The sequence below is a fragment of the Bos indicus genome, chromosome 12 (assembly GCF_029378745.1).
Source record: "Bos indicus isolate NIAB-ARS_2022 breed Sahiwal x Tharparkar chromosome 12, NIAB-ARS_B.indTharparkar_mat_pri_1.0, whole genome shotgun sequence".
Taxonomy (NCBI): Eukaryota; Metazoa; Chordata; class Mammalia; order Artiodactyla; family Bovidae; genus Bos; species Bos indicus.
The window spans coordinates 30,173,882-30,245,649 of record NC_091771.1 but is presented as its reverse complement, the minus strand read 5'-3'; the positions used below and the strand labels follow the sequence as shown (position 1 = coordinate 30,245,649).

The window sequence follows — 71,768 nt, the reverse complement described above, 5'->3', positions numbered from 1 at the left end:
CTGTGCAGCCCAGCCAATAAGTTTTAAAATAAGGCCTAATTAAGGTAAGTAATTTAAAAACAAAATAGAAATAATCAAAAATTGGTTCAGAAAGTTTTTAAAGGGTTACACTGTTTAGACGTTTACTCTGTGTCAAGCACACGCATCACCTCACTGAATTCTGAGAACGATGCCACAATACAGGTGTTATTGTTCCCAGGTGACAGACTAGGAAACCAAGACACTGGTAAAGGAACTTCTCCAGAGTCGCATAGCTAATTAGGGGCAACGCTGAGACTCAAACCTGGGTCTCTGATGGCAGAATTCAACCACCAAGGCCTCTCAGACTCAGGGGCCTTGGGTTCAATTCCTGGTTGAGGAACCAAGATCCCAGGAGCCAAAAAAAAAAAAAAAAGAAACATTCTCTTCCATGCACCAAAGCCACTAATATGCATCATAGACATGATGACAGATTGAAAAAACAACAACAAAGAAATAAATAGTGGAGAAATGAGCGTGCTTCTCTCCTTAGGAATATGACCCTTTTCCTCACGACACTGTCACCCAGGAGTGCCTGGCCTGGGAACCCTGGGTCTCCCCCTGTGGTTATCTCTCTAGATGGCCTGACCCCACACCTGAAGAAGCCTCACATACTAAAAAAATAAAGATACCAGAACACATTTGCTGACAAACAAAAGGATAGAAGAAAGAAAAAGAACCCACACAACTGGAAGCTGACGGTGGTCCTCAACCGGGGGCGATGTGGCCCCCAGGAGACATTTGGTAACGTCAGAGGGTACTCTTGATTGCCAGAGTGGTGTGTCCATTGCGGAGTGGGAACCACTGGGTAGCAGTCAAGAGGCTAATAATCAATCCTACAGAGCACGGGGGGCGGAGGGGGGCGCCGGAGGGAGGGCCGGTGGGGGGTGGAGTCCCCACTGCCCTACCCCGGTCCAGCCCTCAGTGACAATGGTCTGGGGGAGGTGGGGCCCCACCGAAAGGAGCAGCAATACTCCTGAGCCGGTGTCCAGTGGGGGAGGATGAAGGGGCCCCACTACTGTCGGAAGCTGGAAGCTGGGTCAAACGGCAGCTCACTGGTAGGGGGTGGGGGTGGGGAGGTGACCACTCACATCACACTCAGGCTCCTCTTACCCGGCTAGTTCGTGCATCTACTGATCGTCAGAACCGCCAGCCTCCTCTCCCCAATAAACAACATGTTGGAAGCCTTTCCGAATTCAAAATACTGCCCAACAAGCTAGGCGCACGATCTGACCAGGCGACTTTCCGCTGTGCAGTGGTGTATCTCAAGGGGGTCCATGGGAGAGAGAGATGTGGCATCGAATCGACAAGATCGCAGGGGCCCCAGCAGGAGACAACGCCAGCGAAGAACGTTACCATCAGAGGAGGAGAGGGGCCCTGAAGGCTGGTCAGGAATCCTGGTCCCCACTTATGTGAGCAGAACAGGTGATCACGCTCTGCAGCGGGGAGGGAGGTGAAGGCCAAGCTACGACCCGATAGCGCTGCAAACGTATCTCCTCCACTCAAGGAACTAAAACGAGATGTGTGTCACATTCACTTCACAAAAAACTGAAGGTCCAAGTTCTGCCAGGGGCTTCCCTGGTGGCTCAGAGGGTAAAGTGTCTGCCTGCAATGTGGAAGACCTGGGTTCGATCCCCAGGTCTGGAAGATCCCCTAGAGAAGGAAATGGCAACCCACTCCAGTATTCTTGCCTGGAAAATGCCATGGACAGAGGAGCCTGGTAGGCTACAATCAATGGCAACTTCACTTCTGCCAGGAAGGAACCAGCCTGCAGCCAGACACAGCTGGTTCTGAGTTCCAGCCTTGAGACACTCTCGCCACGTGACTGCGGCCAGGAAACAATCTCTCTGGGCCTCCTGGGTCTCTTGTCTGCAGCAGGACTAATTATCAGCCACTCCTGAGGTGTGATGTGTGGAACAAGGCACGCGGTGGTGCTGGGCACAGAGCAGAGAAGGTACCGTGTTCTGCCCTCTCTACCTGCTTCCTGCACAGGCACGGGTGATAGAGATTGTTTTTCCCTGAGTGCGACTGGGAGAAGGGACCCTGGCCAAGGCTTTTTATTAAATGGAATTTACCTCGATGAATCATTCCATGCGAGATGTCCAGATAAGCAAGCTTGTCTCTAACAAGTATTTGTGAATCTAGGACCCAGAAAATGACTCCTTGAGACACACTCACAATGGACCCAGAAGCAGATAAAGCCTGAAGCTAATGAAAATGAAACTTCAGGCCTCTCACTTTCCAGCCCCCAGCGGAGGCCCAGGCAGCAGCCCCAGCCACACATTCATGGTCATTTGCTTCTGTAAACTTGGCAGTGGTGAGATACTATGACCTTAATCGCTTAAGATAGCTGCATCTTTCTACTCTGACTGCTCTTTGGCCATATTCCTCCTCTTTTTGGGTGACTCTGGAGTGGCCACGTTTATTCTGGGTCTGGCAAAGAGGAACCTGAGCTAAAGATACCTTTACTTTGGCTTAAGATAGATTTATAAATTTACAAACTATATTTATAGTTACTGAAAGCTGCTCTGGAGTAGGGAAGGTCTCCAGGAATGTTCCTACAGCTCCCTCCTCCCAGCCCCCCAGCCTGCATGGAGATGGGAAGGCTCAGATCCAGAGGGCGGGTCACAATTCAAGCATGTCCTGCGGGGTTTGGCACCAGAAGTGTTCTGGGCGGGGAGGAGAAGCAAGATTCGAAACAGAGCCAGAAGAGACCAGTCTGAAGCTAGTCTGGAGGAAATCGTTCCAATTGTCAAGCTTGTACAATTGTAGGCACACTTAAAGCTGATTAAGTGCTCAACAATAAAGTTCTCTCCTTTCAAGAAGATGAGTCTATCAAAGAATATACAGCCTCAAAATGCAAGTTTAAAGGATTTTAGAGGTGTGTCAAGCAAGCAATAAGTATTTTTATGAATTTTGTGATATTTCAAAAAAATATGTGTTTCCTGTTAATATTTGGCTGTGCCCAGTCTTAGCTGCAGCAGGCAGGATCTTTGATCTTCATTGCAGAACGTGGTATTTAGATCCCTGACCAGGGATCAAACCCAGGCCCCCTGCACTGAGAGCCTGGAGTCTTAACCACTGGACCACCAGGGAAGTCCCCTCTGATACTGTGATACCTAGTTTTCTCTCTCTAATTTTCTCTTCTCTTCACAAGGGCCTCTCAAACTGTAAAAGCTTCAGGCCCTACAAAAACTGGATCCATCCATTTAGATCACATACTTTCATCTTTTTTGAAGAGAGCAGAGTGAAGGAAAAGTGAAGAGGGAGTTAACTAAATGTCCTGCAATAACTATATTCCAGTGATACAGTGGATCTAGAACACTGGACATTTCCTTGTGTATTTGTTCCTCTGAAGAGAATTAAGTAAAATATCAATTTAAGCCTCCAGATTACATCAGTGGATTTTCTTTCAGGGCTGAGTCTGTATCGACTTTCCTGGTGGCTCAGACGGCAAAGCGTCTGCCTACAACGCGGGAGAGCCTGGTTCAATCCCTGGGTCAGGAAGATCTCCTGGAGAAGGGAATGGCAACCCACTCCCGTATTCTTGCCTTCCCCCACCCCCCAAAAAAGAGGCTCATAGAAATATTTAGGGACTTCCTTGGTGGCTCAGAGGTTAAAGCGTCTGCCTCCAATGCGGGAGACCCGGGTTCGATCCCTGGGTCGGGAAGATCTCCTGGAGAAGGCAATGGCAACCCACTCCAGAACTCTTGCCTGGGGAATCCCATGGACGGAGGAGTCTGGTAGGCTACAGTCCACGGGGTCGCAAAGAGACGGACATGACTGAGCGACTTCATGAGTCTGTATCACAGAGTGTTTTGGAAATGACTTTATATATAATGTGAAATAAAACAGGTAGTTTTTGTTTGTTTGTTTGTTTAAAGTGTTGTCAGTTTCTGCTGGGACCTTTTATCTATACATAGATTTCCCTCCAACCAAGATTCTAAACTCTTCATTCACTCCCACCATTGTCGCCTCTAGGCGAAAATCAAACAAACTCAGCTCGGTAATTCCAGTTTCTAAGAGTGAAAGTAACACGAGACAAGCTCCAGAAAGTGAAAGAACTTCTTTCTAAATTCAAAGGACTGAACAAGGAAACATTCAGGTGGGCAAGAGTCCTTGCAGTGTGTGTTGCAACCGCAGGAAGATTTAAAGGAGCCACGCTGGGGATGCTGGCTGGCACGTTACTGAAAACTCCAGAAGCGCCCAGGGGCTCCCCGTGCCCCTCCCCAGCCCTCCCCTCCCCGAACTCCACCCGCCCAGGAGCAGGAATTCCAGAAGGAACCGAAGAGGCGGGGATTTCTGCTCCTAAAGGATGCGGTCCTCCATCTCCGACGCTGGAGACCAGCGCCAGCCCTGCGGCTCGGCGGGCCGAGTCCTGGGAGCGGAGCAAAACCAGCGGGTACTTTTTGGCTCTCTTCCTTTCCTTGGATATACCTTCCGTTGCAGTCTTGCTTTTTTTTTTTTTTTTAAATTAAAAACAGAGTTTGTGTCTTTAAAACCTTCATTTTTTTTCCCCCCCTCTCCCCGGTAGTAAGCATTAGTTAATGATGGCCAGCCGGCTTCTGTGTCTTAGCACCACGTGACTGGGGCACGTGACTTGGAGCGGGCAGCGGTGGTGGTTCCTTGCAGTTGAATTGAAAAAAAAGATCAAGCTTATTATTGCAGGAAAGAGCCTGGGCAGCTCTTCGGGCAATGCGATGCCCGGGCGGGTTACACAACGCGCGGCTGCGCTGGGAGGCGTTTTCTAAAGAACACAGGACAAACACGGGTTTTATGGTTTCCAGAGCAGCGAGAGTCCATTTTCTGCTCCGAAAATGTAGGGTGAGCCTAAAGCAGGAATGCACCCAATTTCTCCCGAGCCACGTTCGTCCTTTACTGGCATGAGGCAGGAGGACCGCGGGGCACACAGATAACGCAGGAAAAGAGGAAGCCCAGTCCCCTCCTCAAGTGAAGATTCAGGATTGACTAAGTTGCCTTTCTCCCTCCTGAAAAAGTCTTCAAAATATGCTCTCCTCTATTTATACAGGGCTTTCCTGGTGGCTCACAAGGTAAAGAATCCGCCTCAATGTGGGAGACCTGGGTTCGATCCCTGGGTTGGGAAGAGAATCCCATGGACAGAGGAACCTGGAGGGGATGGGGGGAAGGGGGTTATAGTCCACGGGGTCACAAAGTCGGACGCGACTAAGCGACTAAGCACAGCATTTATAAAAACTAGAAATGACATTTGGAAATTCAAATTTTAAAGGAAGTGTTCATTTCACATTCCTCCTAAACCGCGCCCCCCCCCCCCCCCCCTCCGCCCCGAAGATTGCTAGAACCTTAGCAGTTAAATTCTGGTTCAGCACATCCTGCAAAGGAGAGAGCCCAAGAAAGATTAGGCTTTCTATAGGTGGAAAGAGCTGGGCGGGCCCTTTGCAGGTCGGGCTGTAGGTGGGCCTGGATGCAAATATATGCAATTTATCTCCAAAGGGCCCCACCCCTGCCCCCACCTGGAAGGTGCCACCCTGACTGTGCCCATCTCCTACTGTCCTCCCCGGATGCCCCTATCTGAAGATGGCCTGCAACATTTTGCTTTCTCTCATCTCTATCTAGGGTAGTCTTTCAGTGATGACTCAGTTACAGGAGAGAGAGATAAGGGAGGAACAGTAACCTTGGTTCTCGCCAACCCAAGGCCTTCTCGGAACAGTGCTGCTTTCGAGCCGCAGAGGAGAACCACAGTCACTTTCCCACCCAGGCCTGTTCTGGAACAAGAGGCAAGCCCTTCCCCAGCTCGGGCCAGACTTCAGTGATGCATTCATTCACTCCACCGATGTGGATGGGGTGACTCCTCCGCCTGGCACTATTCCAGGTGCTGAGAAAGCAGGAGTGAGCAGGCAGACACATCCCGGCTGCCTGGAGCCTGGCCCCAGTGAGGGCAGGTGGTCTCCCAGAGGCCAAACCCAGGAGTCCTGGTGGAGCCTCCTGCCACACCACCAGTGCTGGGACCAAGAGAGACCCTGCCAACGGATGCTTTGGAAATCAGAGCTACATGTTTGCTGACAGGTTGGTGTGATCCTGTTTCCTAGACACCTTCCAAGCCGGCACTGAGGAATCTTTGCTCAGTTTCTGATCCTGGTGGTCAAGAGTCTGTGTAGTATCATTATGGCTCGAAGCAGGACTACAAATACAACAGGGCTTCTGGGGTGTGATGGCTCCCTGAGCTGTAATCAAAGCACTGTGCCAGCCAGGCAAGCCTCGAAACCTTCCCTTCCCCGCTGGCCCACAGCCCTCCTTCAGAGGACATCTGGGCACCTCTGGCAGGAGCTGCCTGAGAGGCCAGCTGGTCCAGAGTGCCCAGGGCCAAGGCACAGCCTCGGGCAGCCTTCCAAAGGACAGGATGCCAACGCTGCTGGTATTCCTCCATGAGAGATGGGTACGAGCCTCCCGACTTGTCAGACCCAAGGTGGATCCGAGAACCAAAGTGTGTTCTGAAACTGGCAGAGCTTCCAACATCCTGAAAAAGAACTGGCTAGGGAACAGGTGCGAGAACCTGAGGGAAAGGATGAGCTATTACGTTCTTAGCAAAATTTTGATTGGACTCTTATGGACACTCAGTGAGCACTCTTCTCTAGAACTGGACCCTCTGTATCTGGAGGTTCCACATCCTTGGACCTAACCAACTGTGGATCCAAAATACTCACACACACACACACACACACACAAACTCCAGAGACTTCCCTGGTGGTCCAGTGGCCAAGACTCCGCACTCTCAATGCAGGGGGCCTGGATTCTGTCCCTGGTCAGGGAACTAGATCCCATATGCCGCAACTAAGAGTTTACATGCTACAGCTAAAGATGGTACATGCCACAACTAAGACCCAGTGCAGCCAAATAAATAAACATTTAAATATATATATATATATTCTATCCTTCTATAAAGCTTGTCAGTTGGTACTGGTGGTAAAGAACCCACCTGCCAGTGCAGGAGACATAAAAGACATAGATTTGATCCCTGGGTCAGGAAGATCCCCGGAAGGAGGGCACGGCAACCCACTCCATGTAGGTTGAAAAGTATTCTTGCCTGGAGAATCCTGTGGACAGAGGAGCCTGGTGGGCTAGAGTCCATAGGGTCACAAACAGTCGGACATGACTGAGGTGACTTAGCACACAGCACACACACATAAAGCTTATACTTAATAATTCTAAATAAACAGGGTCTTTTGAGCTGCTTGAATGGGATAGCCCTCATTTGGAAAAGCCACAGGCCTCCTTGGAAGAAGTTAAGCTGGTGATTAGAATGGCCAAGAACTGCTTTCTGAATTGACAGCTGACAGTTGCCATCAATAATTCATAAACTTACCAATGGGTCAGGAATGGGAGCTTTCTACTGCAGCTCCCTAGCAAACTCGGCCCCAGTGTCCTCCTTCAACAAGGCAGGCCTCAAGGAGGCTGAAAAGTCATTACAAAAAACTGAGATGACAAAGCTGTAAATAAGGACACTACCTAACGTCCCTCGCATACCGGCCCCATTTGGCTGTCAAGCAAGAGTGCTTACTTAGCTCTGTGCTTGTCATTAACAAACGTTTGATTTCCTGGGTGCCATTATTATTATTATTGCTTTATGGATAGCCCACTGACACAGCAGTCACATTTTCCATGTCCCAAATTAGGAACTTCTGGTGTAAGATTTGTATGGTTTACTCAGGCAGAGAGCAAGATAGATTATTTCAATCCCAAACTGTCTGGAAAATTCCAGGCTGTGTAGCCCTTCCTATGGGGCCACCATTGACAGACACTCTGACTTAACGATGAAACTTACCCAAGTTCCCGTATCTTTAGGGGTATGTGAAGGGAATGGTTCATCCAGCTAACACAATTCTCTTGAGGCCTCTTGTGGTGTGTACGAGCACCAGGGGAAGCCCAGGGTATTACGGTGGCAGTGAGGGGGCATCTCAGTTGGAGGGCTGGGCCAGGGAAAGCTGCTGACCGGAAGACGACTGGATATTGAAGGACAAGTGCAAGTCACGAGACGAAGTGAAGGACAGCAGCCCAAGATGAGGCATCCACGTGGGTACACCAGGCATGGACAGTCCTACAGGGCTGAGAGGCTCCCATCCCAGGCTGCCGTCCTCGGTAGGGTCACCAAGTAAAACAGAATTCTCAACACAACTCGGTCAATCAACTACACTTCAATTGAAAAAAAAAAAACCCACGGGGACTTCCCTGGTGGTCCAGTGGTTAAGAATCCATCTGCCAATGCAGGGGACATGGAAGATTCTACATGCCATGGGGCCACTAAGCCCGTAAGCCACAGCTACTGAGCTCGAGTGCCCCAGGGCCCGTGCTCCTCACCACTAGAAGAGTTGTGCCACGAGCAGCAACCAAGACCCAGTGCAGCCAAAACATTAATACACAAATAAGTAAAAAATTTTAAACCCATATAATTCTCAACTTTTCATGTTGTGCTTTTTTTTTTTCAGTCAACACTCCTTAAATTATGACACTGAACTCTCATGGGTATGGTCTGCCAAGCAGGTCATTCTGAGACCACATCACCCACCCTAGTCATGTTGGTAAGTCTCAAAGTTGCAGCCTCCCAAGTCCCTGGGATTCTGATACATGGGCAAAACACACCTTTCACCCCGTCTGGAATACTCTCTAGCTGCACAGGACAGAGTGGCAGGTGCCAGCGCTGGAGCAGAGAGTTGGAGACCAATTTCAGAGAGCCTCCTAGGCCATGCCAACAGGTTGCCACATGTCTCATAAGAAAGAACTGTCTGTATATTATCAAAATGTTCCATTTTCAGCTTGGTGCAAAAAGGACATATTCACGCCTGAATACTCATTGTTGAAAGGGATTTGCCAACCGCTCCCCCGCACTCCCTACCCACCCCTGGACGGTGCACAGGGAGGCATCGGTGGACACGTTGTTACTAAAACCCCACAGAAATGGAATAAGGTTGTACGTCACTTCATCAGCTTTCATCTAAACTCACAGAATAGGGTTTCTTGTTCCCTTGACTCTTAAATTTTACCTTTGGCCCCCTTATGTACCTAGGTTGAAATCCCAGATGGAGAGGTCTTGTTCAAGGGCAGAACTCTATTCTCAAGTCTCAGTTCCAAGATAAATACGTCTTTCCTGCCATGCACTTAGCTTCCAGAAACACAGCCGTGAGGAAAAATCTTCATGCACTGCAATGCCAGAGGCGCGATTGAACTTTCAAAGGGGATCGACTGCATCATGTTAGGAAAAGTGTAGAAAAAGAAAAGCGTCTCTAAAAGAAAATCTGAAATGCTCCACCACCCAAATTCATCCTAAGGAAAAGGAGGAGGAATGGAGGGGCTTTCATGGGGCAGCACGTTTGTTCTAGGAGGCTGTCTGTTCACACTGTGCTGGGAAGGGAGTGTGTCCAGCCATGTTCAAATCTACTCTTTGTAAATAAGACAACCAACACTCAGGATTCCAGTTACCATCACACCTCCAGGGCAGAAAAGGTACTGAAACATTTAAGAAAAACAAGAATTTACCTGCAATGCAGGAGACCTGAGTTCCAGAAGATCCTCCGGAGAAAAGAATGGCAACCCACTCCAGTATTCTTGCCTGGGAAATCCCATGGACAGAGGAGCCAGGTGGGCTACAGTCCATGGGGTCACAAAGAGTTGGACATAACTGAACGACTTTCATGTAATAATCACACACTAATATTATTCATGTCTTTTGGGGAAAAGTTAAAGGCCAGGACCCTAGAGACAGGTGACTTGTTGCAAATCCTAGTGGAGTCTTTCTGTTCCACAACCTTGGGTAAAGTAACTGACCTCTCTAAGCCTCTTGTTTCCTCAGCTGCAAAACAGAGGTGGTAAGTAGCACCTACCCCTTCTCCGGTGGTCCAGTGGCTAAGACTTGCAATGCAGGGGACCCCGGTACAATCCCTGATCAGGGAGCTAGATCCCATGCAGCTAAGAGTTTGCCAAAACTAAAAGATCCCTTGTGTTGTAGCTAAGACTTGGCACAGCCAAATAAATAAATAAATTTTCAAAGAAAAAACAAAGCAAACTGTGGTAATGGTTGCTGCTAAGTTGCTTCAGTCGTGTCTGACTCTGTGTGACCCCATAGACAGCAGCCCACCAGGCTCCCGTCCCTGGGATTCTCCAGGCAAGAATACTGGAGTGGGTTGCCATTTCCTTCTTCAGTGCATGAAAATGAAGTTGCTCAGTCGTGTCCGACTCTTCACAACCCCATGGACTGTAGCCTACCAGGCTCCTTCGTCCATGGGATTTCCCAGGCAAGAGTACTGGAGTGGGGTGCCATTGCCTTCTCCGTGGTAAGGGTTAAGTGAGTCATTCCACAGGAAAATTCAGGACTTATATTGGCAGATACTAAATAGCCAATAAATATTAACACTTATCATGGTTTGATTATTTCCACCAGGAGTCAGAGTCTCGGGTCCTGCCTGGGACATGCCAGTTTGCTTTGCAAAGACATACTTCTGCCCCGTAGCTAAAATTTCTGCCTCTCACCTCAGCCAACACCTTTAAATGCATGTTTCTAAGGGCCTCAGCGAGAGGGTGAGGATGAGTCAGCTACCAAACCTCAAATTAAAGTCAAGGGCAGCCTCTCCATATTTAAAAAGCAGCACTTGTACTATGAAATAATATGGATTCTTAAGGAAGAACCATGCCAGGATCATTCCAAATCCGACTTCAATAAAGATTTGTCAAGCGGAGACACAACATACATCACCATTCAAAATCCCCAAAGTCACACTTTGGGTTTCCCTGTTGGCTCAACGGTAAAGAATCCACGTGCCAATGCAGGAGACAGGGGTTCGATCCATGATCTGGGAAGATCCCACATGCCATGGAGCAACTTAGCCACAACTGTAGAGACCAGGCTTCACAAGCACTGAAGCCCGTACACCCTAGAGCCAGGGCTCCATGATAAGAGAAGCCACTGCAATGAGAAGCCTGCATACCCTAACTAGAGAGTAGAGAGTAAGCCCCACTTGCTGCAACTGGAGAAAAGCCCAGACAGCCACAAAGACCCAGCATGGCCAAAAATAAGCAACTAAAAACAAACAAACAAAAAAATATTTTTAAGTCACCCTTTGCTGAAACTTCAAATTGCTAAGGACGAGATTGATACTATCTTTCTAAAAATAGAAATCTCAGGGAAAAAAAGAACAAAATTAAAAAAAAAAAAAAAAAAAAAAAACACCTTACAAAGGAAAACCCAGCTCCTTCTATACCTGTTCATAGCTGTCCAGGCTTGCTTAACACTGAAGTACTGTTTAAGAAAAAAAATCCAAATCGGGTTTCATGAACTAATCTTCGTGGTTTATAAAAAGGCAATCATTCAGTTTATTAAATAGTGAGCAGCCGGACTTCCAATTTTAAATGCTGCTGCTCTGAATAATTAACGTGGAAGGAAAAGTTGAGACAAATCCTGAACTTTTTCTGGGCTCCCTTGCCCTTGTTTGCTTGCAGTGAGGCTCTATTTAATACCTTCAGCATTTGCTCTTGCCTTGAAGCAATAGACAAGTATGTGCCGCTCTGTTCTAAATATGGGAACAGCGAGTACAAACAGAAGATTGAAGATTGCTTTGAAGCTGATGTTGCCAGTGCAGAGCCTTCCCCAAATGCTGGGAGCAGGCAGCCAGGCCCTGCAGAGGGAGAGCGCTTCCTGCTTTTAACTGTAACATATTAATTCCAGGCGGTATCTGGTTAGACTGAAGGTCAAAAATCTGATTTTGACCTTAGTGCTCATCGGACTCTCATGGGAATCCTGAGAGTGGCTGAATAAGTGCTATAATATAACTAATAATTAATAATGATGATAATGTCCCAAGATTCTTGTTTGAGTGCTTTCTATCTCCCAAACAGATGCTGGGAAAGACTGAAGGCAAAAGGAGAAGGGGGGTGGCAGAGGTTAAGATGGTTAGATAGCTTCACTGACTCAATGGATATGAATTCGAGCAAATTCCAGGAGATAGTGGAGGAGGACAGAGGAGACTGGCGTGCTGCAGTCCATGGGGTCGCAGAGAGACAGACACAACTTAGAGACTGAACAACAACAACGATCTCCCAAAGGTTTCAAATCACTTCACAGACCAATTGTTTCACCTCCTATTGGCCTGTAACCAACTCAGGCATAGAATACTGCCCCACTGTAGAGAAAACAGGGCCACTAAGCCTGTTTAAGCATGAAGAAAGATACCCACTGAAACTTTAAGTGTAAATTTTAGGTAGGCAGTTTATAATTATCCATTGTAAGTCAGGCCAAGAAATGACGTTTAATACTCTTCTTTTGTGAAAAGCACCCAGGCAGCTTTCTTGACCATAAACAGACCTCAAATCTTCATCTCCTCTAACAAGTTTTCTCAGCCTTGGGACTATTGACATTTGGGACTGGATCATTTTCTGTTGTGGGGTGAGGTGGCATCTTGGGCACTGGAGGGGTTTAGCAGTATCCCTGGCCTTTACCCACAAGATGCCACTGACACATACACACACAGTTGTGACAACTGACTCTGTCTCCGTGCATGCATGTACAGTCGCTCAGTTATGTCCGACTCCTTGCGACTCTTTGGACCATAGCATGCCAGGCTCCTCTGTCCATGGGATTCTCCAGGAAAGAATACTGGAATGGGTTGCCATGCCCTCCTCCAGGGAAATCTTCTCGACCCATGGATCGAACCCGAGTTTCCTGTGTCTCCTGCATCACAGGGGGATTCTTTACCCGCTGAGCCATCGTGGAAATCAGACATTGCCAAATGTCTCTGGGGGATGAAGTCGCCCTCAGTTAAGAACCACACAGCTCTAAGTCAATACGTTTGCAAGGGAGGATAGAAGCTCCTGAATTATCAGGACCTTCCATTCCCACAGACTGCTTGAAGGATTCCTTGTGGAAAAGACACTCACTTGCTTTTAGGATTCAGAGAAACTTGAATTATGAAACAGGACTTTGATTATGAAACAGGGACTTGAAATTAGGTCTCCCATCCCCCTCCAAATTAAAGAAAATACACAACCCTAGACTATCAAATGCACCCTCCCCTGCATAGCAGGGGACCTCGTCCTGGCATGTGATTTCCCCCAAAGGGCTGTCTGTTGTAGGTTATAACAGGATAGTGCTCCAACGTCCAGACATCCACAGCTCCCACCCAGCTCTCAAATCTCCTAGGATCACAGATCCCCTCCCTCCTGGAATCCAGTCTCTGTCAAGCTGCAGAACTGCACCTGCATCCAATCACCTGAAGAAGCTGTGACAACACCAGCCCCTTCTCTGATCATGACCCCTGGCTGGGGCTCCTCATATGCCCCCATGGCACCCACAAAACCTCCTGGGACCTCAGCTCCAGGAGGGCTCCCCTACCGCCTGGTCCACATGCCCTCCACACCCCAGACAGTGGGGACCTCAAACCTTCTCATTGTATTGGGTTGGCCAAAGAGTTCTTTGGATTAGGGATTCTATTGTTCAATAAACGCCTTTCCTTCTTACTTAAAACCAAATGATTTTTTTGGCCAACCCAAGAGTCTATATCACGAACCCCCTCCCAGCTCACGTCTACAAAAATACATTTTATACTTCTTAAACTTTTTATCTTGAACTATTTTTAAACTTACAGAAAATTTGTGAAAATAGTACAGATTCCCATATATCCCTTGCTATGATCTGATTGCTGTGCTCCTACCCCCGCCCCCTCCACCAACTTCATGTGTTGAAACCCTCTGCACAATGTGATGGTATTAGGAGGTGAGGTTTGGGGAGGTGATCAGGTCATGAGGGTGGGGGGGCCTCATGAATGAAATTAGTACCTTATAAAAGAGGCTGGAGAGCTCCCTGGCCCCCAAGACACAACAAAAAGGCAGCATCTGTGAACCAGGAAGCAGGCTATCACCAGATACACAATCTGTCAGCAACATTATTTTGGATTTCCAACCTCCAGAACGGTCAGAAATACATGTCTGTTGTTTACAAGCCAGCCAGAACAGACTGGCTCCCCCTGGAAGAGATCCCCACCCAGCTTCTCCAAGTGTTAACATCTAATTGAACCACACTGCAATTGTCAAAACTGTCACCTACAAAGCCCACTGGGGTCCTGGGGGAAAATAAGATGGAATCTACATAATAAGGCCTAACCTCTTCTTTCATGCTTAATGCAGTTTCACTTGCCTGTGTCCAGCCATTTGCAGAGGGCTCGCACCTGAAGAGCTGCACGAGGGTTCCTAGTGAAGGCCAGCTGCTGTCAGACAACTCTGCTCCTGGCCACGTGCAGAAGCACCCTGAAGGCTACCATGATTCAAGATGGTGGAGGTGGCCTTGAGCAGAGGCTACGGGGCACAGCTGCACATGGGCAAGCCTCCTCAACCCCAACCACCCCCCACCCTCTGTGCTGCTGCTGCTGCTGCTAAGTCGCTGCAGTCGTGTCCGACTCTGTGCGACCCCATGGACTGCAGCCTACCGGGCTCCTCCGTCCCTGGGATTCTCCAGGCAAGAACACTGGAGTGGGTTGCCATTTCCTTCTCCAGTGCATGAAAGTGAAAAGCGAAAGTGAAGTCGCTCAGTCATGTCTGACTCTTAGTGACCCCATGGACCACAGCCTACCAGGCTCCTCTGCCCTTGGGATTTTCCAGGCAAGAGTACTGGAGTGGGGTGCCATTGCCTTCTCCGCCACCCCCTCTAGAGACCCTATAAAGCAGCCCCACCCTATAAAGCAGCCCCACCCCATGGCCTGCCAGCAGAGTACATCTTCTAGAGCCCACGTTCCCACCTGCCCGTTCCCTGATCAAAGGATAAAACTCCTTGGCTTCTGAGCGGAACTTGGTGGTGTTCTATTGGCTGGAAAGACCCAGCCAGGACCCTTGGGCCAGGAGGACTCTTGCTGTGGACAGTCTTGAGAGAGAGTAGGTAACAAAACCAGGAAATTAACATCTGTGCAATACTGTTAACTAAACCAAAGGCCCTGGTGGCCCAAACAGTTAAAAAATCCACCTGCAATGCAGAAGACCCAGGTTCCATCCCTGGATGGGAAAGATACCCTGGAGAAGGAAGTGGCAACCCATTCCAGTAGTCTTGCCTAGAGAATTCCATGAACAGAGGAGACTGCTGGCTACAGTCTACAGGGTCTCGAAGAGTCGGATACGACTGAGCGAATAACACAACAACAAAAAGGCCGCAGTTTTCCACTGATGTCCCTTTTCTGTTCCAGGATCCTATGAAGGATCCCCCATGGCATTTAGTTGTTTCTCCTCAGTCCCGGGAGTCTGTGACAGCGCCTCCACCTTCTCTTGGCTTTTAAGATCTTGAGGGATTTGAATAGTATGGGTGAGTTTTTTGTCAAATGTCCCTCAATTTTGGTTTCTCTGATGTTTATTCAGGTTGCCTTGAGGTTATACATTTTTGGCAAGAATGACACAGGAATGATGTTGTGCTGCCACCCCCAAAAACATAAATTTCAAAAAAACATAAATTTCAAACAGAAATTCCACAGAACTATATCTTTGCCATGTTAAATACATGCTGAGATTTTTCTATTATTGTTTGAAATGCTGGTTTCACAACCATATTGCTTCACAGCCATCTAACGGGTCAGAAAACACTGCCCTAGGCCAGCTTATGTTTGAGGCCCTCTCCTCCTCCTGCTGGTTCTTTCTTGAGTATCTTTCCTCTCTGAGACTCAGTGGCACTGCACTGACCAGGTTTTCTTTCTTAGTCTCTGAAGAGCTCTTCCCTGTAAATTTTGGCCTTTTTGCCCCACCCCCACCCCATGTTTACATGGTGGTGATGGGTGTAAACACTGCACATGTTCCATCCGATGATACCTTGCTAGACGTATTTCCTCCGTGAGTTGACCCACTCCTTCCATTCTGGCTCCACACAGGTGACCCCACCTCTGCTCTCCCACCCAGGCTCTGCCTTTCTGCTGCCTCTAGGAATTCCCAGGTGGGTGCCCTGCCCTCCTTTCGACAGGACGAAAATAACATTTATTGGGGGCTCTCCCCTTCTGATCCTCACCAACTGGATCACCTTCCCTCCATCCTATGCCTGTCAGCATTATATCCCATTCCTCCTGTCTTATTTTGGCCACAAGCCTGGCTTTCACAGTCTAGCAACTGGGAATGCCACACGGCTGGTTCCTTTGCTATCCCTGTCCTAATCAGGGCATTCTCAATTTAGAGAACACCACTTTAGAGAATACCACAATCACCTAGGGGGCTTCTTAAAAACTGATAGCTGGGGCTCACCCCCAGAGACTGTAATTTGGGATGTCTAGGGTGGGCCCTCAGACTGGCGTTTCTAGCGAGTTCCCAGGAGAAGGTGATGCTCCTTTGAGAACCACTGCTCTTACCACCCCAGATAGTAATTCCAGACTCCTGAGCACTTCCGGGACCGGGTGGCAGGCACTATCCCACCTCCCCAAACCGTCCAGGAGCGGCTCATAGAAAGCCAGGGTTTCCCGGACATGGAGGGCCCAGTCCATCCCCTTGCCTTCCAAGGACTCCAGTCTCCCCTACTCCACGGGGATTCGCTCCGGATCAGCAGCCCCCAAGGCTTTCTTCTTCTCCACCCTGCATGCAGATGTTTCTCCTAGTGCTTGGTGGTAGGAAAGGGGCGATTACAACTGCAAGGTTATTAGTCCTGCGTCTGCCAACTAGACGTGCTGAGGAAGTCCCAGGCTCATAGGAAGCTATTTTTCCTCTGTGCTCACCGCCCTTTGCCTGCTTCTTTTCATTCTGATTTCTAGTACATTCCGTCTTCACCTTGCACACCCTCCCGGACACGCTCAGGCACATGCACGCGCGCACACACACACACACACACACACACACACACACACACAGATACAAGCACTAGTTTACGGCTTTGCCTGCAACTGTTTGCCCAAGAGCCATCTGGTGAGCCTCCGTGAACTTAAACCGAGTGAGACCTCGCCCTGTCTTTCAGGGACTCGCTGAGTCAGGACAGCGGCTCTCGGGTTCTCTGTGCCCAGCCGTCGGTGCGGGGTGAGGGGGTGAGGGGCCCTGGGTGGCGCGAGTGGTTGAGGGGAAGGGGACAGGCAGCGGGTACCTCTGGGCCGCCCTACATGGGCACACACGTCTTTTAAAATCTTTCGGAAGAGATCACGCCGAGCCCTTGGAAGTGGGACCAAGGACAGGATCGCGAAGGGAGGGGGGCCGCAGTGCCGCGCCCGGCCGGCAGGGGTCTCCGTCCCGAGCCTGCTGTGAACTCGCCAAATGGAGGCTCCCGGGGCGGAGCGAGCGCGCCCTCGGCGCTTCCGTCCTCACCTTTGAGACACTTGGTGGCCGCACGGGTCCGGCGGGAGCGGGGCGAGGGGCGGGGGAGGTGGGGGTGGAGGGATGGTGCAGTGACCTTGTCACGTGGGGGAGGACGTGCTTTCCTTGCCTCCCGACCTGCCGGCTCTGGTTCCGGGCTCTACGGGCCTGACGAGCGAGGCCCAACAACCCAACGCACAGGACTGGGAGCCTGGCAAGCTGCACCCCGGTCTCTCCTCATCTTTCCAGACAGTGGCCGGGACCGGGCCGCTGCCCTGACATCTGTGCCCTTTGGGGAAGTTCTGTTTCCTAACCTGCCTCTTGTGAAAGAGGTCCATTTGTTGGGTAATGACAGCGGCCGAGGTGGCGCAGGTCGGGCCAGGAGCAATCACTTTATTCCTTCATCTAACAAGTGCCCGTTGGTCATCTCCGAGTGCCAGGCACAGTGTCCTGAATGAGCAAGGACTCAGACCCTGTCCTCACTACCCGGAAAGCCAAAGAATTGAGTTTTCAGGAGACCAGATGGACTTCTGGTGCCTATTACTTTAAGCATCCGGACCACGTGGAGGAAGAAATGCCACCCTCGAACCAAAGTGCGCAGTCTGTGCCCCCTTTAGAAGCCGGTTAGTGCAGGCTTGCGTTAACCTTTCGGACCTTTCACTTCATCTAATAGTAAAAAAACAAATAACACCTTGACTGACGGCTGACTTAGGGGCTGGGCCGTGCTAGGTGCTGCGGATACAATGGTGATTAAGATGTATCTGTGCCTGCAACCCACGACACAGCAGCGGGTGGGTAAAGCATAAACAAGAAATGGCCGGCTTGCCTCCTGGTCCAGGGGTTAAGAATCTGCCTTGCAATGCAGGGCACACATGGCCCATCCCTGGTAGGGGAAGATCCCCCATGTCCTGGAGAAACTAAGTCCTCTTGAAACAATTTTTAGCACAGCTAAAAATAATTAAAAATAAATAATTGAAATTAAAAAAAAATTGCAGTGTGGCTGGGACCCTGGTCCACTGGTTATCTGGATGCTACTGATTTATTACATAAGCACAAGAGGACCCAGAAGAGAGAGGCATTGGGGGGAGAGTCAGACCCACAGACCAACCCCAGTGAGGTGGAGTCCCACAGGAAAGCCACCATCTGGTGCTGATACTCAGGGACACTTCAGTTGTCCTGTATCACAGGACCAAGTAACAAAAGCATCCTAATTCCTGATTCTAAGTTTGCTCTGGCTTCACTCAACTCATTTCCCTTCATTCATTCCCTGGGAAGTTCCTAAGAAACTAGTATTCAGCAACCACATACTTGGCTTCCCTTCTCATGAAACTCATGAACCTGGCTGATGTAGGAAGAGAAAGAAGGTTCACTATTTCTTCTTCTTTTTCTTAGCTGCATCCTGCAGTTTGTAGGATCTTAGCTCCCCTACCAGGGATTGAACCCAGGCCCTCAGCATTAAGAGCTGTGGAGTCCTAACCACTGGACTACCAGGGAATTCTCAAGGTTCACTCTTAATATAGCTTTTATATAGCTCAGTTTTGGCTGTTGTTTTCCTGTGCTGAAATTATCTTTGGGCTCTCTTGTTCGCCTTTTGAGATATGTTTTAAAAATCCAGACTTCCAGGAAAGACTCTCTTTTTCTACATATTAGGTTAACAGAACACTCGCTGTGGGGTTCCAACCTCCAACGTTTCTAGGCAGCAGAAATCTCATCACACAGCCAGAGAAACAGTCACAAATTCCCATGACACACTTTCGGGCCGTATCTCTGCTCTTGGCCTGCTTCAGGGCTGTGGGAGGAAAGGCAGCGCTCCGGAGATCAGCCGGGAGTCACTTGGAATCCCTCCACACTGATATTTTGTGCCTTCTCCCCTTGAGTGAGAAACACAGAGTACAAGCACTGTTATATGTTTTTCTGTTTGATTTTATAAAAATACATAGACCTCTATGTTCCCTGTTCTCTGAGGGCTGCGTTAATATTCAACATTTAGTGCTGTAAAAAACGAAAATTTTGATTCGTTAAAGGAGCATACCAGAGTCTTGTTTACTCTTTTGTCTGTCTGTTCATACCAGGATAATTCCTGACTGACTACTTAAAGTGCCTGAGCAGTTACAAAGGGATCATTCATTTCCTTTCTCAGCTGTTGAGTGCTAAAATCATTCACCTTAAAACAGATGCCATGACTTATCTAGAAAGATACTCAGGAAGTAACATTTATGATGACAAGGGTGGTAAGCACATCGGACACGTGAATAAGAGAAATTAGGTACGTTTTGCTCATTCTTAGGATGGCCTCAGAGAACGACACACATTTCCCACATCAAAGCCCTCTCCTCGAAATCCCATGTATTCCCTTCCACGTTTCAGAAAATGAGCATCGTTCTACAAATCGAATCCCATTATCACCTGTGACACCTGTAACACGGAGAAGGTGTTCATATAGAAAAAGCTATTTCAGTAGACTGAATTCAAAGTTGTTTTCAATGACAGGCTGACCTGTGACCACCTCACAAAATTTTGGAGTGGAAACCAAGTCTTCAGTATCAGCGAATGCAACTTCCAGACAATATCCCTGGCAAGTGGCCTCCAAGTGTGAGGAGGTGGCAGCACGCTTCCAGAGGCAAAGTCTTTGGCAACAGTTCTTCCCTGGAGCCCGAGATTCCGGAAGCTCCTCTCCTCTGCGCCCACTCACCTCTCCAGCTCAGCCACGTGCGAAAAGCCTCACCAACGAAGTAGCTCCTTCAGTGTCTGAGTAGCTCTCAGAGGCTCTTCTCTTTCAGGTTTACAGTGCGTGCTCAGTCGCTCAGGTTTCCATTAAAGCCTTGCTTTCTTCATTGCACCTGTGCTTAGTCGCTCAGTCGTGTCCAGCCCTTTTCAACCACGTGGACTGTAGCTCTCCAGACTCCTCTGTCCACGGGATTTTTTCAGCCAGGAATACTGAGGTGGGCTGTCATTTCCTTCTTCAGGGGATCTTCCCAACCCAGGGATTGAACCTGTGTCTCCTGTGTCTCCTGCATTGGCAGGCCGATTCTTTCCCCTCTGAGCCATCTGGGAAACCCTTTTATTCACTGAGTCTGTTACAGATTGCTCATTGAGGTTTATCAGGACAGAGAGATGAAATTGGGAACCAGACAAGTCCCTAGCCCTCCTGGGACTTGTCTTCTACTGAGGAAGACAAGATACACGGTTAAACAAGTGAATGCATAATATTGTGGCAGGTAACAATAAAAGCCCTGATGGCAAAGCAAGTTCCAAGACCGGGGAAGGGGAGAGCTTCTTTAGGTTGGGAGGCAAGGGAGCCCTGATGAGGAGGTGACATTTGACACAGGCCTGACTGACCTAAGGGGGTGAGGCCTGTGAATGGGGGAGGGGAGGGGAGTGAGCAAAGGCCCTGCGATGATAAACGTGTGGTATGTGAGGAATAGAAAGGGGGTCGGAGAGGCTGAAGTGCAGTCAGGGGAGAAGGGTAGGAAGTGAGGTCTGAGGGGTAGCCAGGAGTTCTGTGGTCTTGAAAGGGCCTCGTTCTGCAGGATTGAGAGCAGGGATGTGATCTGATTTCAAGCCCTCACCCATCTTAGTTGCTGCCCTCTCTTTTTCTGGTTGGTCACAGTCTCTGTCAGAGGCAGTAACCCAGACTTGTCTCCAGTGTTCCAGGTGAAGCCTGACTTGAAGAGTAGAGCAGGGCCAACCCTCTTTAATTCTGGACATAATATTCCTCTTAATACCATCTAAGATCTCTCAGATTGCATTTTAGGAAGCCATTTATTGAATTTGCTATTTTCTTTGCACCTTCCACTCTTTTTTTTCCTGCATACTGCACTTTTTTTTAAAATTTTATTTTATTTTTAAACTTTACAATATTGTATTAGTTTTGCCAAATATCAAAATGAATCCGCCACAGGTATACCTGTGTTCCCCATCCTGAACCCTCCTCCCTCCTCCCTCCCCATACCCTCCCTCTGGGTCGTCCCAGTGCACCAGCCCCAAGCATCCAGTATCGTGCATCGAACCTGGACTGGCGACTCGTTTCATACATGATATTGTACATGTTTCAATACCATTCTCCCAGATCTCCCCACCCTCTCCCTCTCCCACAGAGTCCATAAGACTGTTCTATACATCAGTGTCTCTTTTGCTGTCTCGTACACAGGGTTATTGTTACCATCTTTCTAAATTCCATATATATGCGTTAGTATACTGTATTGGTGTTTTTCTTTCTGGCTTACTTCACTCTGTATAATAGGCTCCAGTTTCATCCACCTCATTAGAACTGATTCAAATGTATTCTTTTTAATGGCTGAGTAATACTCCATTGTGTATATGTACCACGGCTTTCTTATCCATTCATCTGCTGATGGACATCTAGGTTGCTTCCATGTCCTGGCTATTATAAACAGTGCTGCGATGAACATTGGGGTACACGTGTCTCTTTCAATTCTGGTTTCCTCAGTGTGTATGCCCAGCAGTGGGATTGCTGGATCATAAGGCAGTTCTATTTCCAGTTTTTTAAGGAATCTCCACACTGTTCTCCATAGTGGCTGTACTAGTTTGCATTCCCACCAACAGTGTAAGAGGGTTCCCTTTTCTCCACACCCTCTCCAGCATTTATTGCTTGTAGACTTTTGGATTGAAGCCATTCTGACTGGCGTGAAATGGTACCTCATAGTGGTTTTGATTTGCATTTCTCTGATAATGAGTGATGTTGAGCATCTTTTCATGTGTTTGTTAGCCATCTGTATGTCTTCTTTGGAGAAATGTCTATTTAGTTCTTTTGCCCATTTTTTGATTGGGTCATTTTTTTCTGGAGTTGAGCTGTAGGAGTTGCTTGTATATTTTTGAGATTAGTTGTTTGTCAGTTGCTTCATTTGCTATTATTTTCTCCCATTCTGAAGACTGTCTTTTCACCTTGCTTATAGTTTCCTTTGTTGTGCAGAAGCTTTTAAGTTTAATTAGGTCCCATTTGTTTATTTTTGCTTTTATTTCCAATATTCTGGGAGGTGGGTCATAGAGGATCCTGCTTTGATGTATAGAGGACTCTTACCAGACACTTCATTGCACTCCATACTGCACTCTTAAAGCACACGCCCCATCTGAGTATCTTCCTTATTCTCACCCTCATCCACCTAGGCCCAATACCTTCCAACATCATGGAGCTTCAGGGAACATCCTAGAACCCAAGTGGTAGCCTACTCAGAACACTGTCTTTACAGACACATCTTTGTATTTGTCTCATCCTAGTTCCATTTTACATGCCAGGTTCCAAACACCCTAGGCTTGTTTGGATGGCTTTGGCGGCAGCGGGGCCGGGGGGGGTGGGGGGGGCTGTCCAACGGTGGGATTACCTCTCTACTAAATTCTATCTTCTAAGACTTTAAAACATATTTTTGGACCCTAAAGAGATAGCATCTTAATGTATAAGCTGTCCTTTCCAGATTTCTTCAGGACGTCAGTTATAAGAAGACTATATTGCAGGAGGCTGAGACAGAGCCCTGTGCAAGTCAATAGAGACCTCTGTCAGAGTTGGAATGTATCCATTACCAAGACTTTTTGGGAAGTGATTGTTCAACCAGCTGCAAATCAGTCTAATTGGCCCTCTATCTACCCTACATCTCTTCATTACTCAACAAGGACACTAAAAGATTCTTGTCTAAGATACTGAGATGTACACACACCCACCACCTGACCTTCCAACCCAACCCTGATGTAAAACAAAGAAATGAAGTCCTATGTACACCTCACATTTGGCACACATTGGCATCTCTCTTTTGCCAACTCTGCACTTTTCCTCCTGGCCTGAGGCTCCCCTAACATCAGACATGGCCATACCTAGAAGCTTGCTTCCTTCTTTGTTACTGTAATTGTACAATGTAGTTTTGTCTTCCTAAATGCATTATACAAGCACTGAAAAGTTGTGCTAACGTGAATCATGTTTTAAGTATCAGTTCAGTTCAGTCGCTCAGTCGTGTCCAACTCTTTGCGACCCCATGAACCGCAGCACACCAGGCCTCCCTGTCCATCACCAACTGCTGGAGTCTACCCAAACCCATGTCCGTTGAGTTGGTGATACCATCCAACCATCTCATCTTCTGTCGTCCCCTTCTCCTCCTGCCTCAATCTTTCCCAGCATCAGGGTCTTTTCCAATGAGTCAGCTCTTCGCATTAGGTGGCCAAAGTATTGGAATTTCAGCTTCAACATCAGTCCTTCCAATGAACACCCAGGACTGATCTCCTTTAGGATGGACTGGTTGGATCTCCTTGCAGTCCAAGTGACCCACAAGAGTCTTATCCAGCACCACAGTTCAAAAGCATCAATTCTTTGGCGCTCAGCTTTCTTCACAGTCCAACTCTCACATCCATACATGACTATTGGAAAAACCATAGCCTTGACTAGACGGATCTTTGTTGGCAAAGTAATGTCTCTGCTTTTTAATATGCTGTTTAGGTTGGTCATAACTTTCCTTCCAAGGAGTAAGAGTCTTTTAATTTCATGGCTGCAATCACCATCTGCAGTGATTTTGGAGCCCAGAAAAATAAAGCTGGCCACTGTTTCCACTGTTTCCCCGTCTATTTGCCATGAAGTGATGGGACCGGATGCCATGATCTTACTTTTCTGAATGTTGAGCTTTAAGCCAACTTTTTCACTCTCTACTTTCACTTTCATCAAGAGGCTCTTCAGTTCTTCACTTTCTGCCATAAGGGTGGTGTCATCTGCATATCTGAGGTTATTGCTTTTTCTCCTGGCAATCTTGATTCCAGCTTGTGCTTCCTCCAGCCCAGCATTTCTCATGATGTACTCTGCATATAAGTTAAATAAGCAGGGTGCCAATATACAGCCTTGACATATACAGTAAACTTTTCATTCCATCAATTAAAAAAAAAGTTAGTTGCTCAGTCGTGTCTGACTCTTTGCAACCCCATGGACTGTAGCCCACCAGGCTCCTCCAGGAATACTGGAGTGGGTACCTATTCCCTTCTCCAGGGGATCTTCCCAACCCAGGGACTGAACCCAGGTCTCCTGCATTACAGGTAGACTCTTTACTATCTGAGCCACCAGGGAAGCCCAATCAATAGAGGTATTGATCATTTCCTTGAAAAATTGATCATTTCCAAATTGAAAACTCTTTTTGAAATACAAGTATAAAAACAAAAGAAACAAACAAAAAAAATGAAATACAAGTCTAATACTAATTTAGATTTTTGTTTACCTATACTCAATTTGCTCAAAATGTATAATATCTTCAAACACAATAATAACAGGCCAAAGCTGCTGTAACTTAAAACACATGATGTGATTCAATATCTGGCATGTGATGTCCTCCTGCCAGGAAATTCTTTAACCTCAGATATTCAGACTCAGTAAAATAAATAGTATTTTTTAAAATTGGTAGTTCAGTGAAAATAAACAAAAGCAGTTTCCACCTTGTTTGACATTGATCCTGAATTATTTTCAAGTCATCACTGTGCCCCCTTTTCAAACTAGATCACAAATCTTTTATATTTCTTTTATATTTATTGTTTAAAAGTCTGATTTATTTATTTAAAATAAAAGTTAACTTTTAAAAACAAGCAACACTCCTTTAAATATTCACATACTTCTTTTCCAAACAATAAATCAAAAATATAATTCCCTAAACTTCCAGACTTTGATTATAAACTTAAACATATCAAAATGTACATTAAAAGCATATCAGATTTTCTTGGTAGCTCTCTGCAGTAAGCTGAATGATGACCACCTAAAGATATCCGGTCCTAATTCCTAAATCTTAATAAATGTTACTTTTTAAGGAGCAATGGCCTTTGTTGGTGTGATTACAGATCTCTCTTTTTTTAAAAAAAAACAAAGGCCTTTTAGTCCCTTTAATTGGCTATATCTAATCTTTTTTATTTTAACTTTTTTTTTTTAATTATGAAAGTATGATAAAAATCACAGGAGACTTGGAAAATACAGAACAAGGTTACATACAGTTCTACTATATATTACAATTATTTTTTTAAGTAGATAAGATTTTTAGTTGGAATTTCAATATCAAACTCCCCAAAATTAACAGAATGAATATACAGAGAAGTAGGCAGATATAGTAGACCTGAAACGCAATATGAACCAGTTCAACATAATTAAGATTTACACATTTTCACAGAACAGTAGGATACAATCAGGGACATAAAGCAATGTGCAAAAGTTTCATGGTCTAAAGGTATTGAAATCCAGAATCTGTTCTCTTATCACCATGGAATTGTTAGAAATCACTATCAAAAGATATTTGAAAATAACCCACATATTTTCAAATGACATTTACCAAGAAAGATCTTTGACTTAGCCATCAAAAACTTCAATAAAGTCAGACTGCAAAAAACACATAGGGTGACTGCCGAGAAGAAAGCCTTTAAGTGAGAAATTAGTATCAAAATGAGAAATTAATAGTAAAGATACTTTAAACAAAATCCTATGTATCTAGAAATTAAATGTCCACTTTTAAACGATGGGTGTTAGATCACAAATCTTGAGGAGGGCAGAGGTCACGCTAGTCTAACCTCTTACACCATCACAGAGTCCAGCACAACGCCTGGAACATATATAATAGGGGCTCAATACATGTTTCCTGAACAGAAAAAATGAGCAATAACCCAAAGTTTGTGTACAAAAATAGTAGTCATTCACAGTTTTGCCCAGAATCAAATAGACATGCCCAATGCCTTCTAAAAGAGAAATTTGGGGGCAAAAAATGACCATCTCAGATAGATAAATAAGAGCAATAATCTCAAAGTGCATGTGTGCTAGGTTGCTTCAGTTGTATCCTACTCTTTGTAACCCTATGGACTGTAGCCCACCAGATTCCTCTGACCATGGGATTCACCAAAGAATACTGGAGTGGGCTGCCATGCCCTCCTCCAGGGCATCGTCCCAACACAGGGATCAAACCTGAGTCTCTATGTCTCCTGAATTGGCAGGTGGGTTCTTCACCACTAGCACCACCATTTTGGTCTCAGTACACCTTTACACTATTAAAAATTATCAAGAACCCCAGAACTTTTGCTTATACAGGACACACCCATCAATATTTTGGGCTTCCCCGGTGGCACTATTGATGATAGGGAATTTGTCACTCAAGAATTTAGGCAAATTCAGCCTCTAGAGTAACCCCAACTCGCACCTACACTGACCACTTTTCTATCAGTTCAGTTCAGTTCAGTTCAGTCGCTCAGTCGTGTCCGACTCTTTGCAACCCCATGAACTGCAGCACACCAGGCCTCCCTGTCCATCACCAACTCCCGAAGTTCACCCAAACTCATGTCCATCGAGTCAGTGATGCCATCCAGCCATCTCATCCTCTGGCGTCCCCTTCTCCTCCTGCCCCCAATCCCTCCCAGCATCAGAGTCTTTTCCAATGAGTCAACTCTTCACATGAGGTGGCCAAAGGACTGGAGTTTCAGCTTTAGCATCATCTTTCTATAAGAACATCTAATTGGAACGATTCCTAGGAAAGTCACCTTGGGAAGTGACTTTTCACTGCACTTCATTCTACTCTTTGGGACCCTCAGCCTGCTCACGGGCCTACCTGTGGCCACCTAGCTTGGATCAGGTTGTGTACCTGGTCCAGGCTGGGCCAATCGCATCCTCCCTTCTGAGAATTTGGTACTGGGCTGAGAACAACCAGTTGCTTGGCTACTAATCTCTGTAGGAGATATTAGTGGTCATAATAGTGGTCATCATAGAGGGATCATCTCCCTCCCGGCCCAGCTGCCCACCAAGAGGAAGAAACAAAGTCGACTGCAGAGAGAGAAGAGACAGGCATCAGGGACAAAGCTGGAGAGGGGTCCTGCCTGGCTGGGTGGCAGCCACCTGTCCTGGGCCTCACTGAGACATGGCTTTATCTATGTACTTCCCTTCCCGCTTCAGCCAGTTTAGATTGGTGACTTGCAACCCAAAGGTCTTAACTGAGGCAAAGACAGAGCCAGAAGCATCCATGGGTCTTTCTTGATAGCCAGGTGCCTTAAAGGATTCTGGAGAGCTCTGCAGGCCCTAGGTACACATTTACTCTCTGAAGACTGGACCGGACAAAAACATCTTTCCAATCCAAGGCCAACGAGATTAGGAAATAGCATTTCCTAAAGCTTTCCAGCCCCCGAGGGCAAATGTACAGATGACTGCAGTTGGCAATTGATTCTGTGGGTTAGTATTTGCTGAGGGCACACACCCAGGGACTTGAGCGACAGAAATCCCCAGGTTCCAGGCAGGAGGCTGACCCATTAAGCTTCCAACCACTGGCCTGTCCTCCCTCCTCTTAAGTCGGCACTCACCGGAGCCCCAGCCCACCATGACCGGTAGGATGACCCGCTTTTAAAAGTGCCAATTTTTAGCAGCTGGAAACAATGAACATAGAGGGAGGTGAAGATGCCAGAGGATGGATTTCTCTCTGTGCGTGCATGCTAAGTCACTTCAGTCGTTTCTGACTCTCTGTGGCCCCATGGAATACAGCCCGCCAGGCTCCTCTGTTCATGGGATTTTCCAGTCAAGAATACTGGAGTGGTTGCAATTTTCTCTTCCTGGGTATTGTCCCAACCCAGTGATCGAACCCACGACTCCCACATCTCCTGCATTGCAGGAGCCTCTTCACAGCAAGGCCTCCAAGGATTTCTCTTTACCTATTTTCAAAAGATGCTCTAGGACCAGGGACCCATTCCAAGGATGTAACGCGACAGCCATGCAAAGCTGGTGGAGCTGGAGCGGCTGTGTGACAGTCAGTCCACACAACTCCCTGGGCCTCGGTTTTTACAGCTGCAGAATGAGGAGGTAGATGTAGACTGTATTTAATATCCTTTTCATCCTCAACTTTCTACAATCTTTGTGCGCTGGAGAGATTTACACAGAACTTCATCTTGTTTTTATTACTCGTAGTTCATCTTCCTCTGACAGAGCCAGCGGCAGCCTGTGCAGAAGTAAGTGGCTCTCTCTTCCAGGATAATTTAAGAGGCGTTGACAACCGCAAGCACCTTCCTCACGTTCTGTCACAGCCCAGGCCCAAAGCTTGCCCATCCCAGAGCCAGCCCTGGGGTCTGAGCACGGTCTGACAATTGTTGTCCAGTCACTCAGTTGTGTCCAACTCTTTGCGATCCCATTGACTGCAGCATGCCCGGCTTCCCTGTCCTTCACCATCTCCGGGAGCCTACTCAAACTCATGTCCTTTGAGTCGGTGATGCCATCCAACCATTTCATCCTCTGTTGTCCCCTTCTCCTCCTGCCATCAATCTTTCCCAGCATCAGGGTCTTTTCCAATGAGTCGGGTCTTTTCCAATGAGTTGGCTCTTTGCATCAGGTGGCCAAAGTATTGGAGCTTTGGCTTTAGCATCAGTCCTTCCAAGGAATATTCAGGGGTGATTTCCTTTAGGATTGACTGGTTTGATCTCAAGAGTCTTCTCCAACACCACAGTTCAAAAGCATCAATTCTTCGGTGCTCGACTTTCTTTATGGTCCAACTCTCACATCTATACATGACTACTGGAAAAACCATAGCTTTGACTAGAAGGACCTTTGTTGACAAAGTAATGTCTCTGCTTTTTAACACGCTGTGTAGGGTAGTTACAGCTTTTCTTCCAAGGAGCAAGTGTCTTTTAATGGGATCTGTTGATGGTCCCCATCAAAAGGCAGATACCTACATTCCGCATTGTTTCTCAGGGAGCGTATTAGCCTGGACTCCCCTCTGGATTCCCTAGAAACGGTACTGAGAGTGGGATTCGGCAGAGGTGCCGTGGCCAGAAGGGTCTGGAGCCCAGGGCACGGTGGTTGCAAACCCGCCTGGGCGGTCGAGTATGTAGGTAGCGAAGGCTCCAAGGCTAGATGAGGAAGCAGCTCTGAGTCAACTGCACTGGCCCCTGGCTGAGACAGGAGAGTGGTCAGGTCTCTTCTCCTCTTCAGGGTGCCCAGCGGGAAGTAGAAGAGTCTCCGATCACCCTCCACAGGCCCTTCCTCCAGTCAGGGAACGCCTGCCCTTAGGCCCCCAGAGATCATCCTGACAACAAGACGAGGGAAGGTGGCCACCCTGGAGACAGTGGCCTGATTCTGCTGTGGCACAGTTGCCCAGAACCACAGGTGCCCCTTGCATTGCAGGGGTTCATGGCTGCTGCCCGCTGGCCCAGTGGCACCAGCTTCCTTCCTTTCCTGGCTGTCTGCCTAAGAAGACACAGCTCACTATGGCACCCACCCACTCCAAAGACAAGGCTTGGGGAGAACGTCGCTGGCAGTCCAGTGGCTAAGACTCTGCGCTAACAATGCAGGAGTCCAGGTTCCATCCCTGGTCAGGGAACTAACTAGATCCTGCAAGCTGCAACTAAGAGTTCACATGCCTTAACTACAACCCGGCACAGTCAAATAAATAAATACACAAAAATAAATTAAAGAAAAAAAAAGGGCTTATGTGTCAGGTTGTACTAATCCCCATTTCTGGTGGCTTCCGCTCTTAAACCATAAAAAAGGAGAAAGGATAACCAGGAAGAGAACTTCTTAGTGCTCCTGTGGGGGGATTTATTTATCAATATGGGAGCTGTATGAAGTTTAGGAATAAATGAGCCATCAGATAGCACCCTGAGGTATTATTCTTCGACACAGCATCTTAAACACGGATTCCCCTGCACTGTATTGGAACAGATGTCACACATTACATTAGAGAACCAAGCTTCCCACAGACTTTCTTAGAAGGCTAGGCTTGTCAAATCTTTATCTCATTTGTGGGTGAGGATTAGGGTGTGTTCTGCTAATTTATGTGTGTGTAGATATTAAGTAGAAGTAAAAACAGCAACGGAAGCAAAAACCATCCTTAGCAGTGTCTTGAAATTTTCTGAAAAGAAACTGTGGAAGAGCCTGAGAGAACCAGATGTGTTTTATATTTCCTGGGGATAAACAGGAAAGGAACACACGTGTATGGAGGACCACAAGCATTCCATCACCACCTTTCTCCTTAGTCTCCAGAGCAAACATCTTGAAAAGTACCCAAAGGGCCAAAATTCCAGTTATTCCCAGGGGTTTTCCATGGTCCAGCAGAAGTTTCTGGGTATGTTGCATGAGTCCCATTAAACCTTCAAGTTTAACTCACCTTGGCTGGTTTCCCGCTACTGTAGATTTCCTTTGCAAGAGAACGGGAACTGGGGGGATTGAAGAACTCTTACTGGGTAGTCTAGCAATTCTGCACCGGGAAACCAGCCAGCCTGGGGCCTAGGGAATTTCCCTAATGAACCCCTGGGAGACTTGGGTTAACTGCAGGCAGGCATAGCTCCTCCAGCACTCAATCCAGAGACTCCTGCTAATGAAAGGTCTGCTCAACATCCTGGGGCTAAAGATGAACCGATTACCTCCACTGTGAAATAGGAATCTGCAAAGAATTCTGAGCACATACCTACCTGCAAATCTACCTGCCTGTCCTGCAAACAAGGTGTGCTAAAGCCGAACCTTTTGTCCGAACCAGCTAGGTCACAGTAGAATATGGGTTAGGAGTCACAGACATCTAGGTTTGAACCCTGGGTGGGCTATCAAGAGCTCTGTGACAGAGCCCAAGACACTCAGCCTGTCCCCTGCCTCAATGTCCTCGTGTGCAAATGGGAATAAAACAGACTCACACGATCTGGAGCTACTGAGTCTGAAGAAGTGGGAAACGAGTACGTGTGGCCTCATTTCTGCAGGCAGAAATACCACACACTTCTTTCCCTGGGGTTTCGAGGTCCGGGCCACCTGGTCGGTACACCGACCGGCCCCTGCAGCGCAATTCCGCCCTAAATTAGGACCCTCCATCCCCGGCCCACCGCACCAACTTGCTCCCCGCTCTCTCTTGCCTCCCTCTCTCTCCCATCTGGCGCTCTCACAACACTTTCTAAAACAGAAAGTACTACCGCCCTTTAATCCGTGCTCAACGTCAAGGGCAGAATCGTCACGAAAGTGAGCAGCCCGGCTTTCCGGGCGCGGACGGGCAGGGCTAGAGGCCGGTCCCGGGCAGCTGGCAGGGCCAGCCCCCTTTCCCCAGCCGAGTTCCAGATTCGGAGCCTGGGGACCACACTCTGCCCGAGCGTGTGTGCTACGGCCGACACCCGGGAGCCGCCCGCAGCCCTAGGGGGCCGGGGGCGCGGAGATCGGGGAGGAGGGGTGGGAAAGAAGATGGGGAGGGAGGAGGTGGAGGAAGGAGGAGGCGGGAGGTGAGAGGAGGAGGGGAGGGGAAGAGGCAAGGAAGTTGGAGAAAGGGAGGTCGGGGTAGGGGGGGTGGTGGGGGAGGGAGGAAGTCGGGGGAGGAGGAGTACGAGGCGGGGAGGGGGAGTACGAGGGACGGGAGGAGGGTGTGGGAGGAGGAGACTGTGCGGGGCCCGCAGACGCTTGCGGGGGGAGAGGAGGGGGAGAGAGGGAGGAGGGTGGGGGAGGAGCGCGGGGGAGGAAGGAGGAAGTCGAGTCAGAGGAGGGAGAGGGCGCGGACCCTTCCCCGGCGAAGCCGGAGGACGGGTGTATGTGGATCGCGAGCGCTGCTCTGGGACAGCGGACCCACTTTGGAAGAGTAGAGAAGGACGGCGGGGCTTTCCTGGAAGAAGCAAAAACAAAACAAAAAAGCAAAAAGCAACCACCACAAACCAAGCGCAGGCCGCCCCGTCCCACCCCGCCCGGGCCTCGGCGGCAGCAGCACCGGCGGCGGCGACGGGGACATCGGGGAGCGGGGACCGTGGCCCTCGGGGCACGAGGGGCGCTCCCCGGGGCCCGCGGCCTCACAGTCCGGGAACTGGGCTCCGTCAGACTTCCGGGAGGCAGGAGGCCGCTCTTCTCCAAAATCCACCAGATTCCTCTGATGCGCTTTTCTTAACAGTGGCAAACTACAAAAAAAAAAAAAAAAAAAAGTCATGAAAATAACTGAGAATAGAACCCGCCGACTTCACTTCCATGGCGGCGTTCTGTTGAGTCTTGAAATTCGGAGTCTTTGCGGGTGAGCCGTGTGAGCGCCTTTCTGATCCATCCACGCTGATGCGTGTGCGTCTCTGCTGTGTTTAACAGTGGGTGATGGTGACGTGGTGACATCGTGTGAAGTTGATTTGGTGATGATTTCTGCTTCGGGCCGGTTACCTTGCTTCACTTGATAACACGACGTAAACGCATACACGTTGCAAACGCGTTGCAAAAAGCAAAGCACAGAAGGAGTATATCCTTTTAACTCTGGCTTAAAATAGATGAGATGCCCTAAGGCGCTGCCAGCACTGAAAGAATGAAGGGTTAAAAGCAACAATTATGCATTGGTTCCTTCATAGTCATTCTCCATAAGTTAACATTGTAAATCATTAAATGAAAGGGACGAAAACCCTATTCGTTGTTATAAATTTACAGTTTTAGAAAGTGTGTCATTACATCATATGCGCTGAATCACATTATCAGGTCTGTATGTGAGAATTTCTGCTCTGAAATAGAGCAGCTTTAATGCTTAAGTGCCAAGAAGTGCTTCTTAGGAAATTTCCAAATGCAATCAATTAATACAAAACAGATGCAGTAGGGGGTGCTTACTAAAACTGAAGGCTCTTCTCCCAAAGAATGCACCCCATTTTTCCTTTCAAATAAGCTGGAAGTCATTCATTTTCAATTGGCCAATGAGGTTTGACGATCACTCTAAAATCAAAATGGGACATCTTTTCCATGGTAGGTTAATAGAAAGGCCCAATTCAGGTTACAAAAATGTCTTTGGGCCAGGTCTCATGCACCTGCATAAAATCAAAGATGCAGTGATGTGTGCTTTATCACATTGAACAGCAGCACTGATAGGATGGATGTTCATGGAAACAGGATGCCCAGACAGAGGTTTCACTGAACCACATCCTAGCTAATGCTTGCAGAGAAGTCCCTGGGAGGTAGGTTGTAGGCTGGTGCTCCATTCTCCACTCCTCGTTTTCCAGGCCTGTTTGTTTGCCCTTTGAAGTGTGTTTTAAACTTTTGAATTCGTTATCTGTATTAAAAATCAGGATATTTCACAGGGAAAGCTGGACTTTTGGCTTCTCTTTGAAATCTGAGAAGACCTGGAGCAGAGTGGCAGTGTCAGAAGTGACCGTTCGCGTGCCCACGAGCACACACACACACACACACACACACACCACTGTTGTCCTCTTAAGATACTTGTTTGTCCTGTACCCCGAGTTTTCTGATCCCGGACAAACTACTTCCATCTATTGTTCAGCCGTTTTATAAGGATCATTAAAGTCATAGGTGGTTTCGACGCTCTCTGTCTAGATCTAATGTATGTATAAAACCTCAAATTTTGACTTCCAGAAATTCATCTTGACAGATTCAGCAAATCAGAAACTGAATAAAGACAGACACAACGGAATGTCCTGACTCCTCCATGGGGCATTTCCCCCAAATGCAGCAAGACATAGGGGAGCATGTGGTCTCAGCAATTAAACTATGTACCTGCTAGGCAATGTTAGGCAAGTTATTTACTATCCTAACCAGCACAAGTTATTTACTATCCTTACTTCCCTGGTGGCTCAGATGGTAAAGAATCTGTCTGCAGTGCAGGAGACCCAGATTCAATCCCTTTGTCAGGAAGATCCCCTGGAGAAGGGCATGGCTACCCACTCTAGTATTCTTGCCTGGAGAATCCCATCCATGGAGAGGGGGCTTGGGGGCTACAGTCCATGGTCTAAAAGAGTCGGACACAACTGAGCAACTAACACACCAGCACGATTCTGTAAAGCAATTATACTGCAATTAAAAATAAGCAAATTTAAAATTTTAAAAATACATACTAAAACTACCCCTTTGAATTATTGAATATTGAGTTATTATATGTGAAAGAATTTTGAACAGCTCCTGGTCCATAGGAACCACCCCAAATATTAATTTCTCCTGCCCTTGGGATTTCAGTTACTAACACAGGTTCTTGAGAGAGAATTATTACTAGATTCTACTTTAGTAGAATTCAGCCTTTGGTACCTGCAGGAGATTTATCTGGAAACTTGCTTATAATGCTAGTTTCAGGGTCCTGCTCCTAAGATTTTTATATAGGAAGTCTCAAATAGGGCCCTGGGGTTTCACATATTAACATTTAATTCTGGGACACAAGTTCTCAGCCCTCAGTCTGACAGTCCCTGTCCTGGACTTGCCTTTGGCTTTCGAGGGAGAGAGGTGGGAATGGAGGCCTGGGCCTAGTCCCAGGCTGTCTCAGCCAGCCTGCTGGTCCTGCAGCTAGGCTGGAGCCCTCCCTGGATCCCTCTTGCCAGCTTCTGGACTCCCAGGCATTTACTGAGAAGCTGCTGGAAGCACCCTGAGCTGGCACCAAGCATGCAAGACAAATTAAGTGGTTCCTGTCCATGGGAAGCCCAGGGCACTAAATTCCAAGGTCAGGCCTGGCATTTGGGTTCCAGTTTCTGCCTCTCACTGGTGGCTCAGCCAGTGAAAAATCTGCCTGCAATGCAGGAGACATGGGTTCGATCCCTGGGTCAGGAAGATCCCCTGAAGAAGGGAATGGCAACCCACTCCAGTATTCTTGCCTGGAGAATCCCATGGACAGAGGAGACTGGCGGGCTATAGTCCATGGGGTCAAAATGAGTCAGACAGGATTGAGGGACTAACACTTCCACTTCTGCTGCTCCTACAGCCCAGCATGTAATACACACCGTTCCAAGTGACAGTGTTCCCAAAGATGCTCCCCAGTACCATCAGCACCACCCCTCCCCTCAGCACTGCACTCCACACCACGATAGAGCGACTTCTGCCTTACCCAAGGACACTGAGCACAGCACTGCTTAGCTGCTCATTAGATATTCATGGAATCTAACTTCTTTGGACAAATCTGTCTTCTGAAAGCTGGTTGATGTTCATTCACTCATCAAATATTTATGAGCCAGGAACTCTTCCAGAAACTGGGGATAATAGCCATGAGCCAAATGTAATACCCCTGCCCACGTGGAACTTCCATTTGAGTTGGGAAGAAGGGCCATATAAACAAGTGGTTTTGCATGCTGGTGCTGGGGGTTGCGGTCTGTAACATTTGCTGCAATCTTGTTTGCTCTCTCTAATACCTCCATTCCCTGCCAAGTGGCCTTCTTTCCCAACCCCAGTCTACACAACCCTTACTCGGCGGCAATTCTGTCTGAGGCCAAAGAGCAAACTGGTTATTTTATTGTGTCTTGAATCAAAGTGTCTTCTGCATATTTCCTCTAGGCGTGAACCAAGTTCAGCCATTCGTTTCCAAATGCCAGAAGCTTCCACAAAAAGTGAAACTTGTATACTGTCTTACAAAGTCTTAGGAAGAAGGCTTGATAGAAGCCTGGTGACTCTGCTGTTTACTTGTTTGGTCCTGTTATAATATTGCTTTTCTTTTTAAGCTTCTTAGCTATTAGTGAAAGTGTTAGTTGCTCAGTTGAGTCTCTTTGCAACCCCATGGACCCGCCAGGCTCCTCTGTCAATGGAATTCTCAAGGCAAGAATACTGGAGTGGGTAGCCATTCCCTTCTCCAGGGGATCTTCCTGACCCAGGGATTGAATCCGGGTCTCCTGCATTGTAGGCGGGTTCTTCACCATCTAAACCACCAGGGAAGCCCTTATTAGCTATTATACCAAATATAAAAGTAACTCTGACTACTTTGCATTCATATTCTGTAGCTTCATTTGAGTAGACTTTTAATAACTTATCAGTAAAAGGTAATCTTACCTTTAGATATGTGATTTTGCAGAGAATGTTTTGCTGCATTCTTCCTGAGATCTTTGTATTTTTCTGGGTCTGACACTTATTATAGAGAAATACAAGTCCATTTCTGTCATAAAAATGAGAGAGGATTTCAGTATTCTATCAAGTGAGTTACATCTGAAAATTCAGGTAAAGAAGTATAATTTTCATTTCTTCCCCAAAGAGGCAACTTTTTGTGAAAATGCCCCCAAATGTATTATTTCTATCTCTCCAAATGTGTATATTTTTATTTATTTTATTCTTCCCCCCACCCCCGCACTATGTGGCATGCTGGAGCTTAGTTCCCCAAACAGGGATTGAACCCACGCTCCCTATGGTGGAAGAACAGAACCTTAACCACTGGACTGCCAGGGAAGTCCCTGTATATTTTTATATCTGACCTCTATCTGGGATCATCTTTGGCTGTCAATTGCATACATTTTATCATTTCCCGAGTCTGTAAGACTTCCTGTTGAAAAATATGAACTGGGTCAGTGGAAATTCTTTGGGAAGCCAACTCAGACACCTAGGATTTCCTTTATGCTCTGAAGTGCAAGATAAACAATTTGATTTGGACATAATATCATTCTTTAGTCTGCCAACTGGTTGAATAAGCAGGTAGAATTAAAATGTGTTGGCCCGTGGATGATCATCTAGCAAGTGGCCAGTTGCTGTACTTCGCACAATTTCAGACTGCTCAGTCAGAACTGAATTTGAGAGTCTATATATGTGCACTAATGAAAGTGGCCATTAATAGATTCAACTACCATCAGAGCCACTGGAGTGTTAAAACCATAAGATGTGGCTACTCTGATATCAGAACTCAGGCTATCAGAATTATTATATCAGGATATTAACACATAGTCCAAATCAGAACCCAAAGTTTACTAAGAGAACCTGAAAGGAAAGAAATTGCATGCTCTTTTCCTTTCTAGTCTCCTTTTCTCCCACCTGGGAGTGCGGGTGGAGAGGCCAGATGGAATAAGAGTGAAAAATTTTAACACGTATCTATTTATTTATCACGCCAGGTCTTTGTCGCAGCATGCAGAATCTTCTTGAAGGCACACTGGATCTCCTGTTGTGGCACGTGAACTCTTGGTTGCGGCATGCGGGATCCAGTTCCCTGACCAGGGGTGGAACCCAAGCCCCTTGCTTTAGGAGTTCAGTCTTAGCTACTGGTCCACCAGGAAAGTCTCCAAGGGTGAAAATTTTGAACCTAGGCCATGCAAGCCGTGACAATAAATGTGAGAAATCTGCTTTTTATTTTAACCGACGTTTCCCCTCGGTGAACTGACATTTAGTGATTGAAATATCTGGAACGCACACCATAATTTGGGTGTCTTTAGGCTAAAGGTTGAGACAGTAGAAGGTAAGGTACAAGGGGCTCAGATGACACTTGTAAAGGGAACAAAACAGATGCAGATTTCATGGGCAAAATAAGGTAGCTTTTCCAGTTCTAGACCGTGCTGAGCTGCTCTGGAGTAAGGCATTGTTTATCAAGTCTAGGCTTTCATCCCCCTTAATAACGTTGTCAAGGGCTCCCCATTGCCTTTTCAGTGAGATGGTTAACAAGCACACTGGGACTCCTGCACTCACTGTTAGTGACTGGTGATAGGATTTCTCCTGTAGTTCAGATGTGCATAGATTTCTTCACTCTCCCACTCTTATGATGTTATTTTAGAAACTGAGCTGTTCAAGGTTGTGTTTGAACACTTTTTGAACAAGAACTTTAATTAAGCGATCAAAAAGCTTAAGCTCACAGTTTTTAATAACTGAAATCAGTGTCTATAATTTTTCATATGTAAAATCTATAGACACTATTATCAGCCTCGCTAGCTTCTTTTACTTTCAGCTTGTAGAGAAAGTTTTCCTTCTTCTTCAGTTGTCTTTTTCACATCTGGTAGGACCAGCTCCTGTGATTATCATCAGTTGGAGGAAACCCATACACCACAGAGGGCAAATGAACTCACCAAGTTGCCAAGAATTCTAGGGATTTTCTCTCTTCCCTAGTCACTGTCACAGCCAATGCCCCCCCCCCCCACTTTTTTCTTCTTTTTGGCTGCACTGGGTCTTAGTTTTGACATGTGGAATCTAGTTCCCTGACCAGGAATTGAACCTGGGCCCCCTACACTGGGAGCTTAGAGTCTCAGCCCCAGGACCACCAGGGAAGCCCTGCCAACGTCTTCTTGAAAGATGTATCTTCATTTCATTGCCATACTAGGTGGCTAAGAGTTTTCTGGTCAATTTGGTAAACTTTGGACTATATTAGAATTTAATTGGCTCAATAAAATGGCCAAAGGACCCTTATTTGTACATATGGATGATCAATGATACAGGCTGATGGTAGCGGGTGGGCCGATCCTCCTGTTAGTCTGGGGATGTGGGTGTGTGAGCTATTTTGCTTTTGTTGTGTGTGGTGAGGGCTACCGGTATGGGTACATTTCCAAACTGCCCGAGAAAATGGGAGAACATAATCAGAAAATACACAGCTCTAGCTGAAAAGGGAGCTTAAAGGAGATTGGACTGTTAAAGGGACTACAGTTGTATCACATGCAAAGCATAAAGCAGGGCAAGAACTAAGGCGGTTCCAACCAACTTCTACGATTATTTTATTGAATTGGAGAGACTATGACTACGGGGAAACTTTTGTTTAGAACCGATCATTGCCATGCAGTGATTACTAGCATTAGCTGGTATAAGGGTGCATTCCAGGCTGCCAGTGTGTGGAACAAGCTTGTTCAATCACCCACGGCACTCCCTTCCTCCTCTACCATTTTGTCTCCATACGAGCATCTAAGTAAAGACAGAAAAAGAGTGGATACTTTTAAAGTCAGCTTTCACCCAAACAGAAGAAAAAAATTTTAAATGTCAAGTGGGCTTAGATGTGGGTCTCGCCACTTGGGGGCATTTTTTTCACAGTTAGGATGGAGGTGGGGGTGGTCAGAGGGGCGCAAATCTACTTCATGAATTTCATCTCAGAAGCTGTTGCTGCTGCTAAGTCGCTTCAGTCCTGTCCGACTCTGTGCGACCCCATAGACGGCAGCTCACCAGGCTCCCCTGTCCCTGGGATTCTCCAGGCAAGAACACTGGAGTGGGTTGCCATTTCCTTCTCCAACGCGTGAAAGTGAAAAGTGAAAGTGAAGTCGCTCAGTCGTGTCCGACTCTTAGCGACCCCATGGACTGCAGCCTACCAGGCTCCTCCGTCCACGAGATTTTCCAGGCAAGAGTACTGGAGTGGGGTGCCATTGCCTTCTCTGTCTCAGAAGCTAGAGCTATCTTTCAAATAGACTTTTCTGCTTCCTAGTAACTGGACTGTAGATTTATCATGAGAAAAATTTTCTACAAGCTTTCCCGAATATACATATTTTTTAATTTTTAATTTATTTAGTTTTGGCTGTGCTGGGTCTTTGTTGCTGTGCAGGTTTTTCTCTCGTTGCCATCTTCCTGCACCAGGGATCAAACCCGTGTCCCCCTGAACTGGCAGGCAAATTCCTAACCACTGGACCACCAGGGAAGTCCCCTGAGTCTATTTTTATTTTCACTTTGCTGGCTTGGGAACAGTGAGTAAACACTAAATGATTTCCCTTCATCTAGATTATGGACCATTTGGTAACAGAGCTTAAGAGAATCCCCAAATGAATAAACACCTACTGCTTTTTAAATAACCAACCTTCAAACTGATTCAGAAACCACCCAGGCAGGTATTCTGAGTCCCTGTGTGATTCTAGACGTGGCGCTGACCTTTCTTCAGGCCAAAGGGAAGTTAATGTTTCTCCCTCCCATTAGCTCGTGGCGCTGCCTTGAGAGTAGAAAAAAATAGATATGACAAAGTCCAGTGCAGAATTTTTAAATGCCACAGGAAAAACCAGGTAAGAAGCACTCATCTTTTGTGAAATGTAGCTGCCATGTGAAAGACCCAGGGCACTCTGTCTTCTTGGCTCAGGGACACACAGATCCGACTTCCTAGAATTCAGAACCAAAAGTAGGAACGACACAGTGGAAGGTTTTAAGAAAGGACACAGGTGTCCTTTTTAGACCCATGAGGCAAATCCTGTTCTTTTCTGATGTCTCTGGAAAGAAACTGTAGTCAACATAAAGATGTCTTATTGTTGATGCTGCCAGAAAGAGAACTCCGTGTTCTCATGGCAAAACGTGTTTTCAGATGCAATTTCACCTCGAAAAGTGAGCACTCCTAAAGGAGGCTTTGGCTACGTGTCATTACAGGCTTTGGGAGGGGACCCTGGCTTTGTCTTTTGTCCTTCTCACCTGTTGCTCCTTCTCTAAAACATGCATACTCATGCCAGGCGAGGTCTCTTGCTGGCGGGACATGTACATGTGTACTCTGGGCTGGAGCGCCTGTCCCCGAGCATGAGTCCTTTGATGACACACCGTTGTCTGATGAGCCAGTTGGAAGCACCTTCCACCACTTCACAGACATGCTTAATCTGAAGTCGGCCTGGCTAGAATTCTAGCCACAGAGAGACTAAGACTTCGTCAAGGAGGAATTGTCTTAAAGGTCAGCAGGCAAAACTTAAGTGTTCATTTCTTCTTGATGCGAACACCATGCTAAACACAAAACCCCACAGAAGTAAGAAAATGAGAAATGGGCTTTGCCATGGATGCATCTTAAAGAGGTGATTAAGGTGCTGCAGGCAGCTGGCCAGCTGGTCTTCATGGAAAACAGGAGGAGGTGGAGAGGGGCTTCCCTCATGGTCCAGTGGCTAAGACTCTGGCTTCCAATGCAAGGGGCCCAGGTTCAATCCCTGGTCAGGGAACTAGATCCCACATGCCACAACTAACAGTTCATATGCTGCAACTAAGACAAATAAATAAGTAAAATAAAAGATATTTTTAAAAAAAGGAGGTGGTGGGGTGTGGGAGTGCATTCCCAAGTCATCCTTAGAGTTTAAGTCTGCCCCTCAGATGTGGGAATGTGCTTTGCAGTAGCTACCAGAGGTAGACAGAAAAGTTTAAAGGTTTGTTTGGGGTTGTGTTTGGCTGGTTGGTTGGTGTTTTGATCTTGCCAAAGTAGCCATCTGGTTTGAGAAACATAACTTAGAAAGCACCAATGCCTGCCTCCAGATTAAGGTACTCTTAGATTCCCATGGAAGTTTTGGAGAAGCAGACATTTAATTTGCTTATTATGCTTTCATGAGTTTATCCAACCGACTTCACAGAGCACCCATGATGTCCCAAGGCACTTGGCTTACTGCTGGAGACACAGCCTCATGGAGACCCTGATCCTGGCCCAGGCAGCCTCTGGCCCGTTCTCCGTGCAGGTTCTGCGCTTGTAGCTCCTGGTGAATTCACCCATTGTGAACATCAGAATCAGAGATCACTGATTTCTTGAACTCATCAACAACCTATTCTCACCCACAATGCTGTCTAGATATAAGAGATTCCAGTGACCTATTTTCAAAGACTTCATTTAGAAATACACTTGGAAAAATAAATAAATAAAAATACACTTGGAGGGTTTCCCTGGTGGTCCGGTGGTTAAGAATCCACCTGCCAATGCAGGGGACATGGGTTCGATCCCTGGTCTGCAAAGAGTCCACCTGCCTGGGGGCAGCTAAGCCGGTGTGCCAGCACTACTGAAGCCCGCATGCCTAGAGCCTGGGCTCTGCAACAAGAGAAGGCTCCACAATGAGAAGCCCTCGCATCACGACTGGAGAGCAGCCCCTGCTCTCGGCAATTAGAGAAAGCCCGTGCATCCAAAAAAATGATGATACATTAAATAAATAAAAAAAAATTTTAAATACATTTGGAAAACAAAAACTAAAACAGCAGACTTTTTAATTCTAAAATGAGGTGTGTTCCTGGGCACCTGTCTCTTTTAGGGTATCTGCTACAGCAGAACAGAAAAGGGGAGGCAGAGGGGAGGCCTGCTGGGGTCCTCAGTTCATCATCTCAGGATCGTCATCCTGCTTCTCCACCTGTGAGAGGCTTAGGAGGCCACCATGCACGAAAGGCCACAGACGCAAATCCAGCTGTCGCGGCTTCTCACAGTGTAAGCAGATAGACTCGATTTTTCACAGGAGAAAAAGCCTTCCAGATGATGAGACTAGCCAGAGCCTGGATGCGGAGGTCAAAGTCCAGTCTTGAGATGACCCCTCTGGGATTGGCCGTGGGCTCTGGCCAGTCACCTTTTGACTCTGGGCTGCATTGTCCTCACTTGTAAAACGAGAGCTTCGTGCTGGACGCCACCTGACAGCCCTTCTCATTCAAACCTTCTAGCATCTGTGAGAAAGGGGGCACCAGGCAGGGTGTTTTGCAATTTTAATTCGTTGATTGGGCAGTCCATCAATGACTGAAGTTGTTTCAATGCTGAGATTAGAGTAATTGTGGTGAGGCTTCGAGGTTAATGATTAACTAAAATAAATGAGCCATTCACACCTCTGCCAGCGATCTCCTTTCAACTCTCAACAGGAGAACAAACGGCAAACAGTGATGAATTAATTCACAAGCAAAGATTATTTTTGGCAATTAGAAGAGTCAGACACTTCTATTTACATATACCCATTACATACATAAATAGGTGTATACATTTATAACTGTGTATCTCCATGCTCCCATTTGTCATTAAATGTGAATTTCCCCCCAAATTTACATTTAATAAAATTATAATAGTATGTGTTATATTTACTGAGCACATATTATGCGCCACACACTGTTGAAGAACTTATTTACATTGTCAATAACCTCTTAAATAATAATCTATCTATTTATTTATTTTTGGCTGTGCTGGGTCTTCGCTGCTACCCACGTTTTCTCTAGTTGCAGCAAGCAGGGGCTACTCTCTAGATGTGGTGCGCGGGTTTCTCCTTGCTGTGGCTTCTCTTGTCGTGGAGCATGGGCTCTAGGGTGCGCGGCCTTCGGCAGTTGCCGCACCCGCGCTCTAGAGTGCCAGCTCAGTAGCTGTGGTGCACACTGGCTTGGTCGCTCTGTAGCATGTGGGATCTTCCTGGATCAGAGATCAAACCCATGTCCCTTGCATTGCAAGGCAGATTCTTAACCACTGGACACTAAGGAAACCCTGTCAATAACTTCTTTTCATTAATGTCTTCTGTTTCCAGTCTTAACACCCACAGTTGATTTCTCAAAATATGGAAGTTCATAAAGTTCACTGCAAACATCTCACCTGGCAGGCATAACTGTTTGAATGGAGAGAAACGATATTTCATAAAAAGGCCTCCAATTTTTCTGAACTTTTGGGCAAAGCCTTGCTGGACAGGCACGAATTTGATGGTGTTTATGTCTAGTGGTGGCGATTCTGCCTCTAAATAACTTTCTTTGGGAGAGAGAGAGAGAGAATCTTGGGGTTTATAGAGAGTGGGAAATATTTTCATCTCTACTGAGATCGGGAGAAAAAAAAAATCTCACTAAGGTTCAAGGAAAATTTTCCTGGCAATAAGGGCTATATTTGATAAGTTACTATGATACTTGAATCACAGCTTCTGGACACAGATTACAAAATAAATTTTTACAGATCTGAGACAATTCAGGTGTGGGTCTTTCTGGCTGGATCATACAATCCATACTAGGACTGAAACCTCATGGGATCACTATTTTCCTTCCTGCCTGCCCATGCAGAGCACCCAAGCAGTGATGAAACATTCAGTAGCATAAGGGACGTGTTTCATATTATGATGATTATAATTCTACATGTTTTCCCAAAATGTACAAATATAAAATGTGCTATGTTCTACTCATATGCTTGCATATGGAAAACAGAAATAAAAATTGTTTACTCTGGCTACAACAAATGTCATTCTCTTGCTTGGTGGCTTTTGAGTTCCTTCAGCCAAACCAAACACATAGCTTCTCAAGATACCAGAATCTGCATTTAATCCAGTAATGAGTTTCTCACTCCAAGTATCTCTCTCTTTTAATGACTACATTGTTAAATAAGAAATGGATAATGTCAACTTTCCCAATAGCAGCAGTAGTAGTTGTTGCTGTTTCATAAGTAATTTAGGAAAGCAACTGAAGCATAAAGAAGCTACATTATTTATTACAGCAGTCTCCTCTCCTGGACATTGTAATAATCTTCAATATTAATGCCTTCCTTACAAGTATATAGTTAGGAAATTGAAATCAAGGGGTTAAATTGATCAATTAAACAATTATGAAATGTTTTCAGGTGAATAGTTGATTTTATCATCAAACCAAAAGACTGCCTCGTTTCCTGATGCATTATTAAATATTTATCTAACATGTATTGATGTATTCTTAACTGTTGTAGTGCATTCATGCATGCTCAGTTGCTTCAGTCGTGTCCCACTCTTTTGCGACCCCATGGACTGTAGCCCACCAGGCTCCTCTGTCCATGAGATTCTCCAGGCAAGAATACTGGAGTTGGTGGCTGTGCCCTCCTCCAGAGGATCTTCCTGACCCAGGGGTCAAACCTGAGTCTCTCATGTCTCCTGCACTGGCAGGCGGGTTCTTTACCATTAGCACCACCTGGGAAGCCCAATTGTTGCAATGTCTTCTTCAGATGATTCGCTTTGAGAGTTATACACAGCATGATTCAGTTTTCCTAAGTCAAGTGCAAGCTTCAGTTCAGTTCAGTCGCTCAGTTGTGTCTGACTCTTCATGACCCCATGGACTGCAGCATGCCAGGCTTCCCTGTCCATCACCAACTCCCAGAGCTTACTCAAACTCGTGTCCATCAAGTCAGTGATGCTATCCAACCATCTCATCCTCTGTCTCATCCTTCTGACAAAACGTGGTCCACTAGAGAAGGGAATGGCAAACCACTTCGGTATTCTTGCCTTGAGAACCCGATGAATAGCATGAAAAGGCAAAAAGATAGGACACTGAAAGATGAACTCCCCAGGTTGGTAGGTGCCCAATATGCTACTGGAGATCAGTGGAGAAATAATTCCAGAAAGAATGAAGGGATGGAGCCAAAGCAAAAATAACACCCAGTTGTGGATGTGACTGGTGATGGAAGTAAAGTCCGATGCTATAAAGAGCAATATTGCATAGGAACCTGGAATGTTAGGTCCATGAATCGAGGTTAACTGGAAGTGGTCAAACAGGTGATGGCAAGAGTGAACATCAACATTTTAGGAATCAGTGCAGCCTTCAGTTCAGTTCAGTTCAGTCGCTCAGTCGTGTCCGACTCTTTGCGACCCCATGAATTGCAGCACGCCAGGCCTCCCTGTCCATCACCAACTCCCAGAGTTCACCCAGACTCACATCCATCGAGTCAGTGATGCCATCCAGCCATCTCATCCTCTGTCATCCCCTTCTCCTCCGGCCCCCAATCCCTCCCAGCATCAGAGTCTTTTCCAATGAGTCAACTCTTTGCATGAGGTGGCCAAAGTACTGGAGTTTCAGCTTTAGCATCATTCCTTCCAAAGAAATCCCAGGGCTGATCTCCTTCAGAATGGACTGGTTGGATCTCCTTGCAGTCCAAGGGACTCTCAAGAGTCTTCTCCAACACCACAGTTCAAAAGCATCAATTCTTTGGTGCTCAGCCTTCTTCACAGTCCAACTCTCACATCCATACATGACCATTGGAAAAACCATAGCCTTGACTAGACGGACCTTTGTTGGCAAAGTAATGTCTCTGCTTTTGAATATGCTATCTAGGTTGGTCATAACTTTCCTTCCAAGGAGTAAGCGTCTTTTAATTTCATGGTTGCAGTCACCATCTGCAGTGATTTTGGAGCCCAAAAAAATAAAGTCTGACACTGTTTCCACTGTTTCCCCATCTATTTCCCATGAAGTGAAGTGCAGCCTTACCCATCACGAATTCAGTGACTACTGTAGTGCGGGCAAGACTGCCAGGATTCAGCAGTGCCCTGCAGTAATGAAAACCAGTGGTAAGAATCCCACCTTGCCTGGTAAATTGGGCAGTTTATAGGTTAACTCAAAATGTATGGTTAGTAGAGGGGCTTCCCTGGTGGTCTAGTGGTTAAGACTGTGCTTCCTGTGTGAGGGGCACAGGTTCAATCCCTGGTTAGGGAATTAATATCCCACATGCTTCTTGGTGCAGCCAAGAAAATTTTTTTAAAGTAATACAATTTTTTTTTTAAGATATGTTTACAAAAAAAACTATGGCTAGTAGAGACGTGTCCGATGTGGATGTTGTCTGGAAGTTAGGCCATAGGGCAGCCAGAGTAAGTCAGAAGAGACACTAGTTCTAATATGTTTCTTTTCAGCCAAACAAGAAAGAGGCAAATGAATCAACAAAAAGAGCATAGGAAACTCGTTGCCTGGTTCAGCTATCACTTCTGTAGGGCGTTCCGCATAAAATCTGCACAGGTAACCCTGATTTCTCACCTGCTCGCCCAGAGAACATCTTGATTCAAAGAAAGTGAAAGTTGCTCAGTCATGTACGACTCTTTGCGACCCCATGGACTATACAGTCCTGCAAATTTTCTAGGCCAGAATACTGGAGTGGGTAGCCTTTCCCTTCTCCAGGGGGTCTTCCCAACCCAGGAATTGAACCCCGGTCTCCCACATTGCAGGTGGATTCCTTACCAGGTGAGCTACAAGGGAAGCCCATCTTGATTCAAGGAGTATGAAAATACCTGAAGTTTTTCAGTTTTTTCGGCCATCTTCATAAATGAGCATCACCTCTCAGAATTTCAGAATCTCAGAATGTTTTTGAAATTAATGTTTTCTGAAATTAATGATACTGTCATCCTCCTGATGCCTGCGGAATTTTTTTGGACTCTGTCCCTTACTGTCCAATTCAAGTACCACTCTCTGACTCAGCCTCCCATTCTACCTTCCCTGACCACCAACAGGACACCCTGCCTGCATGGCCATTTTGATCACTGTCCACCTCCTGTTCAGAATACACAGTGGCTTCCGCTTGCTTTAGCAACTGTGCCCTCAGCCTGACCCCTCGCTGTCTCCAAAGGCTGAGCACCTCTTCTATTCCTGAGCTAATCTATTTATTATCTCCCTCTGTGCTTGGCTTATAAATAAATCCTGAGCCCAAGTCTTACCAATTGCTATTTCCCCCACCCGGAAAATTTGCATTTCTTCCTCCTACCACACCGTGTCCTTAAGTCACGCCCATTGTTTCTTTTGCATCTGACTATGCTGGTTTGCACCTTCTCCAGTGGGGGGCTATCTGCGATGGGGGCATGAGGTCTTGAGAGGCCCCTCTCCATCCCCCTTGAAAGGTGAATAAGCACCCAGTGAGTGGATGAAGGCACATGTGAATGAATATTGGAATGGCAGAGGCTGCTCCGGTGCTAAAGTGACATTGCTTTTCAGTATAGAAAAAGCTAGCAATATTTTTCCAGCATGCAATAAAGAAAATGCTGTATTGAAGCAAATGAATATTTCTTAAGATTTTGTAGAGTGCAATAGGAATTGCTCTCTAAATGATGTTTGGAAATAGAAGAAGCTGAAAAGACAGTGGAGATATGAATGTGACTAATATTTCCCAACAGACAAGGAAGGGGATATAAATTTGTGATGGGAGATAACATACTGCCGCCTTCACACACCCACACACGGTGCGATCTTTGAGTAGGATTAGAAAAGCTTGATTCTGTAAGCCAAAAGAGGAGGCACGTCTAACTGATGAATCAGTTCAGATCAGTTCAGTCACTCAGTTGTGTCTGACTCTTTGTGACCCCATGAATCGCAGCACACCAGGCCTCCCTGTCCATCACCAACTCCTGAGTTCACCCAGACTCATGTCCATCGAGTCAGTGATGCCATCCAGCCATCTCATCTTCTGTCGTCCTCTTCTCCTCCTGCCCCCAATCCCTCCCAGCATCAGAGTCTTTTCCAATGAGTCAACTCTTCGCATGAGGTGGCCAAAGTGTTGGAGTTTCAGCTTCAGCATCAGTTCTTCCAATGAACACCCAGGACTGGTCTCCTTTAGGATAGACTGGTTGGATCTCCTTGCAGTCCAAGGGACTCTCAAGAATCTTCTCCAACACCACAGTTCAAAAGCATCAATTCTTTGGCACTCAGCTTTCTTCACAGTCCAACTTTCACACCCATACATGACCATTGGAAAAACCATAGCCTTGACTAGATGGACCTTTGTTGGCAAAGTAATATCTCTGCTTTTGAATATGCTATCTAGGTTGGTCATAACTTTCCTTCCAAGGAGTAAAGCGTTTTAATTTCATGGCTGCAATCACCGTCTGCAGTGATTTTGGAGCCCAAAAAAACTAAAGTCTGACACTGTTTCCACTGTTTCCCCATCTATTTGCCATGAAGTGATGGGACCAGATGCCATGATCTTTGTTTTCTGAATGTTGAGCTTAAGCCAACTTTTTCACTCTCCTCTTTCACTTTCATCAACAAGCTCTTTAGTTCCTCTTCACTTTCTGCCATAAGGGTGGTGTCATCTGCATATGTGAGGTTATTGATATTTCTCCCGGCAATCTTGATTCCAGCTTGTATTTCTTCCAGTCCAGCGTTTCTCATGATGTACTCTGCATATAAGTTAAATAAGCAGGGTGACAATATACAGCCTTGATGTACTCCTTTTGCTATTTGGAACCAGTCTGTTGTTCCATGTCCAGTTCTAACTGTTGCTTCCTGACCTGCATACAGGTTTCTCAAGAGGCAGGTCAGGTGGTCTGGTATTACCATCTCTTTCAGAATTTTCCACAGTTTATTGTGATCCACACAGTCAAAGGCTTTGGCATAGTCAATAAAGCAGAAATAGATGTTTTTCTGGAACTCTCTTGCTTTTTCGATGATCCAACAGATGCTGGCAATTTGATCTCTGGTTCCTCTGCCTTTTCTAAAACCAGCTTGAACATCTGGAAGTTCACGGTTCACGTATTGCTGAAGCCTGGCTTGGAGAATTTTGAGCATTACTTTACTAGTGTGTGAGATGAGTGCAATTGTGCAGTAGTTTGAGCATTCTTCGGCATTGGCTTTCTTTGGGATTGAAATGAAAACTGACCTTTTCCAGTCCTGTGGCCGCTGCTGAGTTTTCCAAATTTGCTGGCATATTGAGTGCAGCACGTTCACAGCATCATCTTCTAGGATTTGAAATAGCTCCACTGGAATTCCATCACCTCCACTAGAATAGGTTAGTCCAAAAGACAGCTCCCAATGGCCCACTGGCCATACCCCCAATTAAAGTAACTTCCAGAAATAATTCTTCAGATTGAATTATCTATGCAAATGATTTTTTTTTAATTTTTCTTTATTATCTATTTATCTGACTGCATTGGGTCTTAGTGTGGCATGTGGGATCTAGTTCCTTGACCAGGGAACAAGGGCCCCCTCATTGGGAACCTGGAGTCTTAGCCACCAGATCACCAGGGAAGTCCCTCAAAAGATTCTGTATTAATAATCTACATCAGGGTTTGGCAGACGCTCCATGGGCCAAATCCAGCCCACCTCCCACCTCTGAATGAAACACAGTGCACCCCTTCATTTTTGTATTGTCCATGGCTGCTTCCCACCATAAGGACCTGGCTGAGTAGTTGTGACAGAGACCCTGTGATCCACAAACTAAAAAATGGCCCTTCAGGGGAAAAGTTTGCAGGTGCTTGACCTACGTGATCTAAGGATATAGTAATTTGATCAGAAGCACCATTAACTTGCTTTCTCCAGTGGGAGTGTAATATGGTTGCATAGATTATTTTCTGAAATAAGTGAGGGATTCAGACCTCCCTTCCTTCTTACCAGCAGTAGACCTGGGGCCTGGAATCTGGTTGGCTGGCTAAGGGAGCAGTAACCTCCAGTTACCAAGGAGAGTAACCAACTTGCCCTGGTTTTCTGGGAATTGCCTTGGTTTTCAAACTGAGCCCCTTGTTTCAGGCAAATCAGGACAGTTAACCACCCTGACATGTAGGGAACAGTGTACAGGGTCTGGGGCAGACTGACGGGGTCAAATCCCACTTCTGTGACTTTATGCTGTGTAGCTTTGAGTAAGTTACTTAACCTCTCTGAACCTCAACTACCCTATTTGTGAACTGATTCTATTCTGAGGACAGAGTGTAAAGATTAAAAGACATTATACACAGAAAGAGCCCAGCATAGAATAGGCACTTATTAAATACTCATTCCCTTCCTACCCTTCAGATGATTATCAGCTAATATTTTTATCCAATCCTTTTTTCCCCAATCTTTAGCCAATATTCATTTTTTCATAAAATTATCAGAAGGGAAATTTTATTTTATTTTTTTTATTTATTCATTTATTTGGCTGCACCAGGTCTTAGTTGCAGCATGTGGGATCTAGTTCCCTGACCAGAGATTGAACCTGGGCCCCCTGCTTTGGGAGCTGAGAGAGTTAACCACTGGACCAGCCGGGAAGTCCCAGAAGGGAAATTTTAAAATACTGTTCTATGCCCTCTATTTTCTAATGATGTTGTTTCTTTGCCCTTTACAAATAAATATCCAAATAAACAAATAATTTGTACGGCAGTGAGGGAAGTAGCCCACCCATGCAAAATTGCCTGGTTTTCAATTTGATAACTGTTCTATATTTTAAACATAAACACCTGGAGACAAGTGATGGCTGAATTCTGTTTTGTCCAATTATGGATACATTCCAGGAAGGTCTGCTATACCCAGCCAGTTAAAGTAGCTTGTGATCGGAGATTCCTGGTGGTCCAGTGGTTCGGACCCGGTGCTTTCACTGTAGGGCCTCGGTTCAATCCCTAGTCGGGGAACAAAGATCCTGAAAGCTACACGGCCCAGCCCCCCTAAAAAAAAAAAGTAGCTTGTGATGCCTTGGGTCCATGACCAGATCCAGAACTTCTGGAAAACAAGATTCAGGGGCTTTTTCTAACCTGGTACTGTGTGCCTCTAATGGAGAATGTTGATAGAAAGCAAGCTGATGGAGGCTGTGAGTGCCACCTCACTCATGGTTCCTCTGATGGATCACTGTGACCCAAGTGCTAAGTGGACCAACACGCTCATTAATTTTTTAAAGAGGTTAATAATACACAGACAGTGGTGTCAAATCTGATAGCAACCTACATGCCATCTAAAGTCCCCGAGATGAGATCAAAGGGACGAGACACTATTAACCTAATTCCAACTCTCAGCATTTTGATTTAACATCCGGTGGGTTAGCAAATGTGCAAGATGGAATTCAGTAATGTGTATTTCTATAATAGTTTATACTTCCAATTACATTTAAAATCCTAGTTGGTCCCCAACAAATTCAATTCCTTTAACCTATAGTTATAGGACTTTGAGAAATAATTTTTTTTTACTAAAATAATTGGTCAAATCAATTCAAAACTGTCAACATTTAATTTAATATCCAGATTCTTAGTAAATGTACAGAGTGGAATTAAATAATGTGGACTTCTATGGTAATGTGTAACCTAAAAACTTCCAAATACATATACAATCCTAGCTGATTTCCAATAAATTCAATTTACTTGAGGCTGTGGCCATGTGATTTTAATGAATCAAACTTTTTAACCAAATTAATTGGTCAAAATAGCCAAAACTTATAAATTCCGTGAAAATGTCAGGGGATTGGCTGATTTGAATGGCTAATGCAGCAAAATAAGTCAGATTAGTAGCTCAGAATACAGACTGCTTTAATTTGATTTAAACTATAGACATCTGTTTGCCTTTTTGATTGGGACAACACCAAAAAGCACTAGTTTCCAAACTTGGCTGATTCTACATTAGAATCACCTGGGGAGCTTTCAAAACGTCCAAAGCCCAGGCCACACCATAGACTGTTAAATCAGAATCCTTGTGGGTAAGACTCGCGTCAGTCCCTTTGTAAGTTCTCCAGGTGACTGGGAACCACTGGCATCAAGTTCAAATAACTGGGGGTGAAGCCACCATAATATGTTTTGGATTAAAGTGAAAACCCAAGTTGGAGGAGAAAAGACTTTGTAGTAACATACAGTATATTAATAACAAGCAAATCATTTATTATATAATTTGTTTTGTTATATAAAAATAGTTCACTATTTACTGAGTTCTCACCAAGTGCCAAACATTGTGCCAGATTTTACATGGATTATTTTATTAAATTCTCACATGTGACCGAGAAGCCTTATGAAGCTGATTATTTTACCCATCTTACAGATGGAGAAATTGAGGCACTGGAGGTGAAATACTTGCTGAAAGATACACATCTAGCTGGTTGTCAGGTGAGGGCTGGCACAAAGCAGTGTGAGTCTGAGTCCAAAGCCTGGACTTGAATGATTTTTGAAAACCAGTGACTTGAAATTCTGGGCTCTGTAGGCCTTTGAACTTCACATCCTTATTTCTTTGCGGGCATTCCTTTGGGATTTTGTTGTGTTTTTCACTTTTGTTTCTGGATGCAAAAGCCTTTCCAAACAGTGCACAAAAGCAATTTCTGATGCCCCCTGGGAGGGAGGTTGCCTGACTTTATGCATATAATAGGCAGAGGAATTAATATTCCACCTTAGAGTTCCTCTCAGGGGAGTTTCTAGCAGACTTAAAGCTCTCTCAGGCCACAGAAAGAGAACCTGAAACAAAACCTCCATGTCAAGGAAACGGACATATTTGCTAAAGCATGTTTAAATTTTAATCTAAAAAGAGTAACAACATAATGGGGTTTTCCATTCACTGCAAATCTGGTTATTTCACAAAATCTTCACTTGACCCGTCAACCTGGATGGGTTTCTTTCAAGTTTTTTGAGTTTTGTTTTTGAGGCCTCCTAAATAACATCAAATAATATCCACTCAGTACCAGCTGAAATCTTAACATTTAGCTGATAAATGTTGACCGTTTTTGGTTGCACAATGAAAAACAAAAAGAAGAAAGATGAAAATCTAATGTCACGGTCATTGGCAGCCGTTTCCTGTGACAATTATGGCGCTGTACACTCATTTCTGAATGGTGTCTTCTCTGTCCTTTGCAAACAAAAGCTGAGAAAGGAGCTGAAACTACCCCCAGAAGTTCCCCCAGGACCAAGGCCAATCATCAGAGCAGAATCTGGGCCAATCTCAGCAGTTGTGTTTTTTTTTTCTTCCGCCCACTTACCTCAAGAGAGCAGTTTGTCTGTTTCCAAGGACCCGCCCACCCCCAGCAACTTCTGGGTGGGGTTCAGGCTCTGCCGGCAGCCCCCAGGCTTACTGCGCTGGTGGGACCAGCCGGGCTCCTGTCACCCAGACAGGGCAACTTGAACTTGACCTTGGAAGGGACCGGAAGTTCTTCTGGCAGCAGGCACCAAGGAGGAGCTGGGGGGAAGCGGCCTGTCCCTTGGAAGGCTGGGTCGTGGCAGCCCAGTGCTGCCAACTGTACCCACCTTCGAGAATCGGGAGGACCCTAGGCTCCAACAACGCTCTGCGCCCCCAGTGTCACCTCCCACTCTCCTTTGTGGGAGAAGAGCTGGGGGCGACCAGGACCCATCCCTGTTTCGACTGCTTGTGGGCAGAGCAAGGGGTCCGTTTAAATTTCCTTTTAGGCGTCCTTCTTAAAAGACTGAACTTGCGGGAATCCCCTGGAAGTCCAGTGGTTAGTAGGACCCGGCGCTCTCACTCCGGCCGTGCGTTCGATCCTTGGTCTGGGAACTAAGATCTTGCAAGACGCACGGTCAAAAAAACAAACAAAAAAAAGATATAAAAAGGTACTTGCCATGGTGCTGTCTAAATAAGACTTAGGTTTTCAAGTTTTAGGAGTGTGGCCAGAGGAGAATATGAGTCTTGTCGCTAGCAGGAAACTCAAGAGAAAAAATATTTTAAGGCGATGATGTCAAAAGACTGAACGACTCTCTGGGGTCAGGCTAGGCATCAAGACCCCCGAGAGGTGGAGTCAGCTCTGCGCAGAGAGGGGGCCCGTCCTCCCTCACCTCGTGCAGAACAGGGGATCCCTGGTGCTGGCCGTCGTGGAAGCGGGCAGCGATCGGGCTCCTCCATAGCCCCGGGGCGCACGGTGCTGGGGGCCCCGCGCCGGCAAGGCGGCCTCGGCGGGCGCGGGGCGCTCCGCGCGGCGGCTCCTGGCCCGGGTGGCGGCGGCTGGCGCGCTTCCCGGCGGCTCCCGGCCGCAGCTGCCGAGCTATTTGCAGCCTCCACATCCTGAGAGCCGAGACCAGGCCGCTCCCCGGGGCGACTGGGAAGCGGGAGGCCAGGCGGGGCCTTCCTGGATCAGGAGGGGGAGCCAGGCAGTTCGGAAATAGCGACCTGCAGGGTCGCAGGGGCTTTTGCTGGGGCTGCCCGGGGGAGTCCTGAGCCTCAGCCGCCCCCACGCCTCGTCAGAGCCCCAGAATGAGGGTCAGCAGGTGGGTGACCAACCCAGCTGGAAAATGAGCGAACTTTCCGCTGCAAGCCCCAGGGAGGCCTTTCCAGACGGTCCCTCCCACGCCCCCGCCCCGTTCTCCCACTTTCATCACTCACCTTTATCAGCATATCCTGAGCAGCAGCCGAAGTGCTCTTTCTTACGTGTTTACTTGTTCATTGTTGGCCTCCTCCAGGAACGTGCGGGCTCCTACAAAGTCCTGTGGAAGATGCCTGTCTGTTCCGCTGATCGCCTGTCTCCAGGCCCAAGGAGGGGTGCCTAGCTCCTTTGTAAGAGAATGAAGGGATCCGGAAAGAGAGGGGGCCTGCTGGACGATCAACGAGCCGGATTTCTCACCTTCCCATTCCGAGGAGGTGTTGTCATCAACCTTTAGAGAGAAACTGGATTGATTTAGGGGGTAAGGAAGTTCATTCTCCCTGGCTTTATATATATTTTCCAACCCACTGCTAAATGTTAGTGGTCTTTAGTGTCTTTATGTGATGTATACCACTTGTCAGTATTTATTTAATGTAATCTATGTCATTTAAAGAAGGTTAAATTATAGGGTAACTAGAGAGCGACAATAATATAATTTAAGCACAATCATTTACAGGAAGATTTCCGCCCTAAAACTTGGTTAAAATACATTTGAGACAGACACCGTTCAATTCATTGCACAAATTTGACTTTGTGACAGCTCCAACATAGTCTGTTGTATTTAATAAGAAGTCCTGCCCATAAAAGAAGATTTAATGACATTAATGAAATTGCCTTTATGTATTAATGGAACCGAAGGAGTCTTAACTCTAAAAGCAAATGTTCTTTAAACCTAAATATTTGATACTCAAGAAAATCAGCTGAGAAAAAACTTGTCGAAAGTGATGATTCTATCTGATAATGGTATCCACATCTGGAGATACTGTGAAAATTACTTTATGCAGTGGATAAATTAGTGTCCATTCTTCTCAAGGTCTCAGAGTTCATAACTTATTTTTTATACTTATAGTGAAATGTCCCCATTTTTTGGCAAGCTTTATCCCAGATCCCTCTAGGCAACTGGGAGGTAGGGTATATCAACTTAAATTTCTAGAAATTGTATCCTATTTGGCATTAGAACCCATATGTTAGAATTTGTAGTTTGCCACAGGGGAGAAAATGAGTTCACTCCTGAAGCACTTATTTAAGATCACACATGTGATCCAGCAGTCAAAGGAGCATCCGCCACCCTCCTAGGACTGACAGCCCGAGTGGAAAACCATCACCCCATCGTTTGAACGGAGTGACAGACAATTGTTTAATTTGAGTTGCATTCTGACTGCTGCTCTTATTAATGGAAAATGGAAAATAGAAATCTTGTGCAAAAGAACTTGGCTTGAAGGTCATGTGTCTAGACATAGGGAACTGGGAATCCAGCACCCCTGCCTGCAGATTTGGGGGGAGGCTGCCATAGTCCCACTGGGGATGTGCACCGACCTTAGAGGTGTTGGAGGTCCTGAGTAGCCCCCTCCAGGGGCCACAGGTACCCTGTTTCACTGGAGATTTGGGTCAGGAGAGGAAGGAACTAGCAGGATGGGCAGAGTCCACCTGTGAGGAAAGGAGAGACTTGGGATGTCTCATCACAGATTTTACAGATCAGGGGTAAAGGTCCCCAAGGGCTTCTTCCATACCTTGGACTCTCTCTCAAGGAAAGGACATTTGAGTGTCTGCCCTATTTTTACCATTTTATCATATGTTAGAAGTCATGCTAACTAATTAGGTAGGGGGCCACCTACACACAGTAAAATCATATGTTGAATGGTACAGTATCTTATACTTGTAGCAGCCACATTTCAATGAATAAAATTTCTTTTAAAATTCTTGTATAAAAAAATTGAAAGACTTCTTTATACTGGGTGAAAACTTAGATTTCAAACCTAATTTTGATCAGCTTTATCATGAATACATTTTGTGAGTTTATTCCTTAAAAGTCTTTCTCAGGCTTTCTCCTCTTAACTCTCTAAAGTGATACCAGATGGGTTTTATTCTGTTTTTAGCTAAAATTGGATCCTGGGAAAGAATCTAGTGTAGATATAAGAAGATGACTGTCATCTGACAATTTCCACTACTTACCTAACCGACTCCCTCCCTGGGTTTAAAAGAAACCAGAAACTTGATGGAGACCTGCATCCCCAAACCTTTGAGAGGAAGAATAACAGTTGTGTTTCCAAAAATTAGTAATAGCTATTCCTTGTAAGTGGATTGCAGTGCAATCACAAAAACCTGCCTATCTCTAGGAAAAAAGTTTCCAGGTCTCCTTTCACTGAAATGTGGCTCCAAAGAGCCTATTTCATTGCAAAGAAGGTGCTTTGACTGGGTGCTCAGCAGGTCCCTCAGTAAGGCAATGTCAATGGTTGTAATCAAAGTTCCCTAGAACTATGGAGGGTATAGGCCCTCCAAACCCATTAACAGGAGCTCCTGTTTACGTTCTTGGCCGGTTACCCTGCTTCCGTGCAGGCTGCCACCCTTGGCCCAAGTGTTGTCTGCTAACTTGCCACCAACAAGTCACTGGAACAGCGTCAGACTCCCAAACACTGTCCCAAGGTCCCGGGCAAGTCCACTTATTTATCGCATGCTTTCCTCTTGGTTTACAGCTTTACATAAAAAGAACTAAAGCACATACTAAACTCTGTCCTCAGCATTTATTCATTTTGTGGGTTATCTTTTCATCCTATTTGATGGTGGAGGCATGAAAGCTAATGAAGATATATTTTGAGGTTAACTTCTATTTGTACTAGCAGTTTCTAAATAATTTTCCCATTTAGAAAATATATTTATAGTAAAACAAAAGAGAAATGTTTTTAATGATGTTTTAAAATTTGTTATTAGTATTTTTGGCTGCATCACAAGGCATGTGGCATCTTGGTTCCCTGATCAAGAACTGAACTTGTATCCCCTGCACAGGGAGCACAGAGTCCCAACCACTGGACCATCAAGGAAGTCCCATTTTTATGGTTTTTTTTAAAGTGAGATTTTAAATATTATTAATAATAGCCTACTAAGACTCCTTTGGAGAAGGCAATGGCAACCCACTCCAGTACTCTTGCCTGGAAAATCCCATGGACGGAGGAGCCTGGTAGGCTGCAGTCCATGAGGTCGCTAAGAGTCGGGCACGACTGAGCGACTTCACTTTCACTTTTCACTTTCATGCACTGGAGAAGGAAATGGCAACCCATTCCAGTGTTCTTGCCTGGAGAATCCCAGGGACATAGGAGCCTAGTGGGGTCACACAGAGTCGGACACGACTGAAGCGACTTAGCAGCAGCAGCAGAAGCAGCAGCAGCAAGACTCCTTGGTTTTAAAGGTGAGAAAAAATTTTATTGGGCCTTAAAATGAAGACATAGCAAAAAACAATAATAATAAAACTATATCTCTGTTGTTTTTTCCCAAGTCAGTTTGATTCTTAACTGTTATTCTTTAAAAATTCTCAAGACCTTAACATTAAAAAAAAAAACCCTTCAAATATTAGATTTACAATAATGTATCTCTTACCTAATTTTTAAAAATAAAATCAATATTCTAATGGTTCATTATAATTATCTGTAGAAGCTCAGTATATATAAATTCATGATATAAAGTTTTACAATGTTGATCTCTAAAGTTTTGGTCCTTAAAAGAAGTGAAAAATTTATATTACTTTTCAGGTTTGATCCATATAGTGTAAAATCCAATACTTATCAATGTATGAAATAAATTCCTATGGGACTGACTAGAAGATAATTTTTTTTTATAATTAATCCAATTTTATGTTGACCTGTTGACCACTATTTGATAAGACATGTACTCCCTAGAAGAATTGTTGACCTGTGTCTCGGTGTTAAATCACATGTGAAAGCACAGTTAACTGTATTTAAAGAAAATAATTCTGATACAAATGACTAGTAAGTTTTGGAAATCATGTAGATTATTATGAAGAATACAACTAGATCCAATGAAATGAAAAGCAAGAAGCTCTAATGGTTTTGCAAAAATTTCAAAGTTTTTTCACCCATTCCAATTGACCCACACGTTCTCTTTTTGCAGTCCTGCAATTACTTAAATATAAAAGTGCTTTCTGTTAATCTTCAACCTGAAAAGTAGTAAAATAACAGAAGCATAAAGGAGAAGAGTCATTTCAACCCAACAGCTCTCCAGGTTTTTAAGGCTTTTAATCTGCTTGCTTTTGAAGGCTTACCCCTTTCACAATTTCCCCCACTGCTTTATAGAATCTTAGAAATCATGAACCTACATATCTCTTATATGTAAAATTGTCTCAATAGCCTTTTAAAAAGTTATCACATTTGGGTGCAAACTTGCTCAAGGCGGCTTGGTAAAACCAAATTAATCATTTCATTTCATTCAAAAACTGACTTCAAATTCATCCATTTAACTTTGAGGAATATGTATAACCTAACAAAATAATCATGGACACAAAAGTATGGGTACAAGAAAAGATGAGTCATCTTAGCCTTATTCAAAATACTTAAAAAATCAACAAACAAGGTCCTTCCTACAGAAGGAAAACACAGAGAACTTTATTCAATATCTTGTGACAAACCATAATGAAAAAGAATATGAAAAAGAGTGTATATGTATGTGTGCATCACTTTGCTGCACAGCAGAAACTAATCCAACATTGTAAATCAACTATACTTCAATAAAACTAACTAAAAAATCAGAAACCACACAAACATCTAATAAGATGGGATTGACTAGATCATTTATGGTATTTTTAAAATTAATTGATTTGGCTGTGCCAGGCCTTGGTTGCGGCACGTGGAATCTTCAACCTTTAGTCGTGGTATATAGGATCTAGTTCCCTGATCAGGGGTTGAAGCTGGGCCCCCTACATCGGGAGCTTGGAGTCTTGGCCACTGGACCCCATCAGGGAAGTCCTCTAGCAACATCAATTTAAAATACATTTGGCACAGAATGTATGATATTTTATATTTACTCAGTGGAAAACCATGGAGGCAGTAGAAATGATGCAATGCAGAGCACAATAAGAATATATGATGATAAAGTTAGTTTAATAAAGATTGTTTTCCGTAAAAGTCATTTTCAAATAGAATGTTTGTAAATATGTTACCATTTTTTTGTAAAACAAATATATATACCACAACCCAATTTGAAAATGGGCAAGGCGGACTTCCCTGGTAGTACAGTGGATAAGCATCCACCTGCCAATGCAGGGGACATAGGTTCGATCCCTGGTTCAGGAAGATTTCATGTTCTGCAGAGCAACTAAGTCTGTGCGGCCACAACCACTGAGCCTATGCTCTAGAGCCTTGGCTCTGCAACAGGAGAAGCCATGGCAATGAGAAGCCCGTGTACCACAGTGAAGAGGAGTCCCCACTCTGCAACTAGAGAAAAAGCCCAAGCACAGCAACCAAGACCCAGGGCAACCAAAAAATAAGTCATTTTTTAAAAAATTGGCAAAGAACTTAAATTAGTTCTCCCAAGAAGGTGTGCAAATGGCCAATAAGCACATGAAAAGATGTTTAGTATCGTTAGTCATCAGGGTAATACAGTCAATACCACAAGGAGATGCATGCACTAGGATGGCTATCACAGATATGCATGGAAAACAGGAAGTGTTGGTGAGGTTGTGGAGAAGTTGGAATGCTCATCCATTGCTAGAGGGAATGTAAAGTGGTTCAGCTGCTGTAGAAGAGTCATCTTAGCCATCATGGTCCCTCAAAAGATTAAACATAGAATTATCACGAGATCCAGTAATTCCATTCTTACATATGTACACGGAGAATTGAAAACAGGTATTCAAAACAATACATGAACGTGCATGTTCATAGGAGTACTGGTCAAGTGTCCATCAATGGATGAATGAATACATGAATTGTGATATATACCACCAATGGAATATTATTCAGCCACAAAAAGGAATGAAATACTGATACGTACCACTATGTGGATGAACCTTGAGAAGCAATGCTCAGTGAAAGAAGCTAGACACAAAAGGTCACATTGTACAGTTCCATTTATATGAAATACCCACAATAGGTAAATCCATGGAGACAATGCAGATTGGGTTTTGCCAAGAGTCAAGGGGGAGGGAGGAATTGATGGTACAAGATTTCCTTCTGGGGTGATGAAAATGTTTGGAACTAGTGGTGGTGTTGCACAACACTGTGAATGTACTAAATGCCATTGAATTGTTCATTTTATCTTATGAGAATCTCACCTCAGATTAAATAAGTAAATATATACACATATATTTTATTTATTAATCACATATATATGTGTTGCATTTCCCAAGTGGTGCTAGTGGTAAAGAATCTGCCTGCCAATGCAGGAGATGCAAGAGATGCAGGTTTGAACCCTGGGTCAGAAAGATCCCCTGGAGGAGGAAATGGCAACCGGCTCCAGTATTCTTGCCTGGAGAATCCCACGGACAGAGGAGCCTGGTGGCTATGCTCCATAGGGTCGAGAAGAGTCGAACACGACTGAAGCGACTTAGCACCAATATATGTGTGTTAATCATGTTACATATATAAAACTACAAGGGCGCGTAATATGTTAATTGTTGATAGAATTGTAGATTTTTGGTTTCTTGGTGGTTTTCTTTCAATGAATGTAAATTTTACTCACAATAACAGTTTTTCAAAAGAGATTGCAGTGCATTGCAATCCTTCCTTCTTCTGGAGTTCAGGTTGCAGTTCTAAGGACTCATACGCAGCACACATTCTTCTGGGGCTTCCCAGCCCTTTAGAATCAGGCAGCTTATCAGTTTCTACATGATTGACAGTATTTTAGTTTTGTTTTGCCTGTAAGTGTCCTGAGTCCAAGTAAACAGAAGGAGGAAGGCCAGAGAGGAGTCACAGGAATCACAGCAGTGTGCTGACTTGCTGGAACAATCGTAGCCAAGGCAGGGGAACCCAGGCAGAAAAAGAGTTAGGGAGGAAGGCTTCCAGCTGTGCCCCACCCCACCCCCCACACACACCCGGTTCCTGTCCTTACAGGGAAGGGGAAGAAACTCGTAAATTTCTTTGCACCTGCTCTTAGTCTGGTGCTGCTAGATTGTTTTGATACTGCTTTTGGTCTCTGAGCCAGCCTTTGAATTTTGGTGGGCCTCTACCGACTCACTGCTCTGTGCAAATGCACCAGCTGGACTCCCAAGAGCCTAGAGCCTTTCACTTCTAATGTGCTAGGACCCTACATTGGCACTATGCTTTACTCTTTGCTGTCATTCAGTCGGTAAGTCGTGCATGACTCTGTGACCCCATGTACTGTAGCCCACCAGGCTCCCCTGTCCACCATTTCCCAGAGTTTGCTCAGATTCATGTCCATTGAGTCGGTGATGCTATCCAATCATCTCATCCTCTGTTGACCTCTTTTCCTTTTGCCTTCAATCTTTCCCAGCATCAGGGTCTTTTCCAATGAGTCGGTTCTTCACATCAGGTGACCGAAGTATTGCAGCTTCAGCTTCAGCATCAGTTCTTCCATTGAATTTTCAGAATTGATTTCCTTTAGGACTGACTGGTTTGATCTCTTTGCAGTCCCAAAGCAATGACACCTCTTGATCCTCTTATAAAAAAAAGAAAAAAGACTTCTCAGCCTGTGTGTGTCTAACCCACTCACCATGCCCAAGTCCCAGACAGGTGGACTCCAAGTGGCAGAGCAAGACTTGAGGTTCCCTGAAAGTTAGGCGGGGGAGTAGGGAGGGGGCTGCCACATCCTTGCTGTGAACAGCCCCAAGTTCTTATTCTTCACAGTATTGAGTAACGTACAACTCACCCCCAGCCCATGCTTATTTGCTTTAGGACTTTTCTTACCTGCTTATGTTCAGAACACTTTATAGGATGATCCCTAGTTGAAACCCAGTGAAGGAAAAGTATGATAAAGCCTGTAATTGGAGATTCTATGTAATTCTAAGGAACTAGGCTTAATTCCACTTTAAAGTCTATTAATACAATTGCACTTATAAATGCATTTGCAGTATGCCCTTTTCCTAAAGTACCATCTCCAGCTAGGACGTGAAGCAGTGATCATTTTATCCCATTTAAGGCAGATCCTCAATATCCATTCCTCTTTTCCAAATAACCTATCATCTCCTAATGCCCAGAATCCGGCCCACACAATCCTTGACTATAGTTTTTCTCCGAAACTATTGGTTACAGCTTCTGTAAAGATTGACACACAACCTCTGCTAGAAAAATCCCTCCCCAGGTAAAGCTTCTGGATCCAAGATGCCAAAATAGGAAGTTCCTCATTTTCACACAATGAATTCATTATTGCAGTAACTTTATAGAGAAATAATTTGTTCAGTAGTGGAAACAGTCTAAATAGTCACACCCAAGGGTCTCTCATGTCTGATTCTACCTCGTGTTTGGGTGGCTCTGAACAAACAACAGTATTTCAGTATTTTAATTTCTCATCTTTTAAAAATGGAGAGTCTGTAAAGCAGTTATCCTTCAATTAAAAAAATAAAAAAATAATGCAACAAGGAAAAAAAAAGGGAGAGTCATTTCATAGAGCTAAAGAATAATCAGTAAAAAAAAAAAAATCCTGATTTATCTTAGAAATCATCGCTAAAAACTTGCACAGTAAGGATAGCCTTGGGGAAGCGGTCCTTTTGTCAGTATCTGCCAAATTTTAAATGCACTTGACTCGGCAATTCTATTTCAAGGTGTTCACTGTGGTAGTTAGGAATAGCAAAAAATAGCCAACAACACGAATGACATCAGTAATTATCAAATGTATTATGGAACATCATACCATGGAATGTCACTTGTATGTTTGAATTGTGTGACTGAAGAGAAAAAAAAGTACAAGAGTCTCTTTTTCACTGATTTTCTCACCACTGTTGATTGGCTTTCATTCTCTGCATCCTTGATCCTACCATTGTTCAAGCTGCCATAATTCCTCATATCATTCCAGATCTGTACTACTGCTTCCTCCTTTTCAGCCAGTTACATCTATAGATCAAACCAATGACATGACTCAGGCTTCCCTGGTGGCTCAGATGGTAAAGAATCTGCCTAAAATGGAAACCCAGATTTGATCCCTGGGTTGGGAAGCTCCCCTGGAAAAGGGAATGGCTACTCACTCCAGTGTTCTTGCTGGAGAATCCCGTGGACAGAGGAGCCTGGTGGGCATATAGTTCATGGGGTCGCAAAGTCAGACACTGAGTGACCTTCATTTTTACTGGCAGCTGTGATTCCAGACCAAAACCTACTAGAAGGTGTGGGCATATTCTGGAGTATGGCCCATTAAATTATGCCTGTCATCCCATGTCCTGAGCCAGGGTGTACTGTTAAATAGCAGTGTTCCTAGAGCAGAGCCGTTTTGCCTTGTTACTTACTCCAGGGACCAACTTGGCTTAGACCCAGGGAACTTCCCAAGTTCTGGCAAGTGTTAGCACTGTTCATGTCTTCGCTGTTAACAAGCGGGCCAGTGAACCAGCTTGCATCTCTTGTTGCATAGGTATCCAGAGTTTCCTAGCTTTTATGTTGTTTTAAAAGCATTTCAAGAGTCAATTTACAGAAAATGACAATGCATCAATGTGAAAAAAATTTTTTAAGTAAGTTACCACTTAACAGACTAGTTACTAGCCAATGGTTCACACTTGAGCAGCAGTTAATCCCAAGATGTAAACTGTAATGGGTTTGTGCTAATTTATAGTTATACCATCCTATGCAGAAAGTACCTGGCTGGTATTGAAAGAGGTATTTCAGGCACTTTGAGGCCTGTTACACTGAACAGACCTAAATTTGAACTTCTGTCATGGTTTATATGATGCCAAGCAAGGGAGTTGCCCACACTTTCCATTCAGAAATTTCTGTCTTATATTTCCAGTGCATCTTCAATACAGCTGGATACTACCCTAATGTCTAACAATACTGAAAAAATCCCCCAGGCTGTGAAGGAAGTATTTGCTGAACATCTTGTCACTCGGGCACTTTTCACCTTTTATCATTTGAGTCTTACCCCTGTGGTGCACAGGACACAATTTCCAGATTAAGAAAATTAATACAGCAAATATCAGTAACTGATAGCAAGGCCAAAAGGACAATCATAGTAACTAACCAGCCAATACCTCCCAACCTTTAGGAAAACAATTAGTTAAATCAGTATGCCAATTTTATCAATTTTTAAAATGCAGAAAATACTATAGTTTAATCTGATGTGAAGAAAATCTTTATAACCCATAGTGCTGTAACTGTTTCTAAACATTGAAATAGTTCCTCTGCGTTAACTTTTAAAAAACCATCTCCAGTTAAACAAGGGTTTTCCACTAAATTATTTAAATTGCCTCCTACCTCCCTTTATTTGCATTTTGGATACCAAAGTTTCAGGGTGTACTTTTGAATACTGAAGAGCTAGTATGTCTGAAGATTTAAGAGGGTTTTTGTCCATGTCTTCCTGTCAAGACCTGAATCCAGTTAGTTAACCTGAAAAAATCCTTGTTCCCATTCTCAACATCTCCTGCCACAATTACCCACTCAAGTTCCTCAGGGCAGAATTTATCCATTTAGGATTGCCTACTAGCAACAATTTCTATAGCTATAGGAAACTTGCATGTAAATCAGAGATAACGCCTTGTTCCTCTTGACCAAAAATTTGATAAATTTTGACAATTTCAGCCTTCCTTTGATGTCCTCTCCTTTAGCTTAGAAAAGGGAAGTTTAGATTTATAATCACTATTCTGCTTTTTACTTACATGTACCTTGCTTTGGAAAACTATCTTACTCAGTAGTCTGGAAGCAAAATTAGTTTTTTCCTAATTTATAGATAGCAGCCTGAGAACACATGGAATGTCTCATGGAAATCTTTTTTTATCAGCCCATTAACCTATTTATAAGGGTGAAGTGAGTATTTTTAAAAGGATAAACTTTGGCAGCCCTTACACTTAAAGGATGTTGCTAAGAGATATTAAGATAAAATATGTATATAACAAAAATCTTAAGTGAAAGCCATTTAACTAATATTTAAAACCTCTGCAATTATTAGTTTATTAGTATCATCCAGGACTCAGATGTTCAGTATTCCTCCTGAAATTACATAAACAAATGCAAATGGAAAGAATCCAAGTCAAAATTATATAACAAAACAGCACTCCATCACAAAAGCGTGTAAAATTACAAGAACGCTATTTTAAAACACTGGCACTTTAAGAGAACAATAATCTCAAAAACCACAAAATTGCCAAATTGTTCCCTAAACTGCTAAGCAGATAAACATATGACCCTAATGAATGAGCTGGAGTTTTGTAAAGAAAAGTCAAATTCAAATAAATCAGTTAATTCATACTGAAATACAAAGTGTCTTCCTCCCTTGTCTATTCGATTTATAAAGGGGCAAACCATAATACAGGAAGATATACCTGATTTAAAATGTGGTATATAACTTTTAAAGTCAGCCCAATTAAAAATACCTTTAACCAAGGGTCTCAAGTTTCCTAAACAATCTCTACTTGGATAAGCAGGAGAAGACATTTACAGCCAGCACTTTTTCCCAGAGCCTTTGCTGGGACAATCATCGACAAAAAAACAATATGGCAGTCTTGTATTTTAAGCTCACGCTTTTGGGGATACATTCTCGGGTCTTTAACGTGGGAACTGCAAATATAACTGCCATTACATGGTAATGGGAGTTAAAGAGTGTAGAGTCCTCATGTAAAGATTAGAACATACTTTTCTATTAGTCCTTCAAGGACAGACTTTCAAAATGCTTGATTCTAGTAATCCCGTGCTGTGAATAGATTGGTTACTCTTCACTTGGTAAATGTAACTGGGCTATGTGAAATCCGCTATCAACTGGTCAAGACTGAAGTTTCAGTTATGGATGAAAGGTGTCTCAATTCAACTTTTATTACCCTCATCATGGGTATGCAGGGTGTGCAGACAAAAGCTTTTTATCAGCTAACTATATGAAAGATAAAGTGTGATAATTCCGTGTGATCCAAAATGGGCAAAAGCAAAAGACTAGCTTCCCCTTAAGAAAAATTTCCAGACCTATGAAAAGGACAACAATACTAATAAAAAAAATTGTATTTACTTAGAAGCATTCAGAATGTCAACAAAACAGCTGCAACTTTTTTTCTTTTTCTTTTTTTTTGCAATTACAGAGTGGTATTCAGTTAACAGAACAACAATTATTCGTATAAGCTGCATCAGAGACAACTGAAGATGAAAAAACTACCATCCCCATATATAACTAATTTGTGCTGTGCACCAACAAGAACCTGCTTTAAATTTCCATGCCAATTTACAACCCCCATACTGTACCAGGCAAGGTTAGTGGCTATTGAAAATACCACCAGGACAGGGCTATCTAAAGACACATTCGGTAGTGTGTTAACTATACAAAAAAAGACACTGTACAGTTTAAAAACAAATCTTACACAGCCTTACATTTCAATTTTTTTTTCTTTAAAAGGAGTGAGTTGTGTACAGGGGGGTTAAATGCTTTATAGACAAGAAAAAAAAAAAAAAAAAAAAAACTGCGCTAGAACCAACTTATTCATCATCATCATCTTCTTCCTCCTCCTCATCCTCTTCATCTTCTTCCTCCTCCTCATCCTCTTCATCTTCCTCATCTTCCTCCTCTTCCTTCTTTTTCTTGCTCTTTTCAGCCTTGACAACTCCCTTTTTTGCTGCATCAGGCTTCCCTTTAGCTCGGTATGCGGCAATATCCTTCCAAAATAAAGGCAGGAAGAAAGTGGGACGAAAGACCAAACAGTTAAGTAATGGGAGAAATAAAAGTAACAGGCAAAACTTTATGGAAAAAACAAGGACTCAGATACACTAAAATACCATTTATCTGAAGATTCACACCAACTTGGACTTTCACAAACACTCATAAAAATATTATGAGATAACTAAATAAGCCAGAGCTCATGGTATGACATTGTCTAATATTTGCATTGCTATGCCTCACTGAAGTACAACTATATACCACATCCAAACTTTATTAAAACTAGAATGTAGAGACTGATTAAAGGGTAGACACTGCCACCTTCTGAATGCAAAAAAGCATTCTACAGGTTTATACTGACAGACCCTAATCCATAGCAGGAAATCTCTCCATAAAAAAAAAAAAAAAGTTATCTGCCACCAAGCATGCAACTAGGTTCAGAAACATCTAGAAATGGATATATTTCTCCAGAATGACTAAATAACCTAAAATCTAACTTTACTTAATATTTCAATTAAAAGTATAAGGGGAGGTTATAGCTTTTTCTGGTATCAATTTACTGTACAGATCAAAATATTTTAAACTTTCTAACTTAGTCAAGTTTTTAATATAAGGGAAAGAACATAAGTGTTTCAGGGTGTTTATGAACAATACAGATCTGTATTACTTGGTCCAGCCTATTTTTATGTTGTGTGCCTGAACAGTTAAAATAATGACATTATCTGATTCAAAGTGACTACCAGAATTTTCATAAATTCACATGGTGGAGAATAACAAAACCAGCTTAAGTGTATATGGCCCTTGCCCAAGGCAAATTGTGTTAAGTCAAACAACTTTAACAATTTATTTGATCTACATTCTTTGAAAGATGGAAAGGGACTTGCAGACTACAGCTAATGGTGCACTGAATAGTTGTTATACTCAACACTGCACCACACCTATTAGAAATCATAAAATAGGAAATTAAGCTGCAGTACCAAGTACAGCTGTTCATCTAACATCTGGCATACTCCTTCACCGCTACACCAAACCCGCACTGCTTACCTTTTCATACTTTTCCTTCAGCTTAGCAGCCTTCTTCTCATAAGGCTGCTTATCATCCGCAGCAGTGTTATTCCACATCTCTCCCAGTTTCTTTGCAACATCACCAATAGACAGGCCAGGATGTTCGCCTTTGATTTTTGGACGATACTCAGAACAAAACAAGAAAAAGGCCGAACTAAAAGGAGAGATTTAAGTTTAGAATTGCAGGTTTACCAACAACTGTGTTGTACTGCTATATAAAAGCCACTTCTAATTTCTACCACATATCTGACAGGGTATCATGTTATAAAATGCTAAATATCCCTCACTAGACTTAATTTACACAGTTATTTTAACTTACAACATTACTAGTTGAACATATATTATTTATTAGTGTTCCAAATGAACATTCTGCAATTACTTATGATTTCTCAAGAAATAAAAAAGAATCAAAACTACATTTAGGAGACATATTGGGTGAGGTCAGTATCTAATTTCACCGCTCTAACTAAAACTGCCACCCAAGAGAAATTTTACAAAATTTAAATATACCAATACCAGTTAGCTAAGAAACTTTGATTACAGACTGGAGATCCACAGGGTGGCTTGCTAAATTTGTCTACAATAAAATACTTCCTGAAAAATCAAAACAGGCAAGATACTTACGGAGGCCTCTTAGGTGCATTGGGATCCTTGAACTTCTTTTTTGTTTCCCCTTTAGGAGGAATATAAGTTTTCATTTCTCTTTCATAACGGGCCTTGTCTGCCTTTGCCATGTCTTCAAATTTTCCTTTCTCTTTAGCAGACATGGTCTGTAAAAAAAAAAAAATTGTAAACTTAAATAAGTTAACAAAATTTTAACCAATTGTGAAGTATGGAAATGAATAAAATGCAGTATCCTTTGCTAAATATTTAGTAACCTGTTCCGACATCAACACCCACATTTGCAAATTGTACCGAAGCTTTAAAAAAAAAAAAAAAAATCGCAATTTGGAATTCAGCCTTTATTGCCTACTCAGTAGGTTTTCAGCCCTCTTACCTTCCACCTCTCTGAGCACTTCTTAGAAAACTCTGAGAAGTTGACAGAAGCATCCGGGTGCTTCTTCTTGTGCTCCTCCCGGCAAGTTTGCACAAAGAATGCATATGATGACATTTTGCCTCTCGGCTTCTTAGGATCTCCTTTGCCCATGTTTAATTATTTTTCTAAAAAATAAAAAAACACAAGTTTAATGTTAACAATGAAATTTATGGCACCGAAGAGCACTCTAACTTCTTGGGGAGTCAATGAACAGCATGGCACTGGTTATTAAACACGGCCTTGGCAACAACCCCTCACAATATCAAAGAAAATGTCAGGGATCGACAATTCCTAGAAGAGTCTGCACCAACCCAATAAATGGTCCTTCAGTGGGATCTCAAAGAAAGTGTAGACACAAGGGTACACTCATACCGTATTTGTGAATTATCTCCCTGCATCTGTTTTGAATGTAATACCTAAGTGGTCATTAAAAATTTTTTTTCATGTAAGAAATCATTATTAATCAACAAACCCAAAGGTCAGAAAAGGAATGCTGCAGATTCATGCAGCTACGTAAGGAGTAGGTAAGAGCCAAAGTTGAGTAGACCTTTCCGGATTACGGGCCAGATTCCCCGCTCGTCTAAAGTTTTCCCCATGATTGCTTTAAAATATTCTCTTCTCGGCACAAAACTTTGCCGGGAGGAGGGACCGTGGAAGCGGCAGCTCGGACCCAGGCTGGGGGTGGGGTGGTGTGGGGGGGTGGCGGTGCTATTTGCGCGGCTGCCACCGCCAGGCAGCCTCGCTTCCTATCGGTTTGGCCCCGAGATGTATTTCGGTTCTGACTAAACACGTCCGGTCTGAAGTTTCTTCGAGTAAACAACGATGAGGGACAAAAGCCACTCCTGCTCGTGGCTCGGGCTGCCCCCCGCCCCCACCCGGGGAATATATATATACACATATATTTTTAAGCCCTGAAAAGTTGGGGCGCCGCGCGGGGCGGGCTTCGCACACCTTCCCGCCACCCGAGCCCCCTTACTCCCGCCCGCCCGCCAACTTCGGGGCCGCGCGCTGGGAGGCCGCCACCCCCCCGGGGCGGGGGGGGGAGCGGCGACCCGGCCTTCAGGCCCGGATCCCCGCGCGCGGGGCCCGCCACGTGCGCCCGCCGCCCCGCGCAGGCCCGTCGGCCTCCCCCATTTTGTCGGCTCGGCGGAGGGAGCAGCCCCGCTCGAAATGGGGGCTGGCTCCGCCCGCGGCCGCCGGGGCCGGCGCGCACGGAATGGCCGCTGCGCGTCTTCCCCGCCTGCGCCGCCGCCGCCGCGAGGGCGAGCGAGAGAATATGGCTCCTTCCCTTTGTGTGTGTATGTGTGTGAGTGTGTGCGCGAGAGTGAGTGTGCGAGAGTGAGTGCGAGCGCCGGCGGGCGGGGTGCGCGGCGCGCTCTGGCGCACACACTCGGCCATGACGGCCGGGGGGAGGGGCGGGGGGCGCGCGGCCGGACCCTCCCCCTCCCCCGTCCGCGGTGTGTGTGTGTGAGGTGGGGGCCCCCGCCTCGGGAGGCGCCCCCGGCCCACCGCTCCCCGTCTCCCTCCGCGCGGCCCGCCGCCCCCGCACTCGGGGGGACGCGGGGCTGGCAGAAGAGGAAAAAAAAAAGTTGCCTCGGAACTGCTGCGCCCAGCTTCCCCCCCGCCCGCGCCCGCCTTGTTTTCTCTCCAGCCAGCAGCGCCGGGCCGAGTCAGCCATGTTATCCAGCGAGCGCCGCGGCGCCGCTCCCCCCCGCCGCCCGGCCGCCGCGCCCGGCCCCAGGCTCGGGCTCAGGCCGGCGGGCCCGGCCCCGCGCCGCCGCCCCCGGCCCCGGCCCCGCGCCGCCGCCCGCCCGCAGCGCCCGCCCGCCCGCGCTCGCTCGCCCGCTCGCCGCCGGCGCCCGGCTCTGCGGCGGCCAATGCAGCCGTGAAGCGCCGCCCGCCCGCCCGGCGGCCCGCCGCCCCCCGCGCACGCCGGCCGCCCGAACGCTCGGCCCCGGGGGTTCAAAAACACGTTAAAAAAATTTTTTTTTAATGGAAAAAAAAAATTTTTTTTTTTTTTTTGAGCCAGTCAGCGCGGACGCCGCCGGGGGTGGAAACTCGCGGGGCTCGGGGCTCGCGGCGCCTCAGGCGGCCCCGGGGGCCGGGGCTCCGGCGCGGGGCAGGGCTCCCGGCGCCCGAGGGGAGGCTCGCTCCGTGCGCAGTTTCCCCCCACGGTTCCCCCTCATTTGCCTTTGTGTGGATCCTGACCCGCCGGCTCCCGGCCGCGGGGATCCGGCCGCCGCGCGGGCTGAGGAGCTGCCGGAGGCGCTCTCCCCGCCGCGGCGCTGCCCCGGACTCACCCTCCGCGAGGCACAGAGTCGCCCAGTGCCCGTCCGGCTCTCACTTGCCCCGGCGCTGTCTCTATGGAGCTCAATGTACTGCAATGGCTGTGAGAGCGGGAGCCAGACGCAGCCTCCTCACTCTCTCCGCTCTGTAACATTACTCTCCAGCCAGCGCCGCGCCTATTGGCTACCGCCAACTCACGGGGCTCACTCATTGGCCCGATACCTCCCATTGTCCTGACCAGAGCCCGCCTGCTATTGGCTGTCTCCGGGGACACGTCATCAAGGATTGAAACAGCGCGCAAATCTGAATGTGTGTGTGTGCCGGGCAGAGAGGCTGAGGCGGGAGAGGCAGAGGCAGAGGCAGCAGCTGCTACGGGAAAGCAGAGCTCTATGGTGTATGTGTGCATGTGTCTAACCCAAGCCAGCCCCACACCCGAGCGGCCGCCGGAGCGAAAAGGGCCTGACTTTTCCACAAGTGTCTCCAACTCCTCAGGCAAAAGAGACACCCACAGACCTCCCCCCCCCTTTCTCACCCCAAACTCACTTCCACAGCCGTTGAGATAAGAGGCCCCAGACTTTTAACAGACCTTCAAAAGT

The 71,768-nt window shown here is 45.5% G+C and overlaps 1 protein-coding gene and 1 long non-coding RNA gene across 2 annotated transcripts; both read right to left on the bottom strand.

The window, feature by feature from the left end:
- Window positions 1-21,487: 21,487 nt before the first annotated feature.
- On the bottom strand, window positions 21,488-54,349 carry LOC109566812 (uncharacterized). The gene is made up of 3 exons (XR_002181919.2): window positions 54,236-54,349; window positions 35,933-36,035; window positions 21,488-32,112 (listed from the first exon to the last, which is right to left on the bottom strand). It is a non-coding gene; the product is annotated as an uncharacterized lncRNA (long non-coding RNA).
- A 10,727-nt stretch (window positions 54,350-65,076) lies between these two features.
- Window positions 65,077-71,342, bottom strand: HMGB1 (high mobility group box 1). The gene is made up of 5 exons (XM_019971453.2): window positions 71,187-71,342; window positions 68,848-69,011; window positions 68,475-68,620; window positions 67,830-68,004; window positions 65,077-66,784 (listed from the first exon to the last, which is right to left on the bottom strand). The coding sequence occupies exons 2-5, from the start codon at window positions 68,995-68,997 to the stop codon at window positions 66,608-66,610; spliced, it is 648 nt and encodes a 215-aa protein (XP_019827012.1). The 5' UTR covers window positions 68,998-69,011; window positions 71,187-71,342; the 3' UTR covers window positions 65,077-66,607.
- Between the last annotated feature and the right edge of the window lie 426 nt (window positions 71,343-71,768).

Bases quoted from the DNA above. Each gene is read 5' to 3' on its own strand.
- HMGB1 (XM_019971453.2), bottom strand. From the start codon at position 68,997: ATGGGCAAAGGAGATCCTAAGAAGCCGAGAGGCAAAATGTCATCATAT. The intron at 68,621-68,847 runs GTAAGAGGGCTG...TTTTTTTTACAG, and splicing joins AGTGCTCAGAGAGGTGGAAG to ACCATGTCTGCTAAAGAGAA. The intron at 68,005-68,474 runs GTAAGTATCTTG...CTCTCCTTTTAG, and splicing joins AATGCACCTAAGAGGCCTCC to TTCGGCCTTTTTCTTGTTTT.